Here is a 72,089-nt window from a genome sequence, read left to right as displayed (position 1 = left end):
TTTCTTGGTCGGGTTATCACACAAAGCTTTTCTTATTTTCTGTTATTTCTAATATTCTACTATTAAAAAGAAATTTGAACTCTATTTACTCTCTAAACTACTTTTTAGATTTCACTATCACAAGAATTGGTATTACCTAGTGGTTGATAGGATTAACGTTATATATAGAGCATTATTATTTTCTGCTGCCTACTGTATTGCAATATAAATGAAATACAGGAACTTGACTGCTGGAAAAAGGAAAACAACCTCACTTAAAATTATTTTAAAGTTACCATTACTACTACTGCTACTACTATCATCATCAACAATTCTATAGGTAAATAAATCTAATTTAATAACTAATTTCTACTAAAAACTGTTTGAGATACCAAAATTGATGAATCCCTGTACCTGGTATCCCTATGTCCTGCACTTCTGCTGTAGAGCTGTAAAGAAAAATGAATATATGATTAATGTGTTGTATAAATGTGCTATTTTCAAAATTGTATTGTCAGAAAATATATAAATATAATGAAACTAATTCTATTTTAATTATTGTTATATAGTAAATTATTTATGTCACTTACTAAAGTACGCCATAGACTATACACTATATATTATGTTAATTTGCTACTTTCCTGAAGCGTATAACTCAATTCTTTCGATGACTCACATTCTAAATTTCGAATGTATATCTGAGAACAACTTCCGACGTTTTCTTTAGGTAAGGGTCGACATCAAAAAACCTATGTTCATCATTGTTTTTCGTGAATGTTATCACGAATGGCGATACTGGGCGTTACTTTCAATTTCCAATAGGCAGTATCGCGCGCCCACGAAGGGAGGTGACATCATAATAACTAATCATTGAACAAGATAAATATCGATTGTACCCTGATGCGCAGAGTTAGTTACAGAAATTTACAAAAACCAGCGTTTATTGATGTCATAACTTGTATAATAACGACGTCAGTAGTTTATTAGAGGATTTTAACAATGAAATAGTCGAGAGATTTTTGATTGGTATTGTACTAACGAAAGAAAAATTGGAAGTTACAAATAAAATATTAACTTCGCGAATTTCATCTGGTAAGACAAGCGACTTCTAAATCATATTTGTTGAAAGTAACATTTGCGATAATGACTTGGTTGTTTGTTGGAAAAAATGCGGAAATGATATTCAATACTTCTTGGATCTTTTATGTATTTTGCAAGGGTGTGAAACTAAATAAAGTGGTAAATGGGAGATGGTGGAAATTACTTGTAAATAACGATAATATAGAAATGTTGAAGAAAGAAAATAAAGTTATTGTCTATATCTGCTGTCAAAAGACAAATTTCGCTGGTGGAAAGTGTGCGCGAAAAAGACATTACACACCGCGAAGGCTGTCGAGTGTATGTGTGTAAGATCTTTTCATCTGAAATGTTTACAAATGCCAGAAGAAAAATATGAGATTGAAGGGCAAAAATATAAAATGGATTTGAAATGAATGTGATTTACAGAAAGATAAGAATGACGAATCTGTGGATACTTTGATCAAGTCATCAGAAGAAGAAAATGATGAAACACGACTAAAGAAGAAAAAAAACGAAAAAGAGATAGATAATGTAAAAGAAAAAGAAAATGGATTTTTGATATGGGAAGGAATTATTTTACTATACCGAAGGATATATCGAGTGGCGACACTGGAAAGAAAGATGAACTCAAGACAAATCGGAAAAGTTATAAAAAAAGAGATGGTGCTTAAAATAACAGAAGTTTTAGAGACTGATCAGGAACACAACCTGAAGAACCTTCGTTCCTGGGTGACATGACTCCCAAGGATATAATGCTCATAATGTTGAAGCAAATGAGTATGTTCCATCAGGAACAAAAAGCAGATATGAGCTCCCTTCGTGAGGAATTGCGAGAAGACAAGAAAGCAATGATGGAACCTCTCAATGCTGACATAAAGGAACTGAAGATAAGAGAAGAAACTACATAAAGAAAACTGTCCGAAGTGGAAAGTATCGTCAGAAGCTTGATAGAATCAAACGAAGACTGAAGTTTAAAGAAAGATGTGAAAACCAAACACAAGTTAAAGGACCATGACACGGATATTCATGATTTGGCAGAAACTGCAGTTGAATTATTTGATCCCGTCAACAGGAGAATTCATTCATTGAAAATGAAACTGAGCAATGATGACAAAGGAACAGAGTCGAGGATGATGATATTGTAGAAGTTGTCACGAGTATCCCCACAGTTTTAAGTTCGGAAACTGATAAATAGTTACCACTGTTTCCAGTAGTTTAAGAAATATTGGAGAACCTAACAATATTTTTATCCAGCCTTCTACTACGACTACTTACCATTATTTAATTTAATGAGTTCAACTTTAACCCCGGTGATACCACGTTACGAAACTCTGTTACCGTTTCGAAACCTGTGTTGCAAGAACCGTTATCTCAACGTGAGGAAGCTAGTGAAGAAATCAAACCAGAAGTGATGGCAACTACACTTGGAACCACCATCAAATTTAGGGATCTACGAGACTTCCCAAAATTCAGCCTAGACAATGGATACACCAAGAACTTCCTTGATGAAGCTACTTAAACATTGAAATTCTTTAAATTAATAGACAAACAGAAATTAGTGATCACCCAAATGTCTCTCACCAGAGGAGCAGAAGATTGGTTTCGGAGTATTCAAAAGAGTCTACATACGCTTGAGGATTTCGTAAGAAGTTTTAGGAGACATCTATCAGCGAGGTTGTAGCAGACCCACAAGCGACAATTGCAACATAAGAGATGCGATCGCACTAAATATGCAACTCTCTGGCTGTGTGAGATCTGGTTGAGAAGAAACACGATAACAGATAGGCAAAAACTAGTCTCTTTATTTGGCTTCAGTATGGTAGGAATAAATCGTACGTTAGCCTTTACATTAATGGAAAAAATGGGAGTTGTAGGGATCTATACAACTACCTATTTTAATTCTGATTATCTTGGATCGAAGTGCAGTATTTAGAGAGAATGCTGTCATTTGGACTTACTGTCTGAAGGACAGATTACACATTCAGCCTTATCCCTCTATAACAAGTGGATGTTATAGATCTATCACTTTCGGTTTTAATACTAAAATCCATAATTCGAAAATCTGTTTTAGAATACGGAACGAAAATAATTTGTTCATTGAAAAGGAAAAAGTTGAACTGAATAATAGTTTGAGTTTTAAATTAATAACACTGATAGGATTAGAAAATATTAAACTCTGTAACGGATTTCTAAGAAATCGACTAATCATTACCATTATCATAACTACTGTTTCTATATTCGCCCTGTACTATCTACTTGACCCACGTATTAACCCAAAAAGAAAGGAACTTTTACGCAGTTGTTTAATAATTCCTACACCAATTCATACCTATATACTTTGTTATTTCATTTGAAATAAAAATTAGTCACCCTATTCAATTGTCGTTTTCGTGCATGCTCGGAGATGTAATTTCTATTATTGTTGTACGGGTCTTTGACGTGGGAGACTCTGGTTCGATTCACGGCGGAACTCATGTGGTTCGGAGCCCATGTTAAGCTGTAGGACCACGTATCATATAGCCTCGCTACTGAAAGGGATGCTAAACTTAAATCAAATTATAAGTAAATAGGGAACAGAAAAAAGGTTTGAGGTAACTAAAATTCTGGAGACGTTTTATTTCTTCTCAGTTCGTTCTTACACCTATGAACTTTATATTGTCTTGCTACATCAGAACAATTTTAGAATGTTTTTCGGGGCGATCTCGCACTTTTTCACTTAAACACCTTAACGTGCGCGCCGACTACGTGGGTGCTTCGGGGCTGGAGCACCCATAAGATTTTTAGTATGATAGAAACAAAAGAAAATAAATATTTCTCATTTGCCATTATCAAAAAAACAATAAGCAATTCAGACATTGAGATGGAAGTTAAAATTTCTGTCCTCTAAAACATAATTGTTTCAAATGTGTTTGTCCAAAGGCAACCAAGCAACTCACTCCCCTTCCCTATTTACCTCTCTCCGGCCTAGTGAAAGGTAGTCAAGACAACCAGTTGAGAATGGTCCAAGAGCATTCCCAGAACGAACTTAAAAATAATGGAGAAATGAAGCGGAAATGATAACTGTGATTGTTCCTACATGTAAAAGTAAATCTCTTTACTCGCACCTTGTGTTTCTCGCAAAACAACATCTCTCTATGACTTACGGTTCCCGAGATATTGCTCTTTAATCTCCCAAAATTCGGGTGGTTTGGCCAATATCTGGGGTACTGTGGCCACTTGGGCAGTGGCTACCGGTTACTATTCGGTACCACAACGTTCACTATCCCCTCAGGTATTGATCAACACCAATATGATCTCTCTATGACTCACGATTCCCGAGATATAGCTTCTTAAATCTTCCGAAAACGGAACTATTTTTTGGCCAATATGTCGGGAACGTTAAGTCATAGGGAGACGATATTGGTGTTAATCAATACCTAAGATGATGACAGATATTTTGATATTGATATTAACTGGTGGCCAATTGAATAGTGGCCACTGGTTACTATTTGGTACCAAAATATTCACCGTCTTCTTGGATATTGATCAACACCAGTTCCTCTACAACTTATGGTTCCCGAGATATTGCTCCTTAAATCTCTGGAAATCAGTCATTTCCTATCCAATATCTCGGGAATGGTAAGAGTAGCACGAAAACTTCCACCATCTTCTAAGATAGTTTTTGATGCTTTATCGAATGTACGGCTCAAGATTGAAAAAACGGAAATGACCGTCAGACAGACAGATAGACACACGGACATAGATAATTCAACAATTATCACAGTGTTCGTAAAAGATTTTAACTAAAAGGAAATTAATCAAAAAATATGAGAATCCACTGAAAAATGTAACACCTCCGCCATTGATATGCACCTACATAAATTTTGGAAAGTCGGTGCCGTTGCGCCCTGATAGTTCTTAATAGTATACTCCAGTCACGTATTACCCTTTGCTAGAAAGTCTATCATAAGCGTGTCCTCAGAGATCTTTACGTCTCTCTTACCCTGAACAATCAGATAAAACTATTTTGGAAGCGGATATTACGTACGTTTTCTACTGTCTTCAAGACTGTTTTCTTTCAGACGCAGAGTGGTGACTGTAAGTAATATCTTTAATTACGAATTTTACTAAAACGTGCTACGTGCTTTATCCTCTTTATTGAAATAAACTATGTGATCACAAGTGAGCACTTGCTCACATTTTAGGATGGAAAGTTTGTCCTAAAATTCAAAATAAGTTGGGCCACACTTTGACACAACTTGATATATAGATCTTAGATCCTGTTTAGGGCGATGTTCCAACTCCGAGGATAAAGGGGGAAATGTATATCTAGAAAGAACACTGAACTCGCTGCCCATTGTGTTCAGCATTCAGATTTTGGAACTTGTCTCGTCAATATTTTCCTCACGCTCTGTCCAATTTGTATCTTCAACGTCTCATCAGAGGGTTTTGTAATCTCCTATGCGAAATACTTATAATTTCTTAAGCATACTAAATGTTTGATTCTGCAATACTATTTATGGATGGCACTGTGTTTTCGGTCATTGTTGTTGAAGGTGCAATGTTCGTTATTAATGAACGTCTGATAGTTTTGGAAATCTGCAACCCAATTCATCACAGTAGCATTAGAAGTTATACAGTTTTCCAACGATTGATATACGTATTCCACCATGAATTTTTGGAGTCATATCCTTCTAGTACAGGTACTCAGTAACAGATCGGTCTTTTGTCCGCTGTTCCTTAAGCATGTGCATACACAGGGCCATTCTTTCGATTTACAGAGCTTGGAGCATACATAAATTGTAGGTCCAATGATGTAGGCCTAAGTAAGAATTCTGTTTCCATCATGAGTATATTTTTGTGCTAGCTTGAACTACCTATATCAATTAAGATATATTTCGTTAAATACTTAACTCAAACGGACAGTGTTATAAATACCGTCTACTTAATAACATTACAATACAGAACTTGATATATGTTAAACAGCATTTGCTACCTTTTACGAGAGCATCATATCAATTTCGAATTATAACAAAATTGATATAGGGACTCAGTATTATAGGAGTGGGTTCTATTTCCGTCTTCATATATATATATATATATATATATATATATATATATATATATATATATATATATATATATATATATATATACTGGAAGCTTTATAAGGCTATATAACTTCCGAATTCAAGTTTGATCCTCTTGGATCATAAACTGTAGTAGATCGAGAAAATTCTTACGTATGGATTCAGCGTGTGAAGAACAGGCTGAATCTTCGACCTTATATCTCTGTTGCAAACGCTACCACTTGCGTTTTTAATATTATAACACATAGTTTTCACATCTACCATTGTTTCCCAATGTGCAACGCAATCCACTTCATCATTTAAAAAATGAACTGAACAATAATCGAAGTTGTCAGTTAATAATAATAGTAGGACTTGAAAATATGTAATTTTACACATACACCTAATTTCTAAAGAAAACAGTTATTTCTGTTACCTCTAGTATTGCTTTTACAATCACACTGTATTGCTTATTTGGCCCAAGAGAGCCTATAAAGGAATTTCTCGTCATAGTCGTCGTAGTCTTCTTTTCTAAATAAATTGTATACTAATTGATATCTGTGGGTTTCTTTGTTATTTTGAGTCCATTCAAGCGTTGATGTTCTTTGTATATTGTTAAGTGTTTATAATTATTATTATATGTTTTGAAAGTTGCGTTCCCCAGAGGTAACAGTGATAAAAAAAAAAACAAAGCTGAGGAGTATGCGATAGCCTACTGTTATATGATACAGGCACATGATACATGTTACAGACTCCATCACGGCGAAATTAAAATACTGCTAATTTTACAATAATTATGATATCTTCAAATAGATAAAATGTGGTACAACAACACAGTGGAACAACAACACTATTTATTTTCGCGTTTCTAAATGGCTGAAGCGAAAAACTACTAGTTTAGTCTTGAGAACGATACTTTATATAAAATAATACAGTCTAGCGCGCTTTTCTTACACATTTCGATTTTTTATCTGTTTGAAGATATAACATAATAACTGTAAAATTGGGGTTATTTTAATTTCGCAGTGATTAGGCTTTTAAGATCAGTAACTAGCATGGGCACCTGAAGAAAATTTTCTAGGAGGCCGATCTCAATGGTTGCTATTTTACGTCTGGTATTTAATATTCGTGGTTTGCTATATTACGTATAGGAAAGTGGCCAAAGTCGGACCCCCATTTTGTTTTTTGCATCTAAAATTATGATTGTTTATTATTTGTAGTTGATTTTTTTTCACGCGTTCTTTGATATGTTTCCTAAACGTGTGTGTGTTCGAATATAAGTTACAGCTAATCAAATTTTATTAATAAAGCTTATCGTAAAATGTGACGAAAATGCAGTGTGGAGAAAATGTTGCCAAATTCGGACCCCTTCTTCTGACTCAGCTTAACAAGATAGAAATATGCAGTTTAAGCATAATAAAGTACAAAATAAAGTTTAATACAATATAGAAGAATAGAATAGTAATGTACTGAAACACATTAATTCAATGTTCAATAGTTAATATGCAAAATATAGTGCAAAATATTAAGCAAAATATAGTGTAAACTGAAAAATACATAGATGGTATGAAAATAGTCCAACTCTTTTTTGTTTCTTAACGACAGAAATCACAAATATAGATCTCTCGCTCATTATCTGTACACTCTGCATGTGCCCACAAACCACACGTTGCACACTGTATCCATAATTCCTCTCTACAGTCCATGGAAAATTTGTCACCACAGAACAAGCACTCAGCATCGTCGTTAGTTGGGTTACCTCCGTGCGGCATGCCGATATCGGAATTTCCAGTATCAAATAATACAAAGTCTTCGCTTTCCGAACTTTCATATTCTTGCTCATCCTTGTCAATCTTCTTTCCATTCCTTTGTCTCTTTCTTTGTCCTTTTCGTACTCCAGAGATTCCATCTCCTTTGTTTTTAATCCCTTTTCCTTTATCTTCTTTACGTTCCTTCTCCTTATCTTCCGCACAGACTGCATTAAGTCATTTTTGTATGGCGAAGAAGTTACTACATTGGATGAAGTTGCCTTTCTACCTCGTGTTGAAGTCTTCTTCTTCATGATGGGAACTGGGTTGATGTCCATTGAACCCACTGCAGAACACACAGAGGCAGTCGAAGGACCAGGCTGATCGAGCATGGATGGCGATGGAGAACAGCAAACTACGTTGTGGCGAGGATTGGTGTTTTCTGGTGAAGAGTCCATTGTACCCACTTCAGAACGCACAGAGGCAGTCGAAGGACCAGGCTGATCGAGCATGGATGGCGATGGAGAACAGCAAACTATGTTCTGGCGAGGATTGGTGTTTTCTGGAGGAGAAACCACTTCCGCAACAGACACGGTAGGTATCATGTTTGAGTCCTCCCTGCACTGAGCCGCTTGTGACGCACTAATAAATTCTGAGGCTTACAAGCCTGTTAAAGGGATACAAGCCTGTGCAGCGAAACCCGTTCATTGTGATCTCTGCAGTTTGGCATTTAACGTATGCTTTACCGAACAGCTCCATGACATCGAATGCAGTAAGAGGTCTCTGGTTTTCCCTAAGCCAAATACGCACTTCTTCGCTATAGTGAATTTTGAGTGGAGCCATGAAGGTGCGGTCTAGGGGTTGCATTTTGTATGTTCAATGAGGTGGTAGCGAAATGATTGTGACGTGGTTAGCCCTAGCGAGATCGATGACATTGACGTAGCGAGTATGGCTTGAATGTCCATCTAGTATGAGCATCACAGGTTCCTCTTCAGACGGTTTCGTTCGTTGAATAAAGTGCTTGAACCATTCGGTGAATATATTCGATTGCACCCAACCTGACGGATGAACGGTCAGAATAGTTCCAGGAGGTTTTCCTCTTTCTAGAGCTGAATTCATATTGGTGCGTGGAAAAATCACCAATGGAGGAACAAAACTGCCAGCTGCACTCATTGCCACTATCACAGTTATGAAGGAACCTCTTTCAGTTGAGGTGATGGCTCCTATCTGCCGTTTCCCCTTTAGTCCAATAACGCAAGGAACTTTACTTTGCACAATTGACAAACCGGTCTCGTCAACGTTCCAAATTCTTCAGCTGCGTAGTGTTCCTTCCCAAGTTTTTGTGTATAGTTGTCAAAAAACTTGCCAACATTCTCTTCTGTAGACCTACGGCCCTAGCATATGATGTTCCAGCCGGTTTGCGCACTGCCAACTGTGCCTTATGTCTTTTAAGGAAAAGTTTCAGCCATTTCGCACCTGCAACATCATTGTTAAAGGGATGCTTCAAGTTGTTTCGAATAGCTAAATTCACGGCCATCCGTCGCAAGTCCGCCCTTGTTAATAAAAAAAAACTTACTCCATTACAAGGCAATACTCTACTAACTTTTGTTCAAGTTGGTCACCAAGTACTGTAGGCCTTCCCATTTATGTTCGTGCTGCCGCTTTTGGACTTCCATACCTTTCTTGGGCAAGTCTCATCAATGTTGTTTTGGGTACATTGAATGCTTTAAATGCTTTTTAACACCCATTTTTTTCTTTCTAATTGATTCAATTGCATTTTCCATCTGTTCGGGATCCCATCCTCTTCAACGGGCACTGGTCTGTCTCTGGGACATCTGAAACGATATATATGAAGAATTTCTTCACAAACGGGATTCCTTTTTATGACACTTACAAACATAAAACTTCTTAGTTCCAGGGGGTCCGAGTTTGGCCACTCATGGGGGTCCAACTAAGGGCACCTTGCTCATTATATTTCCTAGCCTATAAACTTAAAATTAAATAAACAAACAAAGAACCCACTATAATAGTTTTGAACTGCAGCACTTAAAGAACAAGAAACTATACAAAATATTGTGACTTACCTTAGACTAACTAAAAAAATTCCAACTTCTATCCTCCGCTACAAAAACTTGCAATCACAGGTTTAACGATAATGGCGACACTACGCCGCTGTACGTGGTAACTCAGTGTTGCCAGTTACACTACACAACCTTTGTTATGTATTCTCCACATAGCACTTTATGACGGTACGCATCAGCATTTACGAACGGAAATAAGAGGGGGTTCCGACTTTGGCCACTTTCCTCTATACATTTTCGTGAGCTAGGTGGAGGCTTCCTACCCCTCTTGGATGCCCATGGTAATCAACCTTGTAGCATTCGCTCCCACAATGATTGAAGCGATCGCTCTAGTCTTAATATAACATAACAAATTATTGATGAAGTCATTTGTAGAATCTCTCTTATATGCAGTGTTTTATTTTATTGAATATATTACAACCAGATTTGGAGCTCAAAGGCCTTATGCAGAGTTCAAACGCGTGATTAGTGCCATACTACACAGTTCGATTAACAGTACTCAGGCCTTTAGTATGACACAAATCACATCAAAACGAGTCTGTATAGCGCGATAATATTCTAGAAAGTCTTATTTAGTATCCATGAAGTTTCTTTAAAACATCGCAATTTTTATATTTTAAATTTGAGATGCATCGCAGTTTGTAACTACCTCTGTGCATCAGGGTAAAATCGATAGTTACTTTGTTCAAAGATTAGTAGTTACGATGTCATTCCCCATTATGGGCACGCGATATTGCATATCGGAAACTGAATAGCCCGCTGTCACCATTCGCAATAACGCTCACGGAAAACGATTATGAATATAGGTTGTTTTGATGTGGATCTTTACGTAAAGAAAACGTCAGAAGTTATTTTCAGATATATATCCGAAATTTAGAGCATCAGTCATCGAAAGAAGAATTGAGTTATACGCTTCAGGAAACTAGCAATTTAACATAATATATAGCATACAGTCTATGACAGTGTTTCTCAACTTTTGTGAGACTGCGGTCCACAAACGCCTCTAAAATATTTCCTGCGGCCCACCACAAAAATGACAATTATTAATTTCCATTAATTTACCATATTTAACAACTAAGGAAAAATATAATGCATACGTGAATACTCATTGGAAGTAATTGCTAATCTCAGTTTGCTGCACAACTAAAATGATAAAACATATATGCAACACATACTTTTGTTTTGATATCTTGAAAAGTTTTGTTCATCTGCTCTGTAATGGATGGTAGATTTAATACAATGAAAATGTATTGTAATAAACTAATGAAAGTAAGAATAAAATTACTTTTGACTCACCATCTACACTGTTTCGAAGAAGCTGGAGTAAGGACGTCCAAACGCATCTTCTCAGCACCATTCAACACACGCACAAACCACGGACAATTCACTTTTAAGCATTGTTGCACAAGCCACTGTTAAGTACCACCTGTCCAATATTGAATTGAAAACTATGATTTTTAAATTCTTAGTTTCAGTCACTAAAGACAAATAATATTCATACGTGAGAAGTATTATTTAAAATAATAAATCGTTTATATATACAATTGAAACTAAAGGTGAGGAAGATAATGGGACCTCATCTGCTGCTTCTTTTTTAGCTGATGGATCAAGTGAAGTGACAGCCAAGCATAAAGAGTGAGAAAGTTGCAGCCGATTCCTTTGCTTTGTTTTGAGGAAGGTAATTGCCGAAAATGCTGTTTCACTCAGATACTGTATGTCGAGGAAAAGCAAAGAAGAAATTACTTTTCTCTTTCATGTATTGTATTTCTGTGCATTCTGTCCTCATTTTTATCTAGAATTTGTAAATACTCATAGAGTTGTAAAGACATTCAAGCTCTCTGTCCGATGATAATTCGGCTAACTGTACTCTTTCTTTGTATGAAAGTGATGAATGCGTATGTTCAACAAAAGGATTTATAATCCACATATTCTCTCCCGAGGATCTTCATCTTTAGGATAATATTTTTCAAATGATGAAGGGAGTATCTTAAGATAACTGGTTATTAGTTCTGACATGTCAACAACATCGACTTCAGTAATAAAACTGCAGAACAATTCAAAAATTTCAAAATTTCCTCCACTAACCATATTGAGCCAAAGTTCAATTTTCTTTTTGAACGCTTCTAGCTTGTTGCAGACACTAAATATTGTTGTTTTGTGAAACCTGAAGACTCAAATTCAGTTCATTGTTTGTGGATAAAATGTCTCTTAAATAAGCAAGCTTGGTTACCCATTCGTTGTCCTCAAGATATATTAGCTATAAGTGTTTTTCTTATTGATAAGAAATAACTTCATTTTTCAACTCGTACAACCTTCGGAGAACCCTCCCCCTCGATAACCATAGAACTTCTGTATGGAAAAGAAGATGCTGATGATTCCAGTTCCTCGCACAATAGTTCCAACAATCGTGTATTCAAAGGGCCGTTTTTAATCAAATTAATTATTTTCACCGCTTGCGTAAGAACTTCATTCAATTCAGGTGTCGGTTTCTTCGAAGCTAAATGTTCTCTATGTATGAAACAATGAGTTAGTATGATGTCATGATTTGCTACCTCCTTTGTACTGGATATCACCCCTGAATGTTTTCCGGTCAGAGAACCGGCACCATTGGTACACACCCCAATAAGTACAATTTTCCCACTCCAACCCTTTCATACGTACAAACGCACCCAATGCATTGAAAATTTCCGAGCTAGTAGTCTGACCTGGTAACTCACATACATTGAGTAAGCCCACCTTGATATCATCAACGGTATAATCAATATATCGTACATAAGGAAGTAATATACTGTTGTTCTGGACGTCTGTTAATTAGTCAAGTTGTATATCAAAAAATTTGGATTTTTTAAAAATATTTTCAATTAGTTGGGCTTCTGTATCCTCTACCATATCCAAAATTCGTCTTTCAATTGTATCATTTGATAGACGTATTTCCTTAATTTTGTTAGCAGCAGACTGACCTAAAACTTCATTACATGCTGCTATTAAAGAAGGTTCAACGAGTTCTTTTTCTGCAATAAGCAATCTTCAGAGCAACTAAATAAGATGCTTTTAAAAGTGCCGTACATGTGGTTGAAGCTTGATTCTACATTTCTTCAGTTTTCGGAGCATCTTTCTTACGCATAAAAACTTAACTGGTTTATCTTTTAAGTCCGAATGTTTTGTGTGTAAGTGTCTTATAAGACTATAAGGCTTCATAGCTTCGTTACCCAGAACAATAGCACACATAACACACTGAGGCTTCGGCAAATTGTCTGAGCCGGGAAACTGAATAAAACCATGCTTCAAATAGCTTTGTTTGTACTTACGACAAGGGGCATGCTTTTTCTTCTCTTTGTTAGGTGCACTTTCGTTCTCCTGTACATCTTCCTTATCACTGTTACTGTTGACCACATACAGTCACCCTAGGAACACTATCAATTGTACAGGATTTTATAAAATCGAAAACTAAACAAAGTTCCCTGTCTCTTACTCATTTTCGATATGGAAAACAGTACAGAAGTTCCAGGTTTAAACAATAATCACAGACATCCATCCAATAAACACACTTCTTCGTCATAAAATTTGCATTGATAAGAAACCAGGATTAATTCGGAACTAGTAGTCACTGCACACGAAACTTGTTAACCCAAATGTTGCGCACCCAAAGCCACGACTCGCGAACCGAATGGTCTTTTTCAACACGGAGGCTAACAATGAACTGATCTTTGGTCATCTCTTTTCCGAAATAAAATACACTCTAAAGTAGAGGCTAAAGGAGACGGAATCGCGATGTTGTCAAACGTTATGTACTTATAACATGATTATTTTTTAGATCTTAAAAAATGAGAGACAGAAAGAAATTGAGAAGACAAAATTATGGAGTAACAGAAACCTTGTGGATATGCTAAAAGTTATTTAAGTTCCATCGTTATAGTTGAAACAAATTACGAAAGAAAATAACACAGGTTTCTTGTTACTGAGTTCCTTGTGAAGCTTAAAAAGTTATACGAAAGAGTTGTTCAAATACGTTTGAGAAAATGAATAGAAAATTCTAACAGTATTGAGTAGGTTTCGCACCATGCACCTCCTGATTACCTGCAATCAGGAAGTGCGTGATTCGAATCCCGTCCAAGACCTAGAATTTTCTCAAGTTTTTTTACCACATAGGTTTCTATAGAAGCAATAAGTACATTCTTCAAATACAGTTTATTTATTTCAGTGTCAGTTAAAAAATTAGATCGTTTTCTGCCCCATTGATCCACCACAAATATGAAGTGCAGTGACGTATCTGGTCAAGAACAAGAACTAATGTGTGCTTCTTATTGACATGTCTTCCGATGTCTCACAGTTTTCATAGAATGCAGCATCATGGCAGGTAAATGAGATGGTTCCACAAACAGTGGTAAAAGTGCAATTTTTGTTATCGATCCATTTGGCAGTCGCTAAAATGATTCATGATAGGACGCCCAATTCACATGCTCTTCAGATTCAGATGTGACCTGATCTGCTCAAGACTTAAAAAATAAATCTTTTGATATAGCAGGAATCACAAGCTGGTCATATACGAAAGAAGATAATCCATTTAAAGTTAACAAACTTGGTGGATAGTTCGTGTACTTCGTAGGAAGTGAATGAACTTTCGTTGGGTTTGATCTGGCATTCACAGCGTCAACGTTTGGAAGAACTGGAGGAGTCCCATCATCTTCATGAGCTGGATGCTGCATTATCGAAATGTCTGTCCCGTGGAATGAAGAGGTTATTGTCGATGAGGTTGGACTGTGGTTAATGTTGTCGTAATAGGCGGTAGTAAAAACATTGCACTTCAACGAATCACGACACACAATGCTTTTTTTTACACAATCGACAAAATGCTTTTTTATACCCTGTTGGCTACTTCAGTAGATAAACTCTTAAACGGTCATACGAGATCGAAATTCCCAAATCATGCATTTTGAGGAACACATCTATTTTGATCATTTGTTTACTGATATACTTGAAACCGCTTTCCGGATCTGCCCCCCTGCTGACCCACCAACAAGTACATTCAGGAGATATGAACTTACATAGATAATACATTAAAGAACATTTCCAAAAAGGGATTACCAAGCTTTTCCGGGATCGCCCTCAGGTCTCAATAATGAGATGAGCATCAAGCACCGAGAGGTTCGGATGTTTCGTCTCGAAATCCTCACGGACATCCAGATGATAGCTCATACCACGACACACAAAACATCATTCATACATGCAACAAAAACGCATAAAATAATATAACACTATGTTTATTTATTAAAAGCGCTATGTGTAAACAAAAGATGTAGGAGAAGAACAATCGCAACACTGAACACTGACACGTAACTACTATTTCCACAAATATAATATTACACATCACATTTCAGAACATTATATCCATTTGTTTTTGTATCACATATGTGTATGGATGACATATTGTATTTGGGTTCACCAAAAATATTTTTCTTATCCTACTAACTAATGCACATGGGGGTTAACACAGTGGGGTAACACTGAAGTAATCCTAAGACGTAAGTTCCTGACTGCGAGAAGAATCCGTAAGAAGTTAATAGTACCGTCCAAAAGAATAAACGCAAGTAGTCACAATGTATAATTATGACTTTAGTAGGACTTGTTTACTAATTACACGCATTGAATCAGCTGACCCGGGACTTCAGTAAATGGGGCTAGCCGCTGTACAAATCCTTGGTCGGCTATGAGACGTATGCCACTTTACTTAATTCTGCAGCGAATTAAACGAACATGTCTACATCAACACGCGGAGAAAACTCCTCGAGTTGAGGTGTTCGAGGTGTGAACTGTGCCGACCAACTGGTGAATGTTGGTAGTTCATTTTAAAATGTAATCAGGTTAAGCCACCTGTAAGCAGTGGCGGCCGGTGGATTGTGGTTTCGGGTGTTGCAGTACGAACGATCGGAAACAGAAGATATAAAGTGGACTCATTGACTAATCAGCATAAATTTAGATGCAAATGCTATGTGACAGGTGAAATTAAATAAAATTCTGTTTTAAAAAAATAAAAAAAAATAATGCGGACAATTTTATCCGATTAGTCACCTTATTTAATTAGTAAGTTCATTCTCCTCTGTTTGATTAGAGCAAATTTGCCAAGTAAATGCTGGTTAAACTCTGGTATTCTTACCGTCAGGTCTTTTTCAATGGAAAGCATTACTAATGGTGATAACCTTTCTTGGGACAATCATGTTTGAATGTGATTGATATAACAAGCAGGAAGTGATATGAGTATTTACGGACTTTTTTTTTTTTGCCAAGTGTGTATTTTTATTTTTCTTGCTTTCTGCTGATATCAGCATTCTTCACCAGTGCTGCTGTGAGTGTGTTAAGACAGTAAATCACAACTGGACTAGCCATTCGTCCAACTATATTTTACTTCACATCAACAAATTTCCAGTTGCATTTGTGAACAAAACACCTTCTAGAGTATATCATCATTCCTTAATACTTTGATCCCCTTCTGCTCAGAAACACAAAACGAGCTTTGTTGAATGTTATGGTATGCTAAATGAGTAACTAGTTCCAAAATTTCAGATTTTTTTATCCAGACCCATTGGAGATATTGGCTAGTGAAATATGGCAAATTTGCATAATTCCCCAACTTCATGATAGTTTTTCAGGCCTTAGGGAGCAGCTATAGGTATGCGAATTTTCAAGTATAAACTTATGAACCCGGACTACACGCATACACAAATTCAGACCTCCACGCCAGTTTCTTCCTCTTCCCAAACATGTCTTCAATGTCCAAAAATGTTGCTGCTGTATTCCCTGGTTTCACCCCTTTCAAGTCGCTTTAAGCAAAACTGTTAAGAGGACAAACTTTAAGCTCTGCACAAGTTGGACATCCCCAGCAATTTTCAATTTGCTAGGATAAATACATGCTGAGATATTCAAAACAACGTAAACGCCTAAAATAGAGAAAACGCAAAATGGCGGCAGAATCTGCGTCGCTACGAGATGTTTTAAAAAATAATTAATTGCGGTTTTGAAGTACCCTGATATATTTAAAACATTCATGAAAAAAATAGATTTTTTTTTTAGATAATCGAGAGCCACATACTTGATTACTTAGAACAGATTGACTCAATATACTTCCACACGAGGTGAAACAACGGTTATCTATGCCATACGTTCTGGAAAGCAGATGTAGGATCAGCATTAACAGAAATCAAAAGTCAAAGAACATCAAAACAAACGCATTGCCAGTTTTACACCCAGAAACTTTTGCTGGGAGGAGTCCAAATTATTTGTGGGGATCGAATACGTCTATGTAATATTGAACCTGTCTTATTCTGCACCCGAAAAGACGATAAGTAATTCTTAATTACTGTCTTATATATTTTAAGAAAAAATGATAGAACGGTTATTTTTATAAGAAAAGAAAGAGTACGTGATAAAGTGTAAAATAAAATATTTACCCTACATAAATCATTTCTCTGTTAAACAAGTATAGTTTGTTAGGAGAGTCTACAAATGTTAGTCAAGTTTCGAAATTTTTGGGAGGTCCGGACCCTGTGGACCCCTCATGGCTACGCCCCTGAGCATTGTTAACTAGTCCCAAATTCAATATGGCGTTCCCCATCATACAGTTTTATGTGGAAATTATCAAGAGTATAAAATATACTTATTTTATAAAAGACATATGTATATACTAAAATATCCACAGAGGGGTGGGTGGATTCTACATATTGACTTACTAATATTTGGTTCACAAATTACTGTAGAAGAAGCCTTCATTATCTAGACAAGCTAAGAATTAACTTGTAAATGCGGGTCTACTTTCATTTGTTTTCTGCTCTACTATATATTTTCTTTTTTCTTTTATTACATTTATATATGCTTTATAAAAAGATTCATTTCACATGGCTTTCGAGAAAAAATAATAATTATGGATCATCTCAATATTGTTTTTGGTATAGCAGTAATAGCATGCTGAACATTAAGTGCGACCTTTTGCCCCGCTTTACTCTACTAGAGAAGAAATATCTTTTCCAGTTCCCTTCCAGGCGGCAACGTACCAGAACTGACGAAACGTTGCCACGTTGGACCGCAATGGATATACGTTGTACTAAGAAGTACGCTGAACGAACATCTCCAGAAACGATAGATATGCGTCTGCCTACCTCTCTGATAAAATCAAGGCTTCTAGAACCCCATGCCCTTCTGGTGTCGATGGATATTGGAGCAAAAATAAATTTGTCGAGGAGATTGTTGTATTTCCTTTCCTTTTCTGCCTCTCTACGTCTAGCAACTTCTCCAGCATTCATAACAGTCAATGGAAGTCTTGAATGGGCAAATGTGTCCGAACATGTAAAATCTCAAACTAGTGATTTGCCTCTCATCCAAGGTATTAATGTCATGCCGTCAGGTCGTTTACCATCAGAACGACAACAGCCTGACGATTCACGAATGGAAGGAATTCCTGCCGTTGTGAGGGCTCGCAAAATGATGTCATTAACAGATGAATGTCTGGTGTTCCTGCCTATGTTCTTCATGCATGAGAGGCCACGCAGGCCGCGTTGGGTAACTTGATTCCCGCAAGCTGGACAGCGATGTGGCTCACAAACATCTGAACCTCTACTCTGTCTTAAGGCTACTGCGATTCGGAAGTTTTCATTAGACATGTTAAGACCTAATTGGGGGGAAGGTAACGCATTTAACCATGCCACAGCATGGGGGGATGACGCAGCAAGAAGCCTAGCTTTATCCTCAGGAACAGTAACGGATTGTAAAAGAAGTTCATGAAAATGTGCTGCTATTGGTGTGTACCAAGATGCCTGAAAACCTCTTTTGCTGATTTCTGGAAGGTCCGTATCTGATATATTTATCCATTTACTTGAGCCTTCTTGAATTACTTCATCTGGGTCCAGGTGGTAACCTTGTGGAAGGAGAGCCTCGATTAAACGAAGCCATCCGTGGTAGGACGCTATTTTCTTTATTTTCTTTCTTATTTTGTAATTCTGCAATCACTTTTCTTAATTGTCATTATATTGATTTGCTTCAGTATAGTCCCGTAATTTAAAAATATGAATGCATAAATTTTAAAATATGAATGCATAAAAGCAAACTCCATTTTTTAATTGGTAGTGAAATAAAATTCAGAAATCTTATTTAGCGCGAACCTTCTCGTTCACTGGAAACCGTGCTGTGTTGCAGAAGCACTGCAACGACCAGAACCTTTAACTTCTGAGATAGAAAAAAAAACTTAACATTCGCTCCAATTGCCCCGCAGAAGGAATCCGGCCGTTGTATGCTCGCTGCAACGCACTATAAGTTAGAGACTCTGTGATGGATTGGTTTTCGCTTTTTAAAATGGATTAACGGATCGGACAGTTACAGAAGTAAAAAAACATGTTATTTAAAGTATATATGGGAGTATTAAAAAAAGTATTTTTTCCTGTTCTTTACTACTATTGCTAATAATATTTTCTCCTTGAAATACTTCGTTCATTGCGCAACACTGCAACACTAAAATTAGCCGCCACTGCCCCTATGGATATGCAGCTTAAATGTTGAAAGATTCTGTTTCAATTCACAGTTGACTGGCCATAATGTAACAGGAAACTACAATACTAACAGTGAGAGCTTCTAGAAAACAAAGAAAAAAGTGGCTGAGCAATATTGCTAGGCGACGGTCTGGCTAGGTCGCAGCTCTCCAAGCTAATATGTCCATAACGATCCGAAGAAAACACTTAATTCAGTTCCAAAACACAATAGAATATAGTCCTTGCATATTAATGGGTAAAGAATAAACACTGAATTATGCAAGTAGTAGAAATATGACTTCCAACAAAAATTTTACAAAAGTACTAACGGCTTTTTACGACTTTCGAAAACATTTGGCGACAAAACTGGCAATATTTTAAAGTACTTTCCTTTTTTGAAATTTCGATATGATTTACAGAACGATTATCAAGAATTTTTGAATAAAACGATCGCAAATCATTCTGTGAGTGCCATTGAGCCTGGCATCTCTGGCATGTAAAATTGGGGAGGGGCGCGACGTCAAAGGAAATGATTTAAATGGTACTACCTAGCTTAACCTGTTTATTATCTTCGATTCCATTTGTTACCTTTCTGCTTACCTTCACGAACCCCCAGAAGTATATAAAGAGCTCTGTTATAATAGTTTCATAGCCTGAATATTATATTACACATAGATATAATTATTATTATTGTTTATATGCTATTCTGTCGTTAGTAAATGAATTTGAATAAAATATTGAATATTTTGTACTTCAAAATATTGGGGAGACGCGTCCCTCTCGTACCCTCTGCCAGGGACGCTCGTGCCATTAAACTCAATATGCACTTAAACTGTATGATTCATGACGTTGCCACCTGAATACATTATGAGTGAGAAGTTGGAGATCTCCTGCGACTCGTCATAACTGACAATACAGCCTTTAGCCTCTAGGGAACAGTAGTGAAGCGTCAGGTCATTTGATAGCTTGGGACACGGTTTTGAGAATAACATTTGTGGACTATTACTTATATTTGGATTCCAAACAGAACAGCAGGGCAATGTTGGTAAACTTTCTAGAAAAGAGCCTGGGGGAATAAACTTTAAGTGAGCCAATATAATTTATGAAAATGGGAATGGCACGCTTGACTAGTTCTTGTAATTTTAAGGAAACTGAAAGTTTAAACATCTCAGATTTGGAACTTGATTTCTATTCTTCATGGGCCTTATGCAGAGTCGTTCTGAATCTTGACTAGTGCTATACAAAAGAGTTTGACTAACATATGTTTCCTGCAGTAGTCAGGCTTTTAGTATGATGCTAATCGTACTTCGAAACGACTCTGCATAAGGCCACATATGTTGAAGATCGGCAGCAAAGGCCATTTTTATTTTTAAATTTAAGTTATGATATTCTAAATTGCACACATAATTAATTCACGCTTCCATATGTAGATGACCTAAAATTCGATAGATGTATTAGTAATAACAAGGAATTGGTCCGTTTTTACATATGTTTAGCGTCATACTTAAGACCTGATTACTACAGGAAACATTTCTTACTCGAACTCTTTACTATGGCCGTAATCACGCTTCAGAACGACTATGCATAACGCCCGGTATCTTTACAAAATGATATAAATGCGGTTTCCGAATGGAAATAATTCAATAATCTGAACCTTAATGTAAATAAATGTTTTCTACTGTCATACTCGCATAAAAACACATCTCTAAAACAGTGTATAACTATTGCTTTGGATATTAAAATGATCAAAGAGTTTAAGGACCTTGGAATCACTTTTGACACGAAATTAACATTTTCCAAACATGTTAAAAAACTGTTAGCAAAGCTTATAGAAACCTGTGGTATACGATAAGAATTGTAATAAATTTCTAGAAATAAAACACAATAAAAAAATGAATAATTCAATTGTCAAGTCAAAACTGGTTTCAGCTGCCGAAATCTGGAAACCTGCCAATATATATATATATATATATATATATATATATATGTACAAGCAAAATCGTAAGGTATCTATGTTTCAAGGGTACAGGCATATATCTTAAATTTGAAACACGAATCTTTAACTAAACAACTGAATATTGCTTTTCTCAGAATGAAAGTTTGGTTACTGTATCTTCTATACAAAATTTAACAACAAAACCCAATTGTCGCAATTACTTAAATTTAAAGTTCCTAACATCGGAACACGTTCATAAGCTTATTTCACTACAGGACATTGAAAAAAGTATAATGAAAAGCTAACCTATTTGAAGTTTATGTGACCCACACAATAATCTTTAATATAATTGACATATTCAGAACGTCCTTCACTGAAATCAAGAAAGCAGTAAATTCTTTAAGTGGCTTAACGTGAAATACGAGCCCCATGATCTCCCGCTGAGAATCAAACCTGGGGTCCAATGCCAAAGGCGCGCACGCTAACCGCTTAGAGACAAGGAGTTCTGATCATCTTTATGTACGATATAAGCTAGAGACCTACACGGGCTGGGCTTGGACGGGCCGACTCTGTTATTTCTTTAATCTAGGCTGAGCTTGGACGGTCCGACACGGTTTTCTCTTTAGGTCGGGCCGGACTGGGGCTGATTAATTGCAATTCTTTAATAATTATTGACTTTCGTTAAACGATGATTAGAATAAAGGCAAACGTTGAAGAAGTGTGCCCGTGAAAAATGTTACAAAATGAAACTTTTAAAATTTTCAGGCCCTGGCAGGACTTGAGCCAAGAATTTTAAAAAGTTATCGGGCCGGGCTCGGGCCGAAAATCACAAAAACTTTTCGGGCCCGAGGTGGCCGGGCCTAGGTACATTCGGGCTGGATTGTGAAGGGGCCGAAAAATTTGGCCCGTGCAGGTCTCTAGTATAAACATGTATTAGCTACTTTCATAGCAGAATTTAGCGATATTTTATAGGTCATAGTTGCCAACAGTGACAGAATAATCTGGAAGTAAATTTACTATCAGCGTTGCCAGATCTAGCATAATGATGCTAGATCTAGCATAATTTGCGTGTCTTTAGCAACTAGCATCTTGCTCTTAGCATCCTGCCCAAATCTAGCGTAATTTCAGCAAGTTCAACAAAAAGCCGCAAAACCTGGAGATGAGAAAGAAGTTGGTCATGGGAACAAAAAAAACGGCAGAAATGTATCCTCTCCCATTGATTCATACAGTCAGTAAACCATACAGGCAATCTCATTTTCCGAAGTAAGTTAGAAACGGCTTGGTCTTTTTTCTTTCCTTTTTTTTCTGTTGGTGGCTCCACCCAGGGTTTTGTAATCCTCTAACTGCGTGGCATGGGTCATCACCTCCCTACTTTTTGACAACTTCACCATCTTTATTCCTGAAATGAAAGGTCCGAGACCAACCAAAACTTTACGCCCCAGCAGACAACTCCCAACTCCTTTTATGCTGCGAGGTAACTTTCAAAATGTGTAAACAAACACTTTGAATTCATTTATATGATATATACACCATTGAGTCTGGCAACGACTGCACTAGTTTAGTTGAGTTAAATCTTTGGTGCGTGAAGTATTCAGTTCTATCCACGCATTCTTGCGTTCTGCGTATTTTGAGATAAATTATCGTATCTCAACTTCGTTTTTTTTTTCTTTTAAAACTCCTGAATTAGTAATTATAAGGATCTAGCATAATTTGACCGAATCTATAGAGCGTCCCACTCTTAGATTGCAGTACAGAGTAAATGGAGCGCGCTGTTGCCACATTTCTTCCGCCGTATGTTTTCTTTCGAAGAAAGAACAAGAAAGAAAGAGTGATGAGTCTGTAAATAAATCCTTCTTAAATTCATATATTTTCAACTCTTTTGTCATTCCAATCGCGCAAATTCATTTAGAACGGCGAATTGGAGGGTACGAAATAACAGTCTAATTATTGTGTTAGAAGTTTTTTTCTTTTTTTTTTAATGATGGTTTATAAATCGTTGCAATAAAATTTTGATGGAAGCAATACGAAATCGAGAGAACATATGAAACGAATAGAAAACATATGATTGAAATAAATGGCAGGCTAAACAGCTCTAAACAGAAATTTCCTGCACCAATTGTGCGGAAAACTAAGGAATAGCAATGGGTAAGATACTGCTACTAAAGTTGGATAAGAGTGAAAACTGGAGTAGGGTGATAGTGATAAGTGACGAGAAAATGTGATGTACGAAAACGTCATTTGTCTGTGTACGCAAAATATCCGCTAATCTAATTCCGTTTGTCAAACAAGTTACATAATAAAGTATATTGTGAAGGCGGCTTCTCCCCACTTCCGATGTTTAAGACTGTATCATGAAGGACGTGCTAGAGGGTATGGTGGCAGGAAAAAGAGGGAGGAGACGAAAAGAGACTACAATTACTGGACGATATCAAAATAGAAAAATCATGCGTGAAGACGAAGTTAACCGAAGACCGTGGATCATGGAAGCTTCTGAATTGCAGCAAGTGGTCTGCCAATAAAATATGATGATGATGATGATGATGACATATGCAATGGTGAATAGGAACTGAACCTCCTAGTTTCTATACTCACTTCTGACACCTCAGACACACAATAGCAGTCTGGAAACAGAAGAAGAATGAAAAGAAACCCCATTACATCCGTTCTAAACAAACGCGCAAGTTGTGACTTTAATTCACGTATAGTGACAGCCAACAAGATACAAATCATTGGGCGAGGAAACAAAACCAAACAGAATTATCAAACCCTGCTTCCTAAAGAAGAATTGAGGGGGGGGAGAATAAAGAGGCCTTTCATTCTGCTTTGTGAGCTCATAAAGTTATTTGTTATGGACGCTTTTGTCATTTTCATCTGTGTATTCAAAGTAAATAAGAGAAGTGGAATTGCAAACGAAACCAACTTTTATTGTCAAAATTATCAGCATCTGAAACAGTATTAAGAACTACATGCAAACCATAATGAATCAATTACAAAACTAATAGCTTTTTATCACCAGGAATGAGGAGATTTATTATTAATAGATATTTGTCATATATTATATCTATCTATCTATCTATCTATATATCTATCTATCTATCTATCTATCTATCTATCTATCTATCTATCTATCTATCTATCTATCTATCTATCTATCTATCTATCTATAGATAGATAGATAGATATATGTGTGTGTGTGTGTGTGTGTACGTGCTTGCGTGCGTGCAACTCAAGGAAAACAAGCGAAGTAAGTAGTGGAACATGAGATTGAGTGGAGTTGACGCAATGTTTATCGTAGGTGAGGTCCAGGATTCGATTTTGCGAATATGCTTCCGTTAAGCAGTAGATTCGTGCTCGCATAGCATCAACAGTAAACACTCATCGGTATAGCAAAATTCTCTACATCAGTAACTTTAAAACAAACATTATAAGGAAAATAGCATTGGCAAGATTTGTCACTGCCTTTCTTCTGGTCAGATGCGCGCGCTTTGGAAAGTTGACTCTTAACACTAAAAGTCATAAAACCTAAATAAAGAAAGATATCGACCTGCAATTTGTTTTAAAAATAACTTCAATCCTTTCTCAATATTTTTCTCGCTTTGCACCCCCATCTAATCTGAAAAATAAAAAAGTTTCTCACTAGTCAACTTTTTAGATATTGCATTGCAATAGTATACGCACTTTCTCTTACATTTTATTTTTTATTTTAAAATTCAAATGTTTTTTTGAATGCATACTTTTCCAACATTGGCACCAAATATGGTGTTAATAGCTGCATAAGTTTCAACGTTGTATCTCTTAGAGTTCCGAACTTATGACGTGATATATTTAACGAGACGTTAGAATTTGCCATTAGTAAGATTTCACTCTTTCAATGTATTTCAATACTTGAAAATTCTTCTCGATGTGAGAAAAACAGATTATTTGATAGAGAATACAATGTTCTACAATAATTTATTCATACCTAGTAAAAGAAGCTATTTCTAAAATTCAGGCTAAGTTTGGCAACAATGGGCATAAGGAAAAGCATTGCCATTTACTCCTGTACTGCAATCTAAGGGTGGGACGCTCTATAGCACAATTTGGATCAGGTTTTGGAATAATTCCGAGCTATGAGTCTGGCAATGCTGTTTATATCCACGACACAGGGTATAGAAAGGACAGGGGTAGGTAAGTTCGAAGGTACTAACTACTTGAAAGAATCGTGGATATAATTGAAATTCTTCACCAATTATTTCTTTATCGCTTTAAAAGGCGTGAAGACTTATGATTATTCTAAAAAAGAAGAATTAAACTTGAAGTTTTTTTTACTTCAGATAACTTTACCTAGCATTTTCCTAATGTTAATTACTTGGCGAATTCATAAATAATTGTGTGCAGATTGATAATGTGCAGCAAAGGAATGTACCTAAAAAAGGATCACACACACACACACATCACAAAGACAAACATACCAACAGTGTTGCCAACGGCAGCGGTTTCCCGCTAAATCTGGTGGTTTTACGATCGTGTCTAGCGGTGAAAATTGGCTGGCAGCGGGGCAGTGGGAAATCTAGCTTTTTTTAAAAAAATATTTGCAACGTATTTCAAAACACGTTACTTTTTGATAAAATGTGTTACTGTTGTATTTTTTTCTTATCTAGGTATTGGACGAGTGTATTACAGATGCTTGCGAATTACCTGTGTACTATACAAGTGGTATGTGGCAATGTTGCTCTCGGGACGTGGTATGTTGGCAACGTTCTCTTTTTTCGAAATCAACGGGACAATCCCGTTTAATCGAGACGTATGCTCGTTCTTTCATTCCTTCACTAGATATGATCGTTCCGAATTAAGCATCCGAGACGGCCTAATTTTGTTCGAATGAGGACTCTGTTCCCGCTATCACCTCCCATCAATTAATAGTTGTTAGTTGACAGTTCTGTAGTCGGTCGTTTCTTTTTCCGGTTTATGCTGACTTGTGCTATTTTTAGTGTTTATTGACTGCAATTCATTGTGTGGTGTAGCAATGGGACGAACAAGAGCAAGTTATTCTCAAAAATTTAGAAAAGATTGACTAAATGATCCAAATTTGAAAGATTGGGTATTGGAAGTTGGGAAGATCGTACGGTAGCTCGGTGCAAATACTGCAAGTGCAATTTGAAAGCAAATTTTGTGATCTTATAGCACATAGCAAAACTAAAAAACACGTAAGTGCAGCTGAACCTTTTAGTTCAAATAGACAAAAGAAAGTAGAATTCCCGGTGACAAACGTTTCTTTTGACACTGTTCGAGTCGAGGCAGGTTTGGCTTTATTTACCGCGTGTCATTGTTCTATTAGAAGCAGTGACCATCTTAGTGAATTGTGCAAACGCTATTTCCAAGTGAAAGAGGTACACTTACATCGTAGTAAGTGTAGTGCTATGATCAAGAATATTTTATCTCCATACTTTAAGGAGAGCCTTCGGAAAGACATTGGTGACAGTGACTATAGCATTCTTCTTGATGAATCAACAGATATTGGTGTAGTCAAACAGCTAGGTTTATGTATCATTTACTATTTTGATGCACGTTCGACTGTCGTGTCTAATTACTTGTACGAGTTACAATCGGCTGATGCTAATTCAATTATGAAGGTACTAAAAGTAGCTTTGAAAGATTTCGGGCTTGATTTGACGAAACTACTCGGTTTAGGGACTGATAGCGCTAATGTCATGGTGGGAGTTAATAATCGTGTATCAAATTTTAGAAAATAAATCAATCATCTCGTGTTAGTTCGTTGTGTTTGTCATTCTGTGCAAATGGGAAGAGAGATGGTTGACGCTATTCTTACTACTCGTGCAGGGTTGAGACGACTCGGGAAATGCTGCCATGATTTCGATTTACCATTTCCATATTACAAAACATTCATACTATGACAAGAGCAACGTACTCCAATGTACAAGTTGAAGACAACGAATCGGAGGATGAATTAGCTCCATTAATGAATTAATGGTAAGTACTTCTGTGTTTTAATTTTTTTAGTGCATAGATTGGAATTAATTAAAATATGCAGTTTTTTTAGATGTAGCGGGATTTTTAGCTATATTTGTAGATCGCGATATTTTTTGGTGGAATTCTGGCGGTTTTGGTTTTCAATTTAGCGGGATTTTGTGCAAACTCGTTGGCAACACTGCATACCAACGTGTTGGTGTTCCTAACTGTCAAAGTTTGGGGAGTGTCATACAAGAATTTTAGTGTTGTCCCAAAGGAATTGACTGTTTATTTAGTAATAAATGGGTTTTGATTTACATTTGCACACATTTCGGAAAATTAACAGCTAAAATTTATTACCCTACATAAAAATATGTATTTATAAGAAACAGATTTCTGCAGGCGACTCAATTAAATACAAAGTTATATAGCGGTATTGTAGGTTAACACGTGTATTGTTTGAAGCACAAAATAATTAAAGGTTTTACGGCGCATAAAATAAGTGAGTGTATATGAGACATGATTCTATTACCTGCTGCCTACAAGTGGCGGTGTGTTTTTGCACGGAATACAGAAACTATTTTATGTTTACAAGTGAAGCGTTACACATATCAAACCAATACAACTGATATTGAAATTCATGTCGTTGCGAGAAACCGTTTCACTTAACTGTCCTGGCTTACGCGTACACCCACCGTTGCCGGCGCGCATTTGCACGGGCTCGCTCTGTGCTGCCCTGAATCTCATTCGTTCTTTTAGAGGCTACCTAACACAGGTTGTTTTGTTTCTTGCAAGTAGCTTTTGTGTCCTATACCTAGTGATGGGTAAATTCACGGGAAGATTCCCAAAATGGGAATTTATGTACAATCATAAAGAAAATTGCATTCTATTACTATATTATGATTTGAAAGTGGAATTAATTTTTATATCTCAGCATATTATTACTGTTGTCCCCAGAGGATTCTTTAAAATGTATATTCTGAACGGTACTATGTTACTTTATTAACATTATTATATTTAGACAGTACGCATATCAATTAAATATGTGTGAAAAATTATATAGTAAGTTCTAATACTTTTAAACCGCTAAACAGTTTAAATTTATATGTAAGTGGATTTGCTAAACTTGACTCTACTACTGATATTATAAACACATTAAATTTATAAATGTTATAAACCAATTAAATTGGGTAAATGCCTGAAGATACATGTCTCACCAATTTATCAACATTTGCGCATACATATTTATGTTCACAAAATTTGCAAGATACTTGCTTATCTTTATATTTTAGCACGTAACACTGCCATACACGACCTTTCATTCTACCTATCTCTCGAAATTCACATACGTTAATTGACATATCAGAGAAGTTCAAGTACCTCTTCAGAAATTAGTGTCAGAGATAGTGACTGGTAAATTCCCGGGAAGATTCCCAAAAATGGGAATTCTCCGGGAATTTTGTACAATCACAAAGAAAACTGCATTCTATTATTATATTATGATTTCAAAGGTAAATTCCTTTTTATATCACAGTATGTCATTACTGTTGTTTCCAGAGGAGTTTTTAAAATGTATATTCTGAACGATGTTATTTTATTAATATTCTATGTGTTTAGGGAGTACGCATCATTGAATATTTATTTACAATGGGGTTCTATGAAAGTTAATATATATTTCAAAAATAAATTTACATGTAAATGGCTTTTCTAAACTTGACTCTACTACTGATGTTACTAACATATTAAATTTTTAAATGTTATAAACAAATTTGTCAACATTTGCGCATAAATATGTATGTTAACAATATTTGCAAGATACTTTCTTATCTTTATAATTTTGCATGTTACATTGCCACACACAACCTTTCCTTTTGCCCATTTCTCGAAATATCGTGCGGTAATTCACACGTAAAAAAAGTCCGAGTACCTCTTCAGAAATTCGGGTCAGAGAGAGGAGACAGACCGACGTCTATTACTAACGTTGGTTCAGCATTTATTAATAGTACCTCATCTCTATTTCTACTTAAGTTTACTTAATTCTAAATTACTTTACAAAATGATTCCTTTTCATCATTTGTGAATTAGCACTTTGCTATTTGTTGCTGTTGTTTAGCATTGAGGGCCTGCTGTTGCACCTACTTTTTTGCGATATTCTATTCCGATGCGGTTGTTTTATGGTTTCGTACATTAAATTACGTTACCAACATTAAATTCGGACAGCATTGCAGAGCGAGCGTTAGCGAGTGAAGGCGGGTTAGAGCCCCGCATGGCACGTTTTATATCTTCGTTACCAACAATTCACTTTCTTTTCACTTTCTTTGAGCTTAGTCTGAATCAGTGGCGGATCTTGAGAGGCATTATCTGTAAATTTGACAACTATTGTTTCCAGGGTAAGGTAGGTTATCTTAAAATATGTTCTTATTCTTTTTATATAGGTGCCTTCCATTTCAATTCAGGCAGAGCATGTACCATCACCATCTCAGATATTGTTGAAACTTTTTTTATAGCAACTAGACATGTTTTTAAGAGACCCATATTTTTTTGTTTTTTCGAAAAAAATTTTCCCGCCAAGTAATGGGCCATCAAAGACGGGGAGTACAATTTATGAATTGTAGAAGACATGGAAAATGGTCAATTTCGGAGCCTCACCATTCGGCTATGGAGACAGATAGAGTTATAATTCTTGTTGTGGTGTGTACATAGGGATATAAATAAACTATATTTTATTATAGTTTGGTTTGCGCATGCGTATCTTTTTGTACATAAATTAACAAATGAACGTCAATTTATCTGAAAAGTCGAAGTTTGCGAATTTTTTTCGAGCACTTCCGGTTCGAATTTTAAAATTCTGTTTTCACGGTTGGTAAGACCTAGTTACCCGCTTTCCGAAAAAAATTTTGTATCGCTTCTGTAGTCAACCGTTTTGTCGCAAAAAATTCGAGAAATTGAAAAATTTTCAAAAATCGCCATTTTTGGGCGCCATTTTCTCGAAAACACCATTTTTTAAAATTCTGAAATTTTGTCAGATGTTTCAGTTTTACCTGAATAATAAACACACCAAAGATCATTCTCGACCAATGCTTCATGGATTAACTGCAGCCTTTTAAAGTTAGCGAAGTTTCGCTAATTTTGATGTCACAGTTAGCAACACTGGGAACAATAAAAGTGCAATGATTTGATGATGTTTGTGGTTCATATTCATTAAATGAAGAATAAAAGGTTTTCTTGGCTGGTTTTTTATTATTTTGAACAAAGAGGCTCTCTGAAATAGTAAAATGAGCCTCCCCCTACTCCTCCGTTTTCTTAAACTGAAGTAATCTGAGGTGGAAATCACGATTACGAAACACACAAATTTTAAGTTTACTTGAAATGGCCATCCAATGAATTCTGATGATCTATAAAAGGCCTAAACTATTACCTCAGTATGATTTGGAATGCTCCAGACAAAGTCTCAATTAAGTGCGATGTCATTACAGTGATCGAAAAATGACAAAAAGTTAAAAAAAAAATCGAAACGTTTTCTTACGCGTTCCAAAGAAATTTACTGAATTTTTAAACAGAACAATCCCAACATAAGAATGGGTCACTCGGAATTTTAGAGTATTCGACTAAAGTGGGTCAGTCCGCAACCTGCGAGGGAAGTGTTATTTGTGTGTGTGTATTGTGCAAATTTTAAGTTAGCTGCTACTGCGTTGCTGCAAATCAAAGGTGCAACCTGTATTGAAGCTGTCATGAGTGACCTATTTCCTTTAGTAGTATGATCCGTAGAAAATGACAGCTGTCTTCTACAAGAATGTGGTGAATGTCCTGGAGTGGAAGAAATAAGTGTGGTGTCTTTAATTGTTGATCCTGATGAAAATGAAAGTGGTTACGTATGCCATATGGGAGAATAATAATCTCGTTAAAAAAAGAAAAAAAAAACTGTGCCACTTTCTGTTTTCGTATCGTACATTGCCGGTTTAACTGTAAGAATTGTAATTCATGACTACATCAAGAAAATCCAAAGAGAATCAATTGCTACCGAAGACCACCGTATAAAATTTCAAGATACAAATTCTATTTTACTTCATGTGGACTTCGTTGAAAACTGGACTGTTTTTCTGCAAAGTGAAATTCAGAGTTATCACCGAAATATGAAACAATTGACATTTTTGTTGTAATAAACGACGATAAAACACACGATTCGGCTCATGTACTCATAGTCATAGACAAGATTCTAAACATACTCGAAGAAAAGCGAAAATATATTTTATAGAAAAAGGTTTGAATACGTGAAAATAGGTGTCTACAATTTCCCAAACCGTGTCAGTGATTTCTGATGGTGCTGCATCCCACTTTAAAAATCGCTTTCAGATGTTCGAGATGCAGACAGGTCCGATAAAGCAGTGGTTTTGCAGTGAAACCGGCCATGCAAGGGTCTCTGCGACGGTAGTGGGGAAGGGGGGGGGCAAAGAATGTGGCAACGCGCCATAGCCTTAGGCTAAAACAGATACACAGTATTAAAACCGCAGAAGAAAAAAATGAAATGAAATCTTTAAGTTTTACGTTCCACGCTTATGCCGGTTAGGCTAAAGGAGACGGTGATTATGAGAAATGAATGAAATGGTGGAATGCAGAAAGTGGGAGGAAACGGGATAACCCCAAGAAAACCCACGAGCACGGTGTTTGTCCACCACAAAGCCCACACGGCACGAGCTGGGATTGAACCAGGGACCCCAAGCACCGGAAGTGAACGCTCTACCACTGAGCCACCGCGTCCCCACTAAAACCGCAGGAGAATTCGTGAGTATAGTGCGAGTACAAACTCCGGGTATTACTCTCGTTTTGTTGCCTGGAACTGAATTCGACGACTTCCGCAAGAAAAAAAGGGAAAGTATGCGACCGGTAACTGGTATTCAACGAAGTCATCTTTGGCTTTCGGAAAATTGCGAAGTTTTTATGGCAGTAACGGGTCACCATGAACTAACTTCATACTTCCCCCAAAATCGAACTTTTGCAATTCATAGTGTAGATTTAAGAAATCTGCAAAAAGGAACTTTTGTTATATACATATATGTATGATAACCAGTGATGCGTAGCAGAAATATTATGAATAAATCATGAATTACGTGAAGTTGAAGTGCTGTTTATGCTTCCACATGAACCTTCAGCAGGGTACAGGTTTCCAGAAGAGCATAAGAGAAGTGAAAATAAGTGTTTTGTGACTATCGACAATGTGCTACGCAGGGGCGGATCCGGGACGGACTTCTGGGGGGGGGTTGTAATACTGCTACTTAGAGCTACTTTTAAGAGCTCCAAACTCTGGGATGGGTTTTATTTATATATAAATAAGAAAGTTTCTTCTTCTGGGGGGGAGGGCGGCAATCGTCCCCCTAGATCCACTCCTGGATGAGTTATGAGTGAACCAACATCTATTGGAGCATCTGCACGGTTACATGCTATTAGCAAAGAAGACAACAACCAAGCAAATGATTGGTCCATGTATAAAAAAAAAAAAAAAAAGTGTAATTTTGTTTCCGAAGACCATTTTAAGTAAGTGAACTTGAAATTTGTGTGTTTCGTAATCGTAATTTCCACCTCAGATTACTTCAGTTTAAGAAAACGGAGGAGTAGAGGGAGGCTCATTTTACTATTTCAGAGAGCCTTTTTAATCAAAATAATAAAAAAACAGCCAAGAAAACCATTTATTCTTCATTTAATGAATGTGAACCACAAACATAATCAAATCATTGCACTTTCATTGTTCCCAGTGTTGCTAACTGTGACATCAAAATTAGCGAAACTTTGCTAACTTTAAAAGGCTGCAGTTAATCCATGAAGCATTGGTCGAGAATGATCTTTGGTGTGTTTATTATTCAGGTAAAGTTGAAACATCTGACAAAATTTCAGAATTTTAAAAAATGGTGTTTTCGAGAAAATGGCGCCCAAAAATGGCGATTTTTGAAAATTTTTCAATTTCTCGAATTTTTTGCGACAAAACGGTTGACTACAGAAGCGATACAAAATTTTTTTCGGAAAGCGGATAACTAGGTCTTACCAACCGTGAAAACAGAATTTTAAAATTCGAACCGGAAGTGCTCGAAAAAAATTCGCAAACTTCGACTTTTCAGATAAATTGACGTTCATTTGTTAATTTATGTACAAAAAGATACGCATGCGCAAACCAAACTATAATAAAATATAGTTTATTTATATCCCTATGTACACACCACAACAAGAATTATAACTCTATCTGTCTCCATAGCCGAATGGTGAGGCTCCGAAATTGACCATTTTCCATGTCTTCTACAATTCATAAATTGTACTCCCCGTCTTTGATGGCCCATTACTTGGCGGGAAAATTTTTTTCGAAAAAACAAAAAAATATGGGTCTCTTAAAAACATGTCTAGTTGCTATAAAAAAAGTTTCAACAATATCTGAGATGGTGATGGTACAATTTTATATTTTTTTGCCTGAGTTGAAATGGAAGGCACCTATAATTTCTTGGTATGGAATATTTAATAATTTTTTTTTACAAATAAACTTTGTTGGTATAAACGGCACAATAATTCTCTTACAAACAAACGTTCGTATAGGGATTTAATGTGAAACTTATTTCTTTTTTGTTTATTTATTTTTATTTGTTTATTTATTTTTAATTGTTTATATATTTATTTTGTAGCATTTGAGAATAATTGCTAATGCAAATATTTGCAACTCAATCGCCTTTGGTTTGGCACAAATACGTGTTTTAGACTTACACCGTTCTTTTCGCAAAATAGCAGACATAGTTAGACTCACGTAACTCAAGTCATAATTAAAGTAGAAATTCATAAAATCGTTGAGTTGCAAGTAAATAGTCTACATTTATGTATATTATTTTGTTCTAATTATCCTAAAACAGCGCTACAAGAAGTTCTTTTGATTATTCCCGAATATCCTTTTTTTCTTTTTTCAAGGTTCCATAATTACGTTACAAGTAAAAAGATACATTATGTTTTTAAGATACTATGTAAATGTTATTTTCATGGCGCCAACAATGTCTGCAAAAAATCAAACTACTATCTTTTTGCTTAAAATAAAAATAATAAAAAGTTGAATTGAGCTAAATAGAAGATAATGTTTATTCATACGTTTTGGTTGTACTTACGGACAATCCATAGCTTATTTGCATCACAGTTAAGTTGCCTCTCTTCTGGTACAGATATAGTTTATTGTTCTCTGAAACAGGGAAACGCAAGGAGGAAGTTTTTCAAATTCCCCTACTCGAAATGTTCTTTTCCTGATTTTATTCACTTATGAGATGTGTTACTTTTAAAATATATTTGAAATCTAATAGCGTTTCCAAACAGCGGGAACGTTATATTTTAAATTGCTGATGCAGAAATTCCCACTTCCATTAAGCATTTCCAGCTGCCCATTCCTCCCTGGGCAATTATCAGGAAAATATGCCATGTACTGCGAACACTTTTTTTTTCGTAATAATATAATTAGGTAACCAACGCTTACAGTATAAAGCTTTGCGACATAAACTTATATGATCTAATAACTGTTCACGAGTCACAAAGGCATGGCTATCGAGTAATAAACGCATGTCTTAAACCGGAAATTGTAGGGAAGATTTAAGAATATTTCAATATTTGTTCACGTGTATTGTGCCCCGAAAAACATACACCTAAAACTGCCGCTCCAATCATCTATGAGGTGACAATCTTTGAACACGTCGAACATGCATTTTATATTTAGGTCCTTATATTTTAACCATGCAAATTCTGGACTCGTTAGTACAGCCTTTTTTAAAGACTAATCGGTGAGAGTGCGATCACTGACAAACTTGAAACATGGAACGTGAATAAGATTTCTCTTCAGGAAAAATCAGCAAAGCAAATCCACGAAGAAATGAAAGAAGTCGGTAGGATGAAAGCAGATTCACAAAGATAGTATTCAAGTGAAAATGTCATTCCAAACTGGACATATGACCTCTGGCGACGCGTCTAAATCTGGAATATTATGTTCCAATGATGATACAGAATTGATGCAGAAAGTTGAGACCCTAATGAAACAAGAGGTTAGTTACTAAAAGTGTTGTGTACAATAGGTATGAGTATTTAATTACCTCGAATATCGTTCAGAAACAGCTACATTTTTTATTAAGTATTAGCACGGTGGATGCCACGACTGTATTTTTCGACAGACTAGTGACAATTGATAAAATTTTTATCTTTATGACACAGAAACAAAGGAATTGAGCAAATAATAGAAATACCAATTCTGCCTCCTCCCTAAAAAGATATGAGTTGAGAAATATACCGCCAAGATCACGCTTTCCATTTTCTGGGACTGTGGAAATGGTCATCATGACAGATTATCTATCATAGGAACAAACTGTTACTAGTACTTATTCCCATCTAAGTTAGAAGAGAACTGAAGAAGAAATATCGGCGTTTGCTCTCGGAAGAGGTGTTACTGTTGGCATAAATTGCACAAACTCATTCAGTCCATTCATCCTCACACAGTATCTCTGAGATGTGGCATATACCTCCATTCTTTCTTGTTCATCACAGAGGCAATGCTGCCTAAATAAAAGCGAATAAAATTAGAATACGTACATTTTTTTCGGAAAAGTTTCAGTTCTTCCCTCTCTGATTTTTTGTTCTCTGGAGGTCTCATGCTAATCAAATAGTGAATGATATGCTACTTTATCAAAGCTCAAATCAAGTATAAACTAGTTTTCTTTTCAGTTAAGTTTAAAATTATACTTGTTTAAAAAAAAGGCTACATTTTTAGGAGAAAAACTTATAAAGCAGAAATTATATATATATATATAGGCTGTCCGGTCAAGAAAGACAAAGGTTTTGGGGAGTGATACGGGAGGTCATTCTATGCAAAATATGCTGTTCACATAGGGTCTGTTCCCCCTTTTTTCGGAAATAGGGGTGGGGGTAACATTTTTGCCTTCTGGACGTGCCGATTTTCGTTTGAAACATTATAACATAATCTGTAATAGGGGTTACGTTACATATTATACCTCGTTTCAAAGCTAATGAAACAGGCTTGCAGACGGTACACAGATTGTCCCAGTACTGCATACAAGAGGGAAGTAACGTAGAGATTTCTTCGAATTCCTCTATAAAATTCCGTTTTTCAAGCATTTTTGCACTGTTCTTGAGTGGAAATACTGTCGTTAGAGGAAAAGTATCTGATTAGGCAAAATTGATACTGTATACTAAAGATGCAGGTAAGATGTCAAATTGTTAGGTTCACTAGAACCTGTAAAACATTCTACCTGACTCCTTACTCTTAATAACAACAATGTTCCAAATATCCATAGATGGCAGTGGTTACGCATACTAATAAACGAATACTTTCATGCAAAATGAGAAATATAATACTATCCTCGAACATACGAGAGCTCGAGATTTCTATGCGGGAACACTAATTATAGTTCCGAACAACAAATGGCAGTGAAAAAACCCACTTGAATTAAAGTTTTCGTACAACATACTACACCAGAATGTCAATTGCAATAGGGTTGTCGAAATGATAAATAATTACTTCTAATACACACAAACATATTGTTTGTCTCACGTACACTCAACTGAGACGTTGTCACTGTTACATCCAAAATGTTTTGTATTCTTTCTGCTTCGAGCGGCACACCGCAACTAAACTTGAAAGGGCAATTTTCTTAATTATTTTTCTCGTGTGTGCAAGTGATAGCAGTAGCTTCTGTACCGTGGGAAAGTGCAAAGTGATTGTGTGTAGGCTGTGAAAGAAGTTCGACAGTGTTTTAATAGAATGCGGTTTTAAAACATTCACGCTGAATATGCAGATATGATGTACGGCTACGGGTCTTGTGATGGTAATGCTAAAGGTGCGGTGGAAAAATACCAGCGAGGATTTCCACGCCGCAGAGTCTCTACTGCACGGGTCTTTACAAACATTTATACTAAACTGCGGAAACTGGGGAGCTCCCCAGCGTAAAGTTAACATCTGAACGAGTCTCAAAACACACGTTACTAAGGTTGTACAGCGAAGTCAAATCACTAGCGTTAAGAGACTTTCTAATCAACATGAACTTCCACGTACATATGTACATAATGTACTGCAAGGAGAAGGACTTTAACCATTCCATGTCCAAAGGGTGAAACATCTCCATTCAGGAGACAGTGAGCTTGTGTTTGCTTTTTCCAGTGGGTGCAGGACCATTCTAATGTTTTGTCACTCATCTTGTTCACCGAAGAGGGCAGTTTCACAAGGAATGGGATGAACGACGCCCACAACTGGCATCGTTGGAGTGACGACAATTGAAGTGAGACAATATTACTAACGAATTTCTGTATACGTTTGGGCGGGGATTATCTGTGATCAGATCATTGATTCCTTTTTCTACCCCAGCGTTTGACAGGTGAATATTACAGTATTTGAATTTCCTACGCCATGAATTACCAGTACTGGAAGATGTGACTCTTCAAACTCGAACGTCCATGTATTTCCAGCACGACGGGGCTCCCTCTCATGCACCACAAGCTGTATGTCAACATCTTGACTCCAGGTTTCCTTATCGGTGGACGAGTTGCGGAGGATGGTGGTCGATTATTCACTGGTCGCCCCGCTCTCTGGATCTTATACTTTGGATTTTTGCTTATAGGGGTAGCTGGACGTTCTAAACAGACGAAAGGCCAACTCTCGAAAATAGTAAATTCGTATCATTCTAGAGGCATTCAGCACCCTCAAAAAGCGACGAGAAGGCATCCATCGGGCAATACTGTATGCGCTGATGCGCACTGCAAAGTGCATTGAGGAAGATGGTGAAATCTAAAAATTTGCTGCACGAGCAAAATAATTACGTTGAAAGTTGACCCTAGTAGGGTTACATCTCTATCTCTATGCATTATTGTTTATGTATTAGAAGTAATTATGTATGATTTCTAGAATCCTATTGCAGTGGACATCCTGGTGTAGTATGTTGTACGAAAACTTTAATTCAAGTAGGTTTTGTTTCACTGCCATTTGTTTTAGTGTTTCCGCATAGATATGTCGAACATTCGTATAATATTTAGGGAATAGTATAATATTTCTCGTTTTGAATAAAAACATTTGTTTAATAATATTCGTAACCTTTGTCATCTATGGAAAGTTAGAACATTATCATTGTTATGTTATTAGAGTAAGCAGTCAGGTAGAATGCTTTTCTACGGCTCTGATGAACCTAAAAATTTGACGTTACCTGGATCTTTGGTATACAGTATCATTTTTGCCTAATCAGATACTGTTCCTCTAGCGACAGTGTTTCACTTAGGAACAGTGCAAAATTGCTTAAAAGGGGAATTTTATAGGGAAATTGAAAAAAATCCCGTCGTTACCTCCCTCTTGTATGTAGTACTGGGACAATCTGTGTACCATCCTCAAGCACGTTTCATTAGCTTTGACACGAGGTATAGTATGTAATGTGACTCCTACTACAGGGTGTTTGAATGGTTCAGATGACAAAAGGGATGTGTAGGAGCAAAAAAGTTACCGCTACCCCTATTTGCGGAACGGGGGTGAATAGACCCCATGTTCACATAACCAGTTTTGCTTAGAATGACCTCCCAAAATCTTTGACTTTCCTCACTGACACCCTGTATTTCTATCTATATCTATCTATCTATCTATCTATCTATCTATCTATCTGTATATATATATATATATATATATATATATATATATATATATATATATATATATATATATATATGTGTGTGTGTGTGTGTGTGTTCGCTAAATAAGTTCTTTAAAAGCAAGAAGGAAATGAGCAAAAGATGCAAATCGCATTTGCCCCAGTTTTAGTGATGTTTCGTGGGTGAAATTTAATTTGTATTAGTCATCTTATCCAACTCTTCGTATATACATTAACGGAGCGGATGAGTGTCCTTCCTTATAATTGAATGAATCATTGTACAATGAAAAAGAAAATTGTATTCTTTGTAATAAGTCAACAACTATGATATTTTGCCTATAATCATAAATTTTTATCCATATATCTAAATGTGTGTGTCAAATTGCTAGACCATTTTTAGAAATATGAGTTCATTAACATTTTGAAAATAGTCTATTCATAGCGTCTAAAAGGTCAGCTAATATACCAAATTCAGGACTAAACAGTGTAAAGATTTTAGAGCTTTTGAAAATAGCAAATATATTTGAGTTCGTGTTGAACTAATTAGCTGACAGAACTTACCAAGAATAAATGATTATTAAAATGTTTTCCTCAAAGTGAGGTGGTGGGAAATTTTGTTATTGGTATTATGATGTTTCCCTTATCGTTGTCCCTGATATAATTAAATTGCACGTAGAGCTCCCTCGGGGCTTATCGGTTAGCGTACACGCCTTTGGCGTGGGAGACCCGGGTTCGATTCCCGGCGGGAGCTCATGTGACTTGGATTCCACGTACACGTCTCATATAGCCTTGCTGCTGAAAGGGACGCTAAACTAAAAATCTATTCTACTATTAAATTGCACTGTAGTGGTCTTACTTATAATGGGATACTAAGCACAGTAGTGATGGTGCATTAAATTGATTCTAGGAAACACACATTATCCTGTATCTCACAAAAAAAAATACATGCATTTTCACTTATTATAAGTTTAAATTTGTTTTTGATGGTCGGATTTGTGTCAGCGAAGTATAACCAAACTATTGGGCTGTAAATTAATCGCACCTTGTAATGAAATCATCATTCACTAGATAATTCTGTGCAGTGATATACATGCCTTCTTTTCAACGTGACAAATAAATATATAAACTTGTTATGCATGTCGAGAACAGTAAAGTTTAGCATACAGTTTTTTCTTCTTTTTTCCATGTGCTAGTAGAAATTACGTATAGGAGACTGTGATTACCAGGCAGAAATCACTGGTCAGTGTACAGATACGTTATTTAGAAATTATGCTTTCCTCAGAAAGCATATGTCAGCTTTAAAGTAGTTTTATTACATTTCTTTTAAACTATGAGGAACTTAATATAATTTCCAAGAAACAAAGTGCTTACAATGTTAGAGATGGTGCCTTTTACACAAATGGAGTTATTATTCATTTCTTTTCCTCTGCTTCTGGTGTCAAAACGCGCTGTTGTTTTGAGGACTATTACACGAAATTTCAGATTTAGATACACTTTTCTACTAAATGATTGATATATGAAATATATTTAATATTATGCAGGATACTTACCAGGTTGAAATAAAGCTTTTTACCTGCATAATGCATCAAAATGTGAATAAATTGGCTAAAGCCTTGCGCTAGATAATATACTGAATTACACTTAGACCAAGGCATATTTTGAACAGTACATTTTAAGGATCGTTTCCTAAATGCAGGTTGACCAGTCTTTGACATACTGAATTGTTGATTAAACGTCATGTATGTAGGTGTTTGAGAGAAAGAATACAATAGTATAATAATTCAGCATCCTAAAATTGTACGTGGTTCTAAAGAATGGGGCTGAATTGGGTAATACTAACTAGTGGAGTATTTTTTCAAGTATAAATACCCTTCAGCTGAACAGAGTACAACTGATTCCAATATGGCACTTTTATTCCGAATACGAATCTATAAGATCCCAACTGCATCAATAAATACAATGATATTAATAGGGAAATGAATATAAATCAAAAAACGAAGATAAATAACGCGGTACTGTACTATACTGCACTTATATTTTGTTATGTACGACTATAATCGGTCTTTCTATTTACTTCTTAAATTCAATCATTTTATTCTATTTATCCCATCATTTACTATAGAAAGTTGCTATACCTTCTAATTCAATATCCTATCTACATAGTAAATTTCTCTCTACTCAAATTTTGTTTGCATTTTTCCCTCATATATAAGATATTGCTTCTCAGTCTGTTTATTAGAGTTTCCGACTTATAATCCACTATTTTGAATTCTGAGTTCAAAATAATCATATGATTTCTGGAGTAATGTAACAATAATATATATTTAATTTTCAATGTTTCAGGTGGTCATATAGTGCACTGAAATTGGCTGAGGAACAGCATTTAACGTGCATTGAAGAAAACACAAGCTCTGGTTACTCAAACTCAATAACTGGAAAGATCGATATTGTCGCTGTTGGCGGAGTGTGTGTCCAAAAAGATAGACTTCTTCAAAATGAAGTTTTATATAAAGACTGGAAATGTTCGGATTGTGGAAAGTCATACGCATCAAAACAGTGCTTACATCACCACAAGATGATTATGCACATTGCGTATAAACCATTGGAATGTTATGAATGCGGAAAATCATATGCGTCAAAACATCTTCTACGTCAACACATGGAATTTTTGCATTTCAACTATCAGGAATACAGATGTGATATTTGTTCCAAATCATTTAGTTCTAAATATTCCCTGAAATGGCATAGTTATAGTCATAGTGAAAAGCGACCTTTCAATTGTCAAGAATGTGGCAAAGAATACATAGCAAAAGCGCACCTAAAAATACATATGCAGGGTAAGCATTATCCTAAGGAATATTTTGCATGTGAGTACTGCCCAAAACGTTTTTCCAACAAAGATTACTTCAAAAAACATCTTAACAATCATACAAGAGTGAAATCGTATTACTGTAATTATTGTAGAAAATCATTCTCTCAAAAAAATTATTTGGTAAAACATTTCGTAGTACACACCAACGAAAAAAGGTATCAGTGTGAAAAATGTAACACGAAGTTTACCGAACCGGGAAGTTTATCAAAGCACAAGATTCTTCACACTGGAAAAAAGCAGTTTGCATGCAAGATTTGTGGCAAATGTTTTGCACAACATAGCAACTGCTATATGCACATGAAAAGGCATGTCACAGACAAGAAGTACATTTGTAATAAATGCGGTAAAGCGTTTAAACTGCAAGGAGATCTTAATATCCACGCAAAGTCTCATGTTAAAAGGGAACCTTTTAAGTGTGAAACATGTGATAATTATTTTAATTCTAGGTGCAATTTACTGAGCCACATGAAACGCCATATAAAGGACTCAATTTATATTTGTAATGAATGTGAGAAAGTTTTCTATGATAGACATGATCTTGAAAAACATGTTAGGATTCATATCGGTTTACGGCCGTACAAATGTTCGTATTGCCCAAAAACATTTACTCAATATGGTGCTAGAAAAAAGCACGAGAAAATCCACACAGGAGAAAGAAATTTCGAATGTGATACATGTGGGAGAAAATTTACCCAGAAAATTACTCTTCAGAACCATATGTCTGTACACAGTATTGAGAAAGCCTTTGAATGTAAGGAATGTGGGAAAAGGTTTACCAGACCATATGGTGTTTCACAGCATATGAAGACTCATACAGGAGAGTAAGACTTTAAATGTTTAGAATGCGGGAAATTATTTTTGACGAAAACTAACCTTAAAAACCATAACAAGACTCACACTAGAAATAAGTAATTAGAGTAGTATTCATACGATACAGAACTTTGCACGAATATTAAGTGATGAACGAAATTTAGAATTTTTATCGGCACATTTGTTTTATATGGGGAAATTTGTAACGTCACTCGTACAATTTTAAAACGTGTGGAATAAATTGGGTTAGGAAGCAGGAAACCTCCAACCTGAAAACGATAATTAACACTTCATCAAATAGTTTTAAGTGAGCAAGAATTTCTCTTGTGTAAATGTATCAAATTCTTTATAGATATTACATAAACAATACATTAACAATCAATTCCAAAGTGGTTTACTTTACGCGGTTTAAAAGTAAATACAAAAAAATCGGTGTCTCTGATCTTTCACCACTTACGAAACAAACATATTGTAACATAAATGTATCAATCATGGATTCTGACTTAAAGTATGTAACTTCAACACGTTTCTTGTCTTCATAAAAATAACACCTCTACTTCGGATATCCTTATAATATCGTTAGGATAAAAACTCTAATGTTTTGTATGCCTTGTAAGTAATTAAAAATATTTTGGATAGTACCTGTGGAAGCATTTACTTTGGTATCATTCAGTCTTTGCCATTGTACCTCGTCATCTTCTGGCCAAATGATTCAAGAATTAATCTTCCGTAGTCCAATAAAAAAGGCCTTAACAAGTGCGAGAATAAGTGAACTATGTAAAAACTTTTTATAAAACTACACATACTACCACTGCCATGCTTTATGTGTTACAGTTATTAATTTTCACACACCAGAGTCTTAATACATTCTTTGCAAATAAAGAAAACTTTTACTGATGTAATACTAGATATATGGAAAATCTCCACATTCAAAATCACCACAAAGCTTTGCTTCAAAACAGTTTCATATAATTATGTCCAACATTATATAACCTCTCTAAGGATATTCTTAACATTAAGACAATGAATGTATTCAAATCAGTTACAAAGAACTATTTATTGGATAATTGTTTTTATTCAGTAAATGAATACTTGTCTGCCAAAGGTGGTTTGTAGATTGTACAGTGTAGTATGTCTCACATAACACCATTGCATTATTGTTTTTTAGCATGTAATGATTATTTTTTGTGTCTCATTTTCTGAGGTGTCCGATTCATACGCTGGTCTTCCTTTTTTTATTTCATATATTACATGGAGAAAAATAAAATAAATTCTCTGTTCGCGAACTAGTTACATATACAGGCTGTAAAAGTGGACATAATAAACGAGAATCGAAACCAATTTTTTCTCAACACAAGCCTTTGGAAGTAATATTAGAATTGAGATAGTGAACAGTAACATTAATAGATAACTACGATTTAGCAAAAAGGAGCCTATAATAGTTACATTTTAGAAGAACAGAAAACTAAATGAACAGAACATTCCTACCCTGAAAACTATTCTGAAATAAGATTTGCAGACTGGTGAGAAGAATAAGGTGTACGAAGAAGTATTCGTTCTATACGTTCATAGATTTCTAAGATAATAATTTTCATTATTTCCATATTATAGAATAAAGCTAATTTATATCTGATACGAAACCAAATACTTAACGTTCTCGGAAAAATCTACTTGTCAAAAGTGCGTTTCATTTGTTGTGAATCCCAAGTAAATTATATTAAAATAGCAGGACAAAAAGTAACAGGATGTAAGGAAAATAGTGAGTGCAGACGTTTTAATGAATCAGAATGTTTGGGCTAATAAAGCGTGATCTATTGTAAAATGAGTACTGTAAATAAAAATGAAAACAAATATATGACATTGTTGAAAGATAAAACAATCCAGAATTTGGTTAGTAAAGCTGTAGAAATAAAACTATACTAGTCTTGTTGTTCTGCCGGCTTATTCGTAACAAGGAACCAGTTGACCACCATGTTAGCAAGCTAACTTGTACGTAGTTTGAATATGGTTAGAATGTAGAACAGTTAAGTGTAGTTTACTATTTGGCGAAAGAAGTCTCAGTACAAATACGAGATAATGATTGAACATGATCCTCGTCAATGCAGATAGGCATGTTTGTTTTTAGATTCTCAGAAAGTAGTACTAGGATTTAATTTTTTGCTCACTAAGTATTTTTCTCTAGTTTTGTCAGTTTTATATCAGGATATAATAATTATTCTTTCATCTACTAAAATTGTCTGGCAGAAAAAAAATATTAAGTTGCTATTCTTTAATGAAGAGAAATGAAGTTAACTATTTTTACTATATTGCTTTTGACTTGACCGGTGCACTGAAATTGCGCAAACTTTGATTCCCTTATCTTTTGACACAACTAAAGACTTAATGAGCAGACAACACAATTAAAAATGGCGCAAAATTGTTGTGTATTACCATAATCATTTCAACTAATAAACCCTGTCACCAAGGAAACTCAAGTCTTTGTAGGGAAAACTACAAATTAATGGAGGACAATTAACATTTTCAGTTATTGCTATTAGGTGTGTGCACGGGCGTCGTTGGAGACCGTAGGGATACATGTCTCTGTCAATAGATATTTTTTTTTTGTATCAAATTGTAAGATTAAAACTGCAAGAATATAGTTATTGGAAAACTGTAAGGAAAATAAAATTACATTATATATATATATATATATATATATATATATATTTCTCCAATTTAACTTTACATGTCGTGAACAGGCGTTTGACCAATGAGAGATAAAGATTTGTTTACATTTTTCATTTTTGACTAATCACAAACAAGCATTTTTTTACATATTGCAGGTGTTTCTTAGTAACTGTCCTTTCAGCATCCGCGCTGCGTAGAACAACAAATGGACCGGAAGCTTTTCATGGACACTAACAGTAGTAAATTTTACTTCCATGCTCCTGATTTTCATACAATGATTCCTGTTTTGCTACAGATCCAAACAGAAACTGCCATGAAAATGAGGTCAACATAGTGATTTTGTCAGATTATAGAATTTCTTCTTTATAGAACTTTTCTATGTTAACAGCGAAATTTGGAAGGAAATTTCTTTGCCAATTCTTGATTCCCGTTTCTTTTTAACTTGTTCCATTTTGTGTGGATGTTCGATTTTTTTTGCATGATTTATGATTTATAGTTTTACTTACTACTAGTTTTGGTTTAAATTTTTTTTAAAATAGGCTTTTTGCTTGTTTTAGGAATATCCAGGAAGTTTTTGTACACTTCTGAATTAGCAATTTGGAACACGTCTTTAAATATTAGGTGTAATTCTTTTTAAATTCGGCGTTTATACGAGTGTTGTTTCATGTTATAAATATTTCTTTTTCGAATTGTCGAAATCTTAGTGAGGTTGATGCGTAACGTAATTTGCTCGCACTTAGAAAAGTGCCCTAGAGATACTTTCATTCCAAATCCTCACACATGGTTTAAGATTGCAGCCTTTTCGAACATCATCTTGTCTTGTTGACGTCGATCTATCAGTAAAATCAAAGTTTACAGGAAGTGCTTATAAGTTATTTAACTAACTTTCCTTCGAAATTTTTGTACTTTTCCCTTCTTTTTACATTTTTTTTTCTTAAGATTGGAAGATAAGCATTCAAATTATCTTATGTGAGTCGGTCTCTTCTTTTCTTTGCTGCTTTTCTTTTCCAATCGTACACTTGTTGGAGATAAACAACTTCTTTCCCCATATTTCCTCTTATTAAATTTCTTTCTGAAAGCCTGAACTAAAGAAATTGTATTTTCGCTGACAGTTTTCGAGTATAATGCGCAAGTTTTCTTCTCTCATATTTTTCTGCATTTGTGTGGATTGGAGGAGTTGATGATGCACCTCCAACAGAAAAAGGATTACAAAAGATTGCGTAGTAACACGAAATACTTAGGAATTTGTCACTTTCTCTCTTATAGATCCAAAGGGAAAACACGACAACTGCACCACAATAATCAATCATTTATGGAAGTTTATTATTGTCTGTACCGCATTACGCTCATTTCTTAGAACGGAAGAACAAGGTCCTCATCAGTTAATCTCCACACAACATAATCGAGTTATTGTGGGAGATTTCTAATTTTCTACAACGCACCCTTTTCCTTACAATTATTCCAAAATTATTCTTTTATTTCTATACAACACTGAATTGAACAAGTGATTTATCGTCAGAAACTTCAATTATCTGTAACATTCTCTTTGTTTCTAAAAAATCAGAGATAGATTATCCTTCATTTCTTTATAATATGAAAAGGTATTTCGGGACTTGAAATAGTTACGGCTTTATTTTTCATTTTTCAAAATATGTTATCCCTTTAAAAGTTTCATAATATTATGTTATGTATGTTAGTAATATTTATTTTCATATTAGATAACAGTGAGGTTTCACAGAAATATGTTTCTTTTAAGTTATGCGAAGTGCTTACTTATAAAAATCAGTTGAAAATCAGAAAGAATATCCCGTTTGAAGTTTTACAATATATCAATTAGGAGCTGAAATATTTAATATTTTGTAGTTGAAAATTTATATATTAAGTGTGGCAACTCGTAATTTTTAATTAGATAACTACCATAATATTTATTTAAGGAGATATCACATTGGAAATTGGGGTGAAAATAACCATCTTGAGAATATTTGTAGTGAATATGATAATATTGGGCAAGTTTGTTGCAACACTCTAAACGTTTTTATAGTTTGTCATTAAGATAAGGTTTTTTAAAGTAAATAAATATGTGAGTATTACTTATATATGCATCCTCAATACTTAAACTTTATTAGAAAGTAATTAAATAGAGAAGTGAAAACATCCCATGTGTTTCTCAATGTCATTACTACTTCGACTTCTATTCACAAGAAAGATATCGTATGTATAACACGAGGAAATGTTGAGCAAGTGGAAGGAAGAAATCAAACAAGAGATGTAATTGTGTTGGGTACAATGGCAGTCTCTTATACATTACAGCCATCCGATGTTTTACACGTTTGATGGCTTGAGAAAATTCATCCGAACGAAGAACAAATCAAATGCAATTATGTTACATGTAGCTTTCTGTATGTATCGTCAAGGCAGACTAGTTTCATGCGCTCTCGTTTTGAAGAAGACTCAAAATCAGGTGTATACATAAACAACTGATTTAGTGTGGCTGAATTTGTGTTTGTATTTTTCTCTGAATATGTAAAAAAAAATAACCTGTCATAATTTAAATATTGATCGTTTTTAATGAAGCAAACAGCAAATAAAATATTTAGTAGAAATTCTTACATAATAATTGCATTACCTGCTGGTTTTAAATGCTATAAACATTTCATTTATTATTTTCTGTCTCTTAATGCTTTTGCTCTACTATATTTTAAAGAAATGTTCTTTATATAAGAATTATATATAAAAATATAGTCAACGCGAAAATGCACTGACAACGGGTATTATGTATTTATTCTCGTCATAACAGGATGAACCGATTGAAATGATTTTTCTCCAGGTGTAGTTAGGAATTTTTCCTAGTCATTTTATGGTCATATTACTTTCATTACCATGTGCACCATAAAAGGAAGATGAGATTAAAGTTTCTGTCAAAAATAGAGTATCTCATTAGCCATTATGTTAATGACATGAAACTAGATATATAAACACATTATTTTAAAAACGAAAGCGTAATCTCCATAGGCTACAGAGATTAATTTTTAAGGACAAAAAGAGGCAGGTACTTTTGGTTAGTCAGTATAAAAATGATATGGAGCTTGTGTCTGATTATCACGGATGAATCGTTTTATTTCAATTTTTGAACATATGTAGATCAAATTATTCTCATAGGAAGTGGTCAGTTTGTGTTTGCTTGGAATTTGGCCAAATTAAGACAATTTGGGTGATGGTAAATTATGCCTTTAAACAATTCAGGTGGTAGTCCACACAGGAGGAGACCTATAAGCACCTGGAAGCTTGATATCTGAAATTTAATTATGAGTGACAATGTATCAGCGAGAGATCAAATATTTTATACGTAGAATTGTAACTATCTTTTCGGCTTTTCAGATTAATTGCAACCTTATATGGCCCACAAATCAATCACCTTCAAGCAATCTTATTAGCTCAAGGAATGGTAGGTTGGATGTTTATGGCTTTGAGGTAACTTGCAGCATCGAGACTATTTGAAACATGGAGCTACAGCTTAACATAGGATCCCGAACCTAATAAACTCACATTGGGAATTGAAGCAAGGTCTTCTGATCCGAGCACTAAGACAAAGTGTTCTTCCATTTTTTCCACGTTATCATTCCAACAATTTTTTAAAGCTAATGTTTAATTTTTCGTTTTATTTAGCTAAAATGTCACAATTATATTATGTTATGTTAAATATTACATTTCTTCTGAATCTTATTGTTCAGATATAAAGTTCTTGGATACATTGGTTATTGATTTTCCATTCGTTAAACGCTAGATTATTGACCAAATTTTTACTAAATACTAGACATGAATTATTTTCGCATTATACTTATAGATTTATTAGCATCAAAAAATATCTTTTCCTATTTCTGTCCTATTCACGGGTGGTTAAGAAAACACATTTTGGCGGCCATAATGAAAATGGTGCCTCATAACCCAAATATTTCCTACAGCCGCTGTTGCATGTTCCAAGATCTATCGAAGAAGGTAGCAGTCGAGGTAGATCGCCATTTGAAATAATTAAGTTGACCGCCAGTACCCTATGATAGGGGCCCTGGGGGCACTTGTGGTTCTCAGATTGTTTCTACCCTGTCATGAGTACATTTCTGCTCAACTGGATTTGTCCATTTTGTTTTCGATTTGAAAATATTTGAGGTCGCAGAGTTAGGCACGGTTTATTAGAATGACAGAAATTTTGAAAATTGTGGCCCATATCGCAAATGTTTCCTATAGCCGTTGTTGCGTGTCCCAAGATGTATTAAACGAGGAGCCATTCAACCTATCTTCTCGTTTGAAATTTCCAAGTTGGAACCCATGATGGGGTCCTGGACGCCCGTGTTTTTAACAAAAAGAAAAGGCTCTTCACATGGGTACAATTCTGCGCAGCTGGATTTGATATGTTTTCAGTTCGAAACTATTTGAGGTCGCAGTGTTAGGTGGGACACCCTGTCCATGCAATATACTTATCTGATATTTTGAACGAGCTAACTTCCGTAATTTTCATTCGATAGAACCAAATTTGGCACAAAAATCGACTGTATACATATCTTGGACGAGTTCATTACACAGATAAATCGGATCAAAAATTTCTAGAATGGGTGTCTTTTGCACTTTAAAAAAAAATCATTTTTTTCACAATATATAACCCATTGGAACTAAAATTTCTGAAAATATGAGTGTTAACCATACATTATTTGTGTGTGAAAATAAGAAATGTTTAAAAGAATCAAAATGACGGCTGGTTGAATTTCTTTAAAAATTCGTAATTTCCACCATTAACAATGGATCAGAAACAAACACTCCAGAAATGGGTATTTATAATACCTCAGTTGTAAAATACTCCTTTTTGAACTAAATTTGTTTCTGATCGGTTACTAATAGGAGAAATTGCTAAGTTTTCAAAAGTTCAACTGGCCACCATTTTTACTTTTTTGATCGATTTTTCTTATTTTCACACACAACTAACACATATTTTGACCAACTTTAGTTCCGATCGGTTAAAATTGTGGAAATTGTTTATCATTGGAAACCTCAAAGGGCGGCCATTTTGAAAATTTTCATCAGATCGCTGCGCCTAACGAACTCATGCAAGATATTTATACAACCAATCTTTCAGAAATTGCTTAAAATTGCTTTAAAACAAAGTAACATTATCGCAACCGACAATGTCTTTTATTGCAGAAATAGGCTATTTCAGATTTTATGGCTATTAAATGTTTACATACCATTGCTTTTACACCTAGGTTTGCTTACACGCAATCTTCTGTATAGTAAATATCGCATAGGGCTACGTGAATATCCCCAAATCGAATCTTCCATCTCCAAATACAATACAACTTTCAGTTCTCATTTTGCAACACTGCTTGCTCTCTTCCGCATTGAAGAAAATTATTGAAAATGCACAGAACTACCACCAGTGAAGGCCGCTCTCGCTACTATTGTTCCTTCTGGTGACCCAGGCTAGAAGTGGGTGATGAAATGCGAAAATCAGCTTCATTGATTTTGCAGATATGCCCTTTTAACATTAAATGATTCAAATATATTTCATCAATCTCTACCCCTTACTTATGGTTGAATATAACAATACCGTTTTTAGAGTGTATCATTGAATTTCCTTCAGTGAATTGAAAGGTGTCAACACAAGTCGACTAGTGCCTCTGCATCAAATTTACGAGACGTATCGAGATAAGCTAATATCCATCCTATTATTATTATTATTGAAATGGTCAACTTCTCTAGGGAACTCTTTTGACATTTCCCTGTCCAATTGTACAAGACCGCTACTTCGTCAGTAAAAACTCCTCTTAATATGTTTCTCACGACGTGGCCAAGATTTCCCCCCCCCCCTAAAAGTGTCAAGGTACGTTTCCTGAAACAAATATAAAGACAAGAAAACAAATGAAACACTTCCTTTACGTTGTAAGGAAAGCAATTTACAATATATCTTAGTGGCCTACAGACCAATGGCCTCACGTCAATTGCAACATAGCCAACTTACCGAACAACATCCTTATTATCTGAACGTATAATTGTCTAGAAGCACGGCTGCCACAAATAAACTACAAAAGTGTGGTCTATTTCGTGGGTATGAATTTACCCAATTTGGTACTTCAATGTTTTTAAAGAAAGTTGTTAAAATTGAAAATATATTACCTTTGACGAAATTTCAAAGTTGACATGTTTTTAAGACGTGTAAGCAATAAATAATGGGGTTCAGTCAACCTAATTCAACAATTCACCAACGTAGCACAACGGAAGGTTAAATTCCTAGACACGTTTTCACATTAAATTTATCTCTAGGTATTACTTTTAATTTGCCAAGATCTCCGTTATTCTAATGAGATTTTAAGAAAAGAAATTTGAGGCCCTATCCCCTTGGTTTCAAATCTTTTAGGTATCCTTCCACCCACCCCCGATTTATTTTAACTGATTCTTAAATTCACTCTACTAATTAATTAATTGAAGTCCTCTTCAATATTTCATACGTTCTGAATTGGCCTCTTTTTATTGGGGGGCTCCTTTCGCCGGTAGGATCCCTTGAAGAATCCACATTTGATTTTTATTCTTTCTTTTTAATCATCTTTGGGTTAACACGGGACAAGGAGGGGTGTAAGTTAAAAATTACGGGCACTTTAGTTACAGGCCTGTTTCAGCCTACTGCACTGTTACTTTACATAAATAGGTCTTATTACTACTTCTTCCCAATATCTAACACGCCCTTTCCTTCCCCTGTCTTCTTCCACAGTTGCCTAAAAACCAAAAATAAATTTTGACTCTGGATTCTGTGAGGGCCCCCTCCCAAGGAAAAACTAGAAATATCTTCCTACATAAACAATTTACAATATTCCGGAATGAATAAAGTATCCAAAATTGGCAAGATGTCCATTAAAGAAAATAACTTGAATAATATTTAATTTGTATTCATTCAATTTTTAAATATTGATGCACGGAAACAAAATTAGCGTAACAATGCTAATATATTATTTAGAACACAAGCTTACCAGCGTCGTTGCATTATCACGTACTTGAAGCCATTCTTCCAAGTTTAACACGTCTTCTACTGATATACATGGAATTGTGCAGTTTTCCGATAATTTCACTTTTGCAGGCGATGTAGAATTTACCGTCTTTAATTGGTCCTTCAGTAAACAATCATCATTGCTTAAATCTATTAGCATATTTTTCATTTCTGCAAGGTGTCTTCAAACTGCAAAACCTAAAATGAAAACAAAATGGGAGAAAATTAATATTCAATTTTTTGTAATAATTATTCTCAAGTAGTATGTTCTTGTGTTTAAGCATGACGTGTACGAATTTTTGGATGAAAGATTTTTTTTTTTTAAAAAAAAAGGTAAGCGGCAGGGAGGGATGGTAGGCCGAAGCGCCAGAATACCATAAAGAGACCATTTGCCGTTTAAATTGGGAATAAGTGACCTAAGTATATCTAGGGTTGTTGTATTTTAAGATAAAAAGAAAAAGAGATAGTAAATAAATAAAATAAATTTAAAGTACAAAAGAAATAAGTAATTTTTAATTTACTCTCACCCATATGTTGGTAAATACTTGGTTTTTACTAAAACCTTGACAATAAGTTACGTCTACAATCATGGGAATATGTTGGCCCTACGTCCAACCCCAGAAAAGTTTTCTTAAACAAAGGTACTGAGAAGCTAATAACATATATTTTAACATTGTAAATATTTAGTGTAGTACAGTATTCATATATGTTAAAGTGGTACTACGTTACTTTGTACTACATGACTATTCTCCAAAAGTCGAAAGTAGAAGAAAAAATGAAAACTACGGGAAGTTTTATTTCTCCAGATATTTAAGTGATTTTTCTTATCCTCTAGTGTTTATATACTTATCACGTGTGTCTCTTTGTTTTAATTATAGTAATACATTTTTGTAATACCTAGCAAGTGAGCCTATATTCAGATCAAACTGAAAAGAAAACACGAAACTGCCTACCTAATGTAGATGCGTGTTAATTCGCCTCAACTGGCAGGTACCACAAAACTTTTAACAATTAAAACTTTAGAAATGATTTTTCGAACAAGGCTACGTCTTTCATCAGGCATGAAGCAAAAGAAACTCAGGGAAAACTAAATTAAGATTGAATGAAACGGACTATTTACATGGACCAGCGTGTCATTGTACCAGCCAATATAGTTGAGTTTGTACCCAGACCTCCAGAAGAGCAAATGCACATTTATTCTGCACATTCTTTAATATTAGACAACAAACCATAGTGGGCGGTTTCAGAATTACAAAATATCCTCTAAAGCCTTTGTAATCCCTAAACCTCAAATCATCCACTCATAGTTGGTTGTCTGATGTTAGGTCATGTGCAGAATAAGGTGGATATGCTCTTTTGGAGGCGTAGGTACATAATTGCAATGTCATTGTCATGAATAATGGTAATGGTTTGTAATTGAGCTTCTGTTCAGACAAAATAGAATGGTGCCGAAATGTACGAACAAATCTGTCACTTCATGTACTGTTACCTCATTAAAGTTCTGAGGGTTGCTGGAATCCAGTTATTCATTCGGTCCCGCGATGGTTAAAACGAATATATAACTTCAAATTATAATATCATGTAAACAACACGAAAAAAAAATAAAGGTTTGGCAAAAATGCAATATTAAAATTAATCAAAGTAACTTACTGCACGAGCATTCCAAAACTGTGGACGACTGTGGATAAGTCGAGTTCGAAATTATTCTTGATGTTCCGCCTTCTAAGAGCTGATTGTCAGGTGATGTATTTCCATCTGAACTTGGTCGATCTTCTGTAACTTCTGCTGAGAAAAAAAAAATAAATGAAAACTTTCGCAGATTATTCAAAATATTGAGATCATACTCACCGTCACACATTAAAAAATACGCTTTGGAACAAGGCCGTAAAGAACAGGTAGATTCTTTTAACATTTCAAACGACCTCTACTTTTAAAGTAGTTTGTTGAATCGTCCCGATTTTCACATTCAACTCAGACATTGTAAATATCTAATTTTTTGTGCCAACTTTGGTTCCAATCAATTCTAAAAAGTACGCGTGGCAGCCATTTTTTTAAAGTATTATTTTAAGTTTCACACTCAACCAACATATTTACTGCAACTACAATTTTTTGGGCTAAATTTGATTCCGATACGTTCATAATTGCGGCAATCATTTTTTTAGACAATTAAATGCCAGCTATTTTGGATTTTTTTTGATGGGTGGATCATTGTGATTATCTCGGTCAACTCACACATTACAAACAACCAAACCAAATTTGGTTGTGTTTGGGTAATAATAGTGGAAATTAGAATTTTTTAAAAGTTTGAATGGCGGCCATTTTGAAATTTGCCATCCGATCTTTCTGACTAATGAACTTATCCGGATTAAAAATGTTGGACACAAAATATGAGTATACTAATTATATTATCTGAAATATTTTACAAACCATCTTATGCGCCAAGTTAGTTTTTACGCCGTTCCAAAATTCTGGCAGGTATATCGTTCACAAGCAAAGTTTTCGTGTCCGGATGTGATCAGGGAAGCTGTCTAGAAATTTTCCGGAATTTCAGACGTGAAAGTCTCTGCAATAGTTATATTCCTGAAGAAATCTCCATATTGGCATACAATAATGTTTACAATTTCAGCGGCTTTAAATTTCAGTTCCACTCTGCTTTTCTATAGTTGTATCTACGTTAACGTTGTTTGAAATGACGAGAAGATTCGTTTCGTCAATGTATGCATATAGGGAAACAAACTCAATTTTGAACAATAATAAAGTGTGGACTCTGAGTGAACTTGTATACCACTTTGGAATATTATTCACTGAAAACAAACATATATGACCAAAGTAATTTTATTTATTCCCAAAAATACCTTACATGACACGATGCAATTTGTAACAATACCTTCCTCTGACGCACTGACTTGAAACTTGTCACGCAAAGTTGTGTGTTTTTTAAATAGCATTGCTTTGGTCTTTTTTTGTGCCAATACTGTGTATGGTGCAAATATTTATTTTAAAGAGTGAAAACTGTGACAGGACCGGGGTAAACCCTGGTAAATTTTAGATGCCCTTACAATGCACTTAACACTGCACAAATTAGTCACGCTGCACAGGTAGAAAAGGTAAGACCTATCGTTAAAATCGAATATTTGATCACCAACGACGGCAGGAAACTGCACCCAGTCTGCAACTGTGCTCAAATCTAACTAGTATGAAGGTTATTCTAACAGTAGACCTCGCGATAAATCTGTAAAAATGTTATTCGGATTCATTTTTCGAGTATTAATTTGCACCCTCCACCCCCGACCCGAACCAGCAGTCTGGAATCTCCAAAGTATGTTTGCACATTTATAAGGCTCCTATGACGAAGATGATGATTGGTGTTCTGCCCGAAGGCAGGTCTTTGACGCAAAGGTACCTGGAACAGTCCATTAAATCCGTTTTAAATTATTTTTTCTTGATTTTCTACATTTTTGTCATTAAGGGGGTTCCATCCCCTACCCTTCTTTGATTTAGCCTCCCTCCCGTCCCCAGGGTAGCCTGGAATCTCCAAAGTATGTGTGCACATTTGTAAGATTGTTCTAACAGAAGACAGTACATTAAATTTGTGTTTAATAAAAAAATATTGTTTTTCATAAATTTTTGTCCTTTCAGACCAGGGTTTCACCCCACTGTCCGATTTACTTTCCCAACGAGCCTGACCTGTACTTTGAACAATAAACAATCTGTGAAAATTTCATTCGAATCAGTTTATGCATTCGACAAAACATGCAAACACAACACAATGGGCAGTACTAATTAGGAGAATATAAAGAATACACACCTGCATCACATGAAGCCGGTTCTGATGGTAATGAACGAGGCGGCGAGGGTAAACTTAGTGATGAATTACTGCAATTCGTACGACATTGTCCTCTTACATAAAATTCATCCTCACTATCATCATCATCACTAATTAATCTACACGGATGCTTTTTTTCCTCTGAGGTCGCCCTGTAATTTCGTTATCAGTTTCTAGATTCGATTCATCCTGGGCTTGTACCAGCTTTCTTCTTGCCTTGAGTAGGTCATCTGAAAAATAAATCTGTGTCACTTTATGTAAGAATACCCAAAACGGTATGAAGACGCTAATGTAATTCAGGGATGTGAAAAACGTTTGAAATACCTTCAAGTGTTTCGTTATCAGAACGAATTTAATACTACAGTGTTCATATTTTCAAAACAGGGGGTCTAAATTCAGGTGTCGATCGCTACCGAATTTGGATATTCGACGTTAGGTTAAGTTAGGTTAGGAGGTTAGGTTAAGTTTTTTTTTTTTTAAAAAAAAAATAAGCTGGAGCTTCTCTGTATAACAATGATGCAAATTTACTTGTGGAAATAAATAAACATTCGGCACAAACAATGATGCAATTTTACTTGTGGAAAAAAAATAAGCATTCGGCACAAACTGACATCTTGAAATGGTTTTGTTTAATGTTTGAAATCCGTCAGTAGTCCGCACACCCTTTATGGAGCACTGGTTTTCGGTTATATTTGCTGCTTTTTCCATATGTTGGTGCCCATGACGAGTACATTAACAGTTGTCATGGGCGAAAGAACTGAAAAACTTATTTGCGCATGCAACGGCGCGCTCAAGTTTACACATGACCTGCAAGCACTACAGTACGCTTAAAGCTTACACATGGCCGAAATGTGGCATCGGTCAAATCGCTTCATTTTTACATATGTTGGAGAAAATGACGAGTACAGTAAAAGTCACTGGCGCAAGCTCTGAAAACTCATATGTGCACGCTACATCGCGCTCGAGTTTACATATGGCTGAGGTATAAATCACTTGATTTTGACATATGTTGTAACGATCGACACCTGGAAGCTGTTAAAACTCATATGCGCGCGCTCATGTTCATGTAAACTTCAGTTGGAATAAAATTGTTTTCACATATGTTGTAGAGCTTGTCGAGTCTAAAAATCATTTAACAAGAAAGCCAATCTGGCCCGCGAAGGCCAATAAAAAACAGGGCGATTTGTCCTAAACCATATTTCGTCCGTATGTAAACTTGAGGCGCTGTAGCGCGCGCATATGAGTTTTTCGAGCTTGAGCCCATGACAACTTTTGATGTAGTCGTCATGGGCTACAACGTATGTAAAAATCAGACAATTTAAGCGGAAACCACTGCTTCATAAGGGGTGTGCACTTTTCTGGAAGCACCAGAAAACCCAAAACACATTAGTTGTATACGAGAGTAGTACAGCCATCTAACATTGAAGCTGTTCCTTCACACACATCTTCATGAAGTATTGCGTTCTTTGCTTTGTACTTTTCCTTTCTATCAACTTTCTATTGTCCCGTTTTAAAACACGTCCACGACTTTCTGCAGCCGTAGACTCTTTTTAAAAAATGTCAATGTTCTTTCACAATCATCGTGTATGGGGGAAGGTTCGCCGAAGGATGGTATTACTCAGGTCAATACGGTGAGTGATACCATTCTTCGGCGACCCCCCCCCCTTCCTACATGGTGATTCTGAATTTAAGGCTTTGTTCATAAGGAAGAACATTGACACTTTTCAGAGTTTACGGCTACAGAAAGTCGTTAACGTTTTGAAACGGACATCACAAACTTCGATAGAAAGGAAAAGTAAAAAAGCAAAGAAAGCAACAATTCATATATATAACGTAACTAACGTCAGTGGCGGCCGGTGGATTGTGTTTTCGGGTGTTGCAGTACGAATCAGCATAATTTTAGATGCAAATGGTATGTGATATGTGAAATTATATAAAATTCTGTTTTCTTAAAATAAAAAATTCAGAACATTTTATCCGATTAATCACCTTAATTAATTAGTAAGTTCATTCTCTTCACTTTGATTGGAGCAAATCTGTCTAGTGCATGCTGATTGAACTCTGGTATTCTTATTGTCAGGTCAGGTCTTATGGTCAGGCATAACCAATGGTGATAACCTTTCTTGGGACATTCAATTCCTTGAAAGTGTCAATTCTTTTTCATGTAGAAAAATATTTTTCGTCCTTTGCTGACGCCATAGGTAGAGTTAATATTAATTTCAGAAGAGTTGTAGATTCACTAAATATTTTTTCTAGATTATTACGAACGATTCATTCTAGCAAACTCAGTCCATGACATTGATCCGAATTCCTCTTCAGCGTTTCGTAACAGAGATTAGTGTTATAAAAATGTCCATTGAACACACTTCATTCACAGTTTATCCTGGAAAATTTAAAATAAATTGAGGAAATGTATCTAGTGCAAACAACATTACTGCCATAAAACATCCTGTAAATTTAAACTGGATTTTTTTTTTTCGAATACTCTCCTGAATTGTCCTTTGCTTGTTTTGTCTAAGCTTTAATTGCAAGTTTTTCCGTTGAAAGCTGGTCAATGTTTATTGTAAGTTATTTACAGAAGACACGGTATACAATTCACTCAGAATTTATAGGTTATTTACAGAATTAAGTACACACAATAAAACTAAATCTAATAAATGAAAACCAAAACAGTAATACAAAAGAGGTACTGGTATATGAATTCCGAATGCCACATATTCATACATGAACACACATACATGTGCGTAAAAGATAAAAACTATTTCAAATCATCCGTCTTGGTTGTTACGCAATGGACGATAAAGACAATATACTTCCACATGAGGCGAAACAATGCTTATCAATGTCGTATGTTCTGGAAAGGAAACCTCTAAACCCGCCAGATGTAGGATCACCATGTATACCTAACAGAAGGTAAAAGTCGAAGAACATCAAAACAAACAGCATTGCCAGTTCTACACACAGAAATGTGTGTTGGGAAGGGTTCGATACGTCTATTTAATATATATCTTTCTTTTTCTGCATCCGAAAAGACGATAAGTAATAACTGACCTATATTCTTAGCAAAAAAAAAAAAAAAAAAGTGATAGAACAATTGTTTTTTAAAAAAGAGAGAGTACATGATGAGGCGTAAAATAAAATATTTAACCTACGTCAATCTTTTCTCTGTTAAACAAGTATAGTTCGTTAGGAAAGTCTACAAATGTTAGTCAAGTTTCAAAATTTTTGGGAGGTCCGAACCCGGTGGACCCCCTGTGGCTACGCCCCTGAGCATTCCTAACTAGTCGCAATTTCAATGTGGCGTTCTCCATCATACAGTTTTATGTGGAAATTATCAAGAGTATAAAATATACCTATTTTATAAAATAAATATATATATACTAGAATGCTAGCTATCCACAGAGGGAGGGGGCGATTCTGCATACTGACTTATTAATATTTGAATCACAAATTACTGTGGAAGAAGCCTTCATTGTCAATAAGCTAAAAATTAACTTGTAAATGCGGGTCTACTTTCATTTTTTTTCGCTCTACTAGATATTTTCTTTCTTATTTTGTAATTCTGTAATCACTTTTTTTTAATTGTCATTATATTGATTTGATTCAGTATGGTCATGCAATTTAAAAATATAAATACATAAAAACAAATTTCATTTGTTAATTGCTAGTGAAATAAAATTCAGAAATCTTATTTAGTGCGAAAAACCGTCGTTCACTGGAAACCGTGCTGTGTTGCAGAAGCACTGTAACGACCAGTCCCTTTAACTTCTGAGATAGGTAAAAGGAGACTTAACATTCGCTCCAATTGATGCGCTGAAGGAATCTGGTCGTTGTATTCTCGCTGCAAGACAATATAAATTAGAGACTCTGTGACGGATTATTTTTCGCTTTTTAAAACGGATTAACCGAACGGACAGTTACAGAAGTAAAAAATATGTTATTTAAAGTGTATATATGCGAGTATTAAAAAGTATTTTTCTGTTCTTTACTACTATTGATAATAATATTATTTTCTTGAAATCCTTTGGTCGTTGCACAACGCTGCAACACTAACATTAGCCACCACTGACTAACGTAAGTTTCCAGGACATGCAAGGAAACAACCCGACGAGACATGTTATATCTACATTTTGCCCGCTCATCCTGACTAAGCGAATTTAAACTCAAAACAATTAATTGAAACGGGTATAATTCCCTATTACACTCGATTGGAAACTAATTAAAATCGAAAAGTAGCCTGTTTAATGTGACTTATAGGAATATGTTTTTACTCTAAGTATTAGCTGAGTCAATATACATTCATTTTACCATCCAGCAAGAGATTTCAACCGCATAACAGTTTAAACAATTGTATCCGTTAACATGTCGTACTCTATTTAAAAAAAACTGTAAAATAAAAAATAACACTTCAAAAATTTAAATTAAGATATGAATTTTGAATTTCGCAAAGATATGTCCCTCTGAATTTCTTCAAAATTGTTCAGATTGTAGTCTCATATGTGTACTAAAACACCACTAATTTGCATTTTGGGCAGTCAATGCGATCCGATTCAAAACTCAACATAAACCAAGCATTGCACGATATTGGACCATGTAAATATCTGGGTTCTGATCGATAACCATTTGCATGGAGTTATTTAACTGCAGCATCAAAAAATTTATATTCAATTTCATTTGTTTCTTGATGTATTCATTTGAATTTACACAATTATCCACCTTTCGAGTTATTTAGAGAGGTATTACGTTTCCGAACAGTACTCTATGCAACCATTCTTGTCAGTCAGTATGGATGTTTCTAAATTTATATTGGCTACATAGATAAATGTTATTTTCATTCCTTTGTTTCAGCATTGCTATTACAGACACGTAGAAGTGCATCATTGAAATAGGAAAAAGAATTTATTGACTAATTGTTTGTCCTGAAAGTGTATGAAGTGATTGTGAGCAATGTCACTGTGTTTCATAGCACATTTGATACAAATATTGTGAAAGGGAGGAAAATATATACCTTCCTTTCATATTATGTTCTGTAATAGCAATCCTGAAACAAAGGAATGAAAATAACATGTATCAGTGTAACCAACATAAATTTAGAAACATCCATAGTGACTAACAAGAATAATGACCTGTAATAAGTACTGTTTGGAAACGTAATACCACCCTAAATAACTCAAAAGGTGAATAATTGTGTAAATTCAAATGAATACATCAAGAAACAAATGAAATTGAATAAAAATTCCTTTGATGCTGCAGGTAAATCGGTCCAGGCAAATGATTATCGATCTGAATCCAGATATTCACATGGTCAATATCGTGCAGTGCTTGGTTTATGTTGAATTTTGAATCGGATCCCTTTGAGTGCCCAGAATGCAAGTTTAAGGTGTTTTAGTACACATATGAGTCTACAATCTGGACAATCTTGAACAAATTCAGAGGGACATATCTATGCGAAATTCAAAATTCAAATCCTAATTTAAATTTTTGAAGTGTTATTTTTTATTTTACAGTTTTTTTTAAAAAATAGTATAACTTGTAGAGCAAAATTTATTGCTCGTCCAGCGATTGGTCTGTACTGTGGCTGCTTATGGGCTTTTACTTCTGCGTACTTACCCCCTTAAAGAGAACAGATTTCACTACTGTAGTTTATCTTTAAAAATGTTAAATATTTACGGACGATACAAAAATTATTTTCATAACTTCTCTTTTCCTTATAAAGTACTTAATTAGCTTTCAATAGCTAGTTTTTGTTTTTTAAACTTGAAGGGGAAAAACACGATAAGAGTAATAGCTGCTAGAACGTTACCGCTCCATTTGTACGTGACTAAACCTGTCTGCTCAAAGATAGTGTTTCCAACTGCCGAAAAATTTCACCGTAGTGTCAACCTACATTCGTGACCTCATTATTATTGTCACTTCCACTGATTTCACGTAGCTAAAAAGAAATAAAAGTACGGCTAGAAAGAATTGAATGAAATCTTTCTGATTTTTAGAAAAAAAAAGTAAAATTTCTTTCCATCTCCTTTTTCTTTTTTTCTATGTCAACCAAAGAGAAATATTTTAATCAAAAAGGAAAGAGAGCAGAAAAGGAGTTGCAGCTAAACATGAGATTCGAACAACTTCTGTCCGCACCTGTAACCGAACCTGTGACCCTTTGCTTACAAGGCGACGAGTGTAACCATTCATCCACGGGGGACACTGTGAATAAAAGGGCAGTAATAATTTCAGGGGATGATCTGCAGGATGATTTTTTAAGTACGAAATTACCATCTCAGGTAGTTCAGTTTTATTAGGTGCTTATTATTATTATTATTATTATTTAACAAAGCTACAACCATAATCCATATTTTTTCAAATCTATTAACTTGCTTTGTATTAAAAATAAACGCTAAGTATAAAACTTCTTAGGCGTAGCACTGATCCATGTCATTTTTCTCGTTACATTTGAGTTCGATTATTTAGATATATTCCTCGTCGGGAAGGTAATTTTAGCGAGAATTACTGTAGGACACATTTCATATTTCTTCTTTCATCTTTCTTGTATTGAAATTTCTTTGGGAGTTCGAAACTGACTGATTCTTGTTGGGTTTTATAACAGTATTCAGGGGTGCCCACAAGGGGGGGCTATGACGCAAAATGCGTCATTGAAATATTTGGGGGGGGGTTAAAATCTATATAAATATGTTTGATGAGGGGGGTAAAATTAATCGAAAAGAAGATTTTTTTCATGGAAGAACACTTACGGATAGACAATTGGGGGGGTGCGTCATAGACATAAGGGGGGGTGGGCACCACTGCAGTATTGGTTTCAGAAACTACACCAGGAAATAGGGAGACGGTTTGTTGCGGTGGGTAGGACTAATTGCTTACCTACTGTGTCATCTATTGTCGCGCTAGATGACTCATCTCAGACTCCAGACAAAATTATTCTCTGTTGTGTCTGCTATTGTGCAGTGTGTGGCGGAGTGTGATCTCTGAGCATTCGGCAGTTTGTTGATTGTTTATTTACGTACTGTGCTGTTCTGGGAACAAAATCGGGTGTGTCTCTGTGTGTATAGGTGTGTTAATATATCAAAATGGAAGACATTACAGCCAGTGCCTCTTTTAAGCGTAAGAGTGGTCAAGTGGTGAAGAGCAAAGAAAGGGCTATTTTTATGAACGTGTTTAATTACTTAAAGCAAAAAAAAAAAAAAAAAAAAAAAAAAAAAAAAACGGGTAAAAGTATAAGTTGGTTCGCGAGTGAAACAGCTGAAGCAGCCACGAAAGCTTCCAGAACAACTGTTTTCAAAATTCGAAGCGAGTTATAACGTAGACCTTTAGTAACACTGAACAAGAAGCGATTAAGAAAGAAAATTGCAAAGAACAGTCGATTTGTAAGTTATAATGAATTTGTTAACAGTGCGATCAGACAAAAGGTCAATAAGTTATTCTTTAGAAATTTGCCACCAACTCTCAATTCCGTTCTCAAACAGGTGAATTCAGATCCCGATTGGCCGAACTTTAAGAGATCCACGTTCCAAGTACGTTTAAAAGAGCTTGAATTTCCTTATGAGAAAAGACAAAGTAAGGCCATGCTTATATAGAGAGAGGATATTGTGTTGTTGCGCCACAAATATCTACGGCAAATAAGAAAATTTTGAAACCAAAATAGAAACATGATATACATGGGCGAATCGTGGGTAAATACTGGGATAACCGTGGATAAAGAGTGGAAAGACAAAACATATGGAAGGAATTGACCCTTTGGAGTGCAATTGATTCAATGTGATAAGTTGTTTATTACTATTATTATTATTATTATTATTAATTAACTAATTAATTAATTAATCGTCGTGGTGGTGGATGTCTTACTACGTGAGTTGGCAACATCAGTCGGCAGTATAATAGAAGCGCGATCTGTTCTGCATTTGTTTTTAATGCTCAACTTGGCATCGCTGTTCCCATAAGACCAACAGTCCACTCTTAAGTCTGGACAAGCTATAGTCTTTCCAATGGTGTTTGTTCCACGTCTCTATTGCACATATTAACGATTTTATGACAATTTTTAATAATCACTGCTACTGAAAAATGCCGTTTTTTACATTTTTGAACACCCTATATGGGGACACTTTCAGGAGGAGAAAGGTAATATTTGGAATTTTTCATCTAACACTGTAATAAAACTGTTTGCCAATTTTCACAAAAATCTAAAATCGTCAGGTAGGATTTAGCCATTTCATTGGTTGATTTTACACGGAATGTCCCAGGCGTTTTTGTCTGGAAAATCAGCCGGCCTAAAAAATACCACGGGCAAAGGAAAAAACACTAATAGTTGTTCATATAGGCAGTGATAGTGGATTTGTAGATGGTGGTGCTCATATTTTTGAATCTATGCGTGGTGATCATAAGGCCTACCATGATAAGATGAATGGTGACGTTTTTCGTGAATGGTTTGAAACAATATTACCTAAACTTGATCCCGGGTGTGTTATTGTAATGGATACTGCTTCATACCACAGCGTAAGGCTCGAACGACGTCCAAATTCCTCATGGCGAAAACAGGAAATAATTGAGTGGTTAACAGCAAAGAAAGTGCCTTTCTCAAGTCCGATGTTAAAGTGGAACTACTGAGCATTGCTCTCAACAACGAAAACCTACATGTAATAGACAGTATCGAAAAACAGAGTGGGAGAATGATTGAGAGACTGGCCCCCTACCACAGCAATTTGAACCCAATAGAAACTGTGTGGGCGTTTGTTAAGGGTTTTGTAGCCAGAAACAATAGCACGTTTAAGTTACGTGACGTTCGGCTGCTGCTTGAAACTGCCTTAACTCAAGTGACACCAGATATGTGGAAAACAATATTTGTCATGTGCTGAAGGGAGAAGAAAAACTGGAATCTAGACGGACTTTCTGACACCTTGGTAGATCGCCTTGTAATTAACATAAAAAACAAATCTGATGAAGACCTGCTAGTTACTGCGTTCAGCGATTCAGAAGAAACCTCAGATTAACGTGAGTAATCCATAATTATTATATATTTTATTTCTGTAAGTTGATAACATTTATTTACCGCTATTACTTAATTCCATTCAGTAGCGTAGCCAGGAGATGGTTCCGAAACCCTCCTCGAAATTTGGAATATTTGTTAAAATTAAGCCTAAAATCGCGTTTTTTGCTCACAAATTTTCCGGGAGAAGAACCTCGGACACCCATCCCCCGAAATTACCTTCTAGCTATGCTTGCTTTATAACCGAGATATATCTTGCTTTTGAGATGAAGGAACGCACGGAAAAAGGACAACTGACCAAAGAGGGAAATCTCGCCGTGAAGCACGTGCTTAACGCGGAGTGATACAAACTGTTTTGTTTATCTCAGGTGTGGTTCTTAAGTTGAATACACTTTAGCTGTGCATTCGTGCAGTGTGCGAATTAGATAATCTATATTGGGGGGATAAAATTAGGCCAAAGGACATAGTCTGAAGTTTCAAATTTCAAAATGAGACAATAAATGCTTTATATATATATATATATATATATATATATATATATATATATATATATATGTGTGTGTGTGTGTGTGTGTGTGTGTGTGACATCTGTAATAAATAAGAGATTTATTAATTTAATAAATCTACCGACAATAACTATGCACATATATATTGTCTGACATATACACACCCCACTAATCCTTTCTGAACGTGTTTTAATGTTGTACTCACTCTTGTCCCCATAGCTCTCTAAGGTTTATTTAGTTAATAATTCGGCTCGAGAGATAGCCATGATCACAAGCATATGTTAATTTTTCCACTCATATTGAAAGCTTCCACTTTGCATTAATACATACAGGTTGCGAAAAGAAACCTACTTCAGTCTTGTGAAAACCACTAAAATTATCAGTTAAACCGGACATATCTTTTTATTTTTAAGAAAAAAAAAGAAAATTTAGATATTTAGCCTATCAAATAAGAAATGGATTGTTGCTGGTCCCGATTTCTCGCATCAAGGTCAAATCGAAGGCCAAATATTTAAAATCTCTCAATTCAAATTTCGAGCTTGTGCTTCTACTTCCCGCTAAAGCTGTTCTCATTACGACTTTTTTTCTCCAAATATCGATTCCGTGATGGGCACAGAAAGTCAACACTTAAAAATTACTTTACTGTTAGGTTGAAGATGAGTTGACTCACTATGGGCTACGTTATTCAAATAAAGTAAAACATTACACTGAAGTTTTTCAGACAACATTAATTGTGTGGACAGCAAACTGTACAGCGAAAAGATGGAAAAATGAAGGGTTAACTTTAAAAAAATCCGCTCCAGTTGAAATGCTTATACAGACACGGACAATGACACGAAGAACCAGTCGTATTAACAAATGCTGAAACAAATCTTGAATTATTCGCTTATTTACCTAAAAATCACCTTCATTAACATGTCTGCTCACTAGGAGCATATCCCCCAGCATGTACGTTAACATATACTTACGAGAGAGTACCTATATCTCAGATTTTGAGTGCAGTTTCAAAAGTTCATTTCCGTAAACTGTAAACGCAGTGATTACTATGCTAATTATCACAAATTAAATGCAACTTTTGAGTTGAGTTGAGTTGATTTTGGGTTTAACGTCCCGTTCAGCAGCGAGGCTATATGAGACGTGGACCTACTGATTAACGTGGAATCCGAACCACATGAGCTCCCGCCGGGAATGGAACCCGGGTCTCCCGCAACTTTTGAGTTGCATACACACAACCTACTAGGGAATGAAGACCATGTGCTAACAAAGATTACACTGGAAAATGAAATAACATGTTATAACAAAAATTAAAATAAGATGATAATTGATACAAATATAGAGGATGAATATGACATATCCGAACTTCGCCAAGTATGGTAGAAGAAGCTATTTGTTTACTGCTTCTTGGCCAACCGCTAAGAACATTTATAAATCTATATGTGGCTTTGTTATACGCAATTAGTACATTCAAATTCACAAACGATGACGAACTGAAGGGTACGAAGGTACAGTTGCAAGTAACAACCGTAGTCATAATAATATAGTTCTACTAATCAACGTTGAAAATAGTGGGTAATTAGGTGGTAAGTAGAAATGACCAAAACTGAACAGTTTACATCGATCATTTCGAAATACAGCTAGAAGATTAAATTTACAAGAAATAACAAAAATCAGTGAAATTTGGAGTTATACTAAGCATAGTTCGAGGGGGAAAGCGAGCATCCCCGGTGGGGATACTTCAGCTGACTTCTTTGGGGGGGAACAAAATGTGATTGAAGGGGAAATCCCCCTCATCCCCCCCGGTAATTCGCACCCTGCATTCGTGAATAAAAGTGATTTCTTTTTGTAATTGCTATTTGTGATCTATAAATTATTGTGCACTTTATAAAAAGATAAAACGTAAATACTGTAATTTTAATTATTCCGGAACTATTTTGACTCCAGAATCACTGGCGCAAATCCCGGGGGGTCGAGGGGGACATGACCCCCCAATCTTGGACCTGGGGGGACTGTCCCCCCAAATAATTTGACTTCCCCCATAACAAAGTGCTTTTTATGATAAATGTGACGATTTGTGTCCGACTGCCACAAAGAAATGTAAGATGAAATTGATTTCTTTCTGTTTTTTCTTTTTTAGAGAATCGTATTCTGCAGTATTTCAAACTGAACTTGGTGCTATAGTGCGTTTAGTAGTCTCATTAATATATATTAATTCCACTTCCGCTACTTGGGCACAAATTGCAATAAATGCCAGAGGAGGATATGACCCTCTCCTCATGCTGGAAAGTTGTCCCAGGTGTAGGTACGGGCACAAATTCCGGGGAAATGGGGAGACATGTCCCTCCCAACATTGGAACTGGAGGCATTCCCAATAATCCGATTTGAAAAGTGCTTTTTGCAGATAAGTATGATGATTTGTGTCCGACTGCCACAAAGGAAAGTGAGATGAAATTGGTCTCTCTTGGCTTTTCCATTTTTAATGAAAATGAAGGCGTGGGACTGTGCGTGACATAACCTGATGTGAAATCTTATCTCCTCCTCTCCCCTAGGCCCTAGTACACGAAGAGTATATAAACTATCCAATGTCAGTAGAACCCATCTTTTCAGTAAATGCGCACTTCATCTATTTGTAGTATCAGCTCAGGCATCTACTCATGATAGTAAGCTAACTAACTCTATAGCATATGGAACCCTGAGGTTCAATGCCGCGTCCTTAGCCAACTGGATCCAGTTTCTACTTTATATTCTTATTTTTGCAACATCCATCTTAATATTGTCTTTGCAACTGCGCCTAGGTCTTCCTAATGGTCGTTTTCCGATTGGTCTTACCGCTAACACTTTGAAAGCGTTCCTATTTTCTTCCATCCTGGCTATATGTCCTGCCCACCTAAGCCTCCTAGACTTGATGACCCTAGCAATGTTTGGTAAGCCGTATAACTTATGTAGTACCTCGTTATGAAGTTTCCGCCATTCCCCATTCCCGTTCCTCTTGGGTCCGAATATTCGTCTTAGGATCTTGTTCTCAAATACTTTCAGTTTATGTTCTTCCCTCAGAATAAACAACCATGTTTCGAAACTATACAGAACAACAGGCATGATTATAGTTTTATATATCTTAAGGGCCTTCACTACAGCGAAATTAAACTACCGCTAATTTTAGAGTTTTTTTGTAATATCTTGAAAATAAATAAAAATATTCGAAAAGCAGAAACGTAGTGAACTAGACAATACGATTTTGCATGTGATACCTTTACCACAATTCACATATCTGTTTTCATTATGCCGCTATTTACAGAACCCGCAAAAATGTTAAATCTATCTACAGTTTCAAATCGAAAGCAGGTAGATGAGTTGTGGTAAAAGTATCACATGCATAATCGTATTGTCTAATTTACTACGTTTCTGGTTTTCGAATATTTTTATTTGTTTTGAAGATATTACAGAAAAACTCTAAAATTAGCGGTACTTTAATTTCGCTGTAGTGAAGACCCTTAAGCTTCAAATTCGTCGACAGAAGTTGCGACAACAAGAGATTTTGAACTGAATAATAACACGAATTCCCTGCTTTTAGTTGACATTTAATTTTTTCGTGAATATGATTTTCGTGTGTTAATATTGATTTTAAATATTTGATAGTATTAATTTTATCAAAAGTATTGTATAATATTTTAACGCATCCATAATTTGCCGTATTACGTTCCCGACACACTTCCATGTATTTAGTTTTCTCTGCATTTACTTAACCCATGTCCCTGCACGCGTTTAATAAGACCTCTGCATTTCTTTCTATTGTTCTCCTATTATCCTCTATTAAATTTACATCATCAGCGTATGCATAACCTGGTGAACACCGTTCAACTCTAGGCCCTGGTTGCTATCTTTGATTTTCCTTATAGCGTATTCCAGGACAAAGTTGAATAATAATGGCGACAACGCATCTCCTTGTTTCAAGCCATTCTCAACGTGAAAGCTTGTGGACCAAAATTTTCCTACCCGGATTTTACTTTGGGATTCATTTAAACGTGCCTTAATGAATCTAATTAGCTTTTTCCGTATTCCAAATTCTGTAAGAACGTTGTACAATGCTTCTCTCCTAACCGAGTCGTAAGCCTTTCCAAAATCAATAAATAGTTGATGTACCGGGCTACTGTATTCCTACTTCTTTTCGAGTAGTTGGCGAATGGTAAATATTTGGTCGATAGTTGATCGATTTCGTCTAAATCCGCACTGATAATCGCCAATAATTTCATCTGCGTATGGGGTCAATCTTGCTAATATAATATTTGAAAGGATTTTATAGGATGTTGACAGAAGAGAAATGCCTCGATAATTATTACAGTCAGTTTTGTCGCCTCTTGGGGATTGGAACAATGATTGATTCTTTCCACTCTTGTAACAATTCTTCCTTGTTGTAGATGAGGAGAATGAGTTTGTGTATGTTGTTTCACAATTTTTCACCTCCAGATAAAATTAACTCAGCCGAAATTTCGTTTGCACCCGGAGATTTGTGTTTCTTTAATTTCTTTATAGCGATTTCAACTTCTATTCGGTTGTGTTCTGGAATATACGGTTCTGCGGTGTGTATCTCCCTTTCTCCACACACATTAGTTTTTGGCTGCGTGTTAAGGAAATCGTCAAAAAATCTTTCCATCTATCTGTATCAGTGAGAACTGTTCCATCAGCTTTCTTTAATATAAGCACGAGATTGATAGCCTTTCTTAAATTCGTTGATCCCTTTATACATGTCCCGAATGTTTTCATTTTTACTATTATTTTCAAGTTCCTTAATTTTAGCTTTCAAAAAATCGCGTTTCTTTGTTCTAAAAGTTTTGGAAGTTTCCCGCCTGTTGTCTATGAAATTTTGTGTAGTTATTTCATTCGGATTTTGTAGCCAACGTAATTTTGCCTGTTTTCTCTTCTCTGCTGGTTCGAACCATGGTTTGTTCCTACGTATTTCTGCGTGTCCCAATTTTTCTTTTGAGAGAGAATGCTTCGTAAGCAAAAATCAATTGCTGGAATATTATTCTCTGTAATCTTAAGGTTACATCTGTTAACAAAGAGTATATGACATGCGCCAAACTTCTGTAACGATTCCTGTAATGTTATTGAGATTATCATTTTGCTCAAAGAGTATTGTTGCGTCATACATAATTGATATTCTTTCTTCATAGTTTTGGGGAAGTCATTATTTATGTTATTATATTATTATAAAACAATTTTAACTTTGATCTTTGTTAATGCCTAATTAGACACATACCAATTATAAATATGCTTGTATTCAGATTTCAGAATTTGTTCACGACAGTGATTTGTAATACTGATATGTACTACTACTTCATCTACATCGCCTAATATATAATATACTCTACAACAGGTTCACCTTAGAAATCAGATTCATCTACCGTGAGATGAGTTTCATCTCTCTTCTCTAGAATAAGCATCAAATCTGCCCACCTCGAAATGTTGAAGACAACCAATGGCGTATTTAGGATTTTGTTTAGAGGAGCTATGCTCAACACAAGGAAGGAAGTGGACAGTTGTCCACCTGAGTTTGAGAATTAAATATATTTTAATTTATGCATAAATTGAAGTTATAATGGCAAGAATTGCAGACCGATAAATCCTATATGATATACAAAAATTCAGGGGTGAATCTAACCCTTTATTCTATTCAAACAAGAAAAAGGAAGCACCCTCTTGGCCTTCCTAATTTCCCGGGCTATTATTCCCCCGTTTTGATTTTCTTTATATAGCCTTCCCCCCCTTGACGCTCAGGTATACACTGGATAAAATGGGCTTCAAACCTGCTTTACACTGGATAAAACGGCAACGGCAAAATATGGTTTAGCCCCTCCCTTGATCATGTCCTGGATCCGCCCTTATATATATATATATATAATATGGGAACGGTCTTACCCGTCCCCCCCAATGTTGAAGACAATTTTGCGCCGATGCCCAGAATATGAACAAAAGTGCCGGAAAGAATAGGGACTCATGTCTACATTCAAGGATTGGTTGCGTCCCGTTGACAAAAATGAACTAGAGCATATTGTTTGTTTTGCAAGTGTGTACGCAAACTTAACAGACTTGATAAAGCATACTATCACTCAAAAGAAAAAAAATAAGTCCAAATCAATTTGCAGCAAACTCAACTAAAATTGGATTTTAAAGTTGAAAAACCACAGCGGCGTTCAAGTGTAGTAGAAATCAATATAGCTAGGTTTGTCGCGGAATGTTATTCATGGTTCTCTTCCAACCATATATCTCAATTATATTAAAAGATTTTGCAAGGTAGAAAAGCTGCTTCAGACCTACGAATGCGCCGTACAAAGTATACATAAATTATAAATAATGTTCTTTCTCCATTTTACACATTTCTGTGATGTTTCACGTATAGATGTTGGTGATGACTGTTGTGGTTTG

At 35.5% G+C, this 72,089-nt stretch overlaps 1 protein-coding gene across 1 annotated transcript; it reads left to right on the top strand.

Annotated features, from left to right (window-relative positions):
• Positions 1-14,649: 14,649 nt before the first annotated feature.
• LOC145689130 (uncharacterized) lies at positions 14,650-47,918 on the top strand. The gene is made up of 3 exons (XM_081763264.1): positions 14,650-14,688; positions 25,376-25,551; positions 41,319-47,918. The coding sequence occupies exons 1-3, from the start codon at positions 14,650-14,652 to the stop codon at positions 42,670-42,672; spliced, it is 1,569 nt and encodes a 522-aa protein (XP_081619390.1). The 3' UTR covers positions 42,673-47,918.
• Positions 47,919-72,089: the final 24,171 nt, after the last annotated feature.

The sequence above is a fragment of the Thermobia domestica genome, chromosome 7 (assembly GCF_964235325.1).
Source record: "Thermobia domestica chromosome 7, izTheDome1.hap1.1, whole genome shotgun sequence".
Classification (NCBI taxonomy): Eukaryota; Metazoa; Arthropoda; class Insecta; order Zygentoma; family Lepismatidae; genus Thermobia; species Thermobia domestica.
Note: the sequence above shows the minus strand (reverse complement) of the source record. Positions and strands in the feature narration are given on the sequence as shown.

Excerpts from the sequence above, each read along its gene's own strand:
- LOC145689130 (XM_081763264.1), top strand. The coding sequence starts at position 14,650 with ATGTCTGTCCCGTGGAATGAAGAGGTTATTGTCGATGAG. Across the intron at positions 14,689-25,375 it reads AAGAGGTTATTGTCGATGAG|GCTAAGTTTGGCAACAATGG; the intron begins GTTGGACTGTGG and ends TCTAAAATTCAG. Across the intron at positions 25,552-41,318 it reads TATAGAAAGGACAGGGGTAG|GTGGTCATATAGTGCACTGA; the intron begins GTAAGTTCGAAG and ends TCAATGTTTCAG.